At 41.3% G+C, this 72,089-nt stretch overlaps 1 protein-coding gene, 1 long non-coding RNA gene and 1 pseudogene across 2 annotated transcripts; 2 read left to right on the forward strand and 1 right to left on the reverse strand.

Moving 5' to 3' along the window:
• Window positions 1-7,402: 7,402 nt before the first annotated feature.
• Window positions 7,403-8,151, forward strand: LOC116881179 (annotated as a pseudogene).
• A 16,628-nt stretch (window positions 8,152-24,779) lies between these two features.
• LOC116881198 lies at window positions 24,780-26,551 on the forward strand. The gene is made up of 3 exons (XR_004385369.1): window positions 24,780-24,812; window positions 25,007-25,136; window positions 26,318-26,551. It is a non-coding gene; the product is annotated as an uncharacterized LOC116881198 (long non-coding RNA).
• A 3,470-nt stretch (window positions 26,552-30,021) lies between these two features.
• On the reverse strand, window positions 30,022-32,536 carry OTUD1 (OTU deubiquitinase 1). Its single transcript, XM_032880819.1, has one exon. It carries the CDS (start codon window positions 32,180-32,182, stop codon window positions 30,731-30,733), a length of 1,452 nt encoding a protein of 483 aa, XP_032736710.1. The 5' UTR covers window positions 32,183-32,536; the 3' UTR covers window positions 30,022-30,730.
• Between the last annotated feature and the right edge of the window lie 39,553 nt (window positions 32,537-72,089).

The raw sequence follows: 72,089 nt of genomic DNA on the forward strand, positions 1-72,089 counted from the left end.
GTAGGATCAAGCCCTGGGTTAGGCCCCACATTGAGTGTGAAGTCTGCTTGAGATTCTTTCTCTCCCTCTGCTCTTCCCCACCACCCACACACTCTCTCTCAAAAAAGGGGAAAAAAAGAATTTTAATATAATTTGAGATGCAAACCTTAGCTTCTGAAAGCTGCAGAAAATCATTTTAGAAAGAGAAGCATTTGAAAACCTGATGAAATGTGTATACAATAAAAAACACAGTGTAGCCGTTTTTTTAGAGGGCTCTCCAGAATCCTGCAGCCCTGCCAAAGATGCCCCTGGGACTCTGGTCCCAAAATTGCCATGAACTCTGGTCAAGATCCAGTTCTGGTAAGCCAGTCTTTTTATTTTAGAATAAAACACTGCTTTCTGGGAGACCTTTGGTCCAATGCCCCTATATAAGCCTAGAGACCCTGATATTCACCAGAGAGTTTTATCCCCGTTCTCTCTTAGGGGAAAAAAAATGGGATTAACAGACTATAACTACTCTTAAGCAACTTACCACAAGGCTCTGCAAGCCGTTTCCCAAAAGACAAATATTGCAGCAAGGGAAGAATATGTTATGTTTGCAAAATGCCTGTAAGAATTTTTCTGTCACATAAAATGTGTGCACCTTTGCCAATTAGGATAGTTACTAGAGAAAATCTGCCCAGCAGACATGCCTCCAAAGGGAAGAGAGCCATGGCTGGATGTCTTCTCGACAACATCTTCTATTCTATTCTAGAGGAGGTGTTAAGGGGTAGAACACTGTTGCTCTTTGGAATAGAAATGCACTCAGGGTCATAGAGCCCAGCTGTGTGTTGCAGGCAAATTCCTTGTATCCACTTTTGCCCAAATAAATAAGAATTCGGGATTTTTCCAAGATTTTATGAAGAAATATCTCATTTGTTGATGCCCCCAAACCAATGAGAGTAATATCTAGATATTGCTTAATGTGGTTTTGGGTAGAAAACAAAGGGGACAGTAGAAATACCCTTTGACTAATCATTGACTTTTGGCACCCTGACAGTTCCACTGCTCGCTAACCCTAGAGAATCAGAAGTATGCTTTTGGCAAGGCCCCAAAGCAAATACCTTTTAAGGTCAGTTACTCTGCAAAAGCTTGCACATAATCAATGCATGTTCCATGCACTGATCTGAATCCTACATGCTCTGTTTCCTGAACTGGGCAAGTTAAATGAAAATAGAAGCCAAAATATCGTGACTTGCCAAATACCATGGAATTGCATCATATACAAATTAATTTATGAGACTGTATCAAGGGAATTGAACCTTAAGCCTTGCGGATGTGGTAAAAATGGGAGGATGAGGACAAAAAAGCAGATGGGTGATGAAGAGAAGGAGGAGGGGGAGGAGACTAGAGGAGAAGGGCAAGGAAAGGATTTAAGTAGTTCAGGTGATCACTGCCAGAGCCTGCATGAGTGTGTGCAGGGGAGGTCAAATGGCAACTAAGGAGTGAGAACTTGCCCAATCTGAGACAATATCCTGGCCAGCAGGACAACAGGGATTCACAGATAGCTCATCCAAGAGCTTAGTTTTCTAAAAGTAACTTATACTAAGTGTTGCCATTAGAACATGCAAAACACCTCACTATTGAAATTAAACTAGGTGGCAGAACCTGGCACTACTTCATGAATTATACCACTCAATGCCAAGAATATATGCCTATTTTTAAATTATTAGGAATCTTTTTGCCATAAAATGATAGAAATCAACAAATTTAAAATACCCCTCCGTATGTATACCTTATTTAAAAGGCAGCTCCTCCTGAAATTACCAGCGTACAGACATATGCAAAGTTTGGAATGCCAAAGGGTCAAGAAACAAATTCCTTTGGTGTATGAAACACACAGGTCCCAAATTAAAGCATACTGGGAGGTCTTCATTGGTCCTTTTTTTTTTTTTTTTTTTTGTCTTGAGTTATTATAGGAGGAGGGAGACAAAAAGCTGGTTTTAAGGTCTATTTTCTCTCTATCCTGATTAACATGTGATGTCTTAGTTGAAGCCAACAGTGGTATTTTAAGGAACCAGTGGCACATCTAGTATACCTAGTATATTACCCATATTGGACAAACAGAGTGGACCAGGGTTTGGTTTTTTTTTTTTTGTCTTTTTTTAAGATTTCAATTACTTATTCGAGAGAGAGAGAGAGCATGAGTCAGGGTGAGGGGCAGAGGGAAAAGCCGACTCCCCACTGAGCAGGAAATCCAATGTAGGACACCACCCCAAGACCCTGAGTTCATGACCTGAGCTGAAGACAGCCGCTTAACTGAACCACTCAGAGCCCCAAAGAGTATCAGTTTTAACATCCCCTTCTTCTATATGCCAAAAAGCAGTAATCATGCAATAATTGGTAATAATCACTATTTTCTTGATTTGTTCTTTAGTTGTAAAACAGATAATTTATGATTAAATTTAACATTTTAGTTTTAAAGATATTACTCAAATTAACAAACTATTCCACGTGTGACCTGAAACTTGTGCCTACCAATCAAAAAATAATGCACTTTGCAATTCCTGCTCTTTTCCACAATTTCAAGATTTAAATGCAAGTAGAAACCCCAAGCGGTCACAGAGAATGACAAATCTGAAGTAAGTCATTTTTTGTCCTCATAATGCCTGTGCTATCACTTTATTTTAAGCCTACTGTCAAATGAAGGAATATGGGATACCACAGGGCTTGGAAAAGGCCATTCAGGCTAGCTCCAGAGAGGCCAAACCTCCGCAAGTGTATTCTGTGAATAAAAACACAGAGAGCTCCCATTGAATAAACAGAAGTTATCTAAATTAACTTACAGATATAATGCAATGACGATTAAAGGACACCTAATGAAAATGTGCTCATGTGGGGGCGCCTGGGTGGCTCAGTGGGTTAAGCCTCTGCCTTTGGCTTGGGTCATGATCTCAGGGTCCTGGGATCAAGCCCCACGTCAGGCTGTCTGCTTAGCGGGGAGCCTGCTTCTGCCTTTCTCTGCCTGCCTCCCTGCCTACTTGTGATCTCTCTCTCTCTCTCTGTCAAATAAATAAATAAAATCTTAAAAAAAAAAAAAAAGAAAATGTGCTCATGTGAAGCTCACGCCACAGAAACTCAACAAGTACCACAGCAGTTATTCAGAACTGATTTTTTTAGGAGCGGTGCATTTTATTATTAATATTATTTAGAATTGCCAGCATGTGATGATTTTTTTAAAAATTGCATTGATTTTTGGTTTGTTTCATCACTGTTTTTGAATTCTCTGCATCCGTGCATTCTTTTACTGACTGCGTCTGGGGCTGACCAGCCTCACCTTCTCTCCCTTGGTCCGCCACTCAGAGGACTACTCTGTATCTAAAAACTTAACTTCTTTCACAACATACTAGGTAAATTTTATGGTAATTCTTAAGGCAAATATGAGGTCTCCCTGAGCAGGGAGCCTGATGCGGAACTCGATCCCAGGACCCTGTGGTCATGACCTGAGCTGGAGGCAGACACCTGACTGTGCCACCCAGGCACCCCCATTCTTTTTCTTTCTCTTCTTTTTTTCAAGATTATTTTATTCTGCCACCTCCTAAGACAATCAGGAGTTGAGGTGATAGGTAAGAACCTGGAGAAAGACAGATTTTTGCCCTCCACTGTTGACCCATGACATTGAAAAGGCTTTGGAGAGAACCACAAAGGACACTGTTCCCCTCATCCCGACTGAGGGATATTCAGGGAAAGAGGGAATAAATAGCCCCGATGAGAGAAGTTCTCAGTAGAGCCAAGAAAGTGAAGAAAACAGTCCAAGATAGTTGGAGGCCAAAGGGTATGTGTTGATCACAGAACGGGAGCTCTGGACGGCCCAGGGAAGGCTGGCAGGCGAATGGAAGGAGAGCTGAAGCAGGACGCTGTTTGGGGCAATGAGGGCTGATGGGAGGGAACTGACAGAAATCAGGGGATCCAGGAGCTACATCCCAGGCTAAGGCCACTGGGAAGAGGCTGTGAAGGCCATGGGTATATGCCCAACAGAGGGCCCCTACTGGAGGGACTTCTTAGACCCACCTGGAAGAAAGCCCTAGTGAGGTCTTGAATAGCAGGTTCCTTTTTCTGAGCTTGCTGTTGTAGACAACCCCACAGAGGGGGCAGGTCTAGAAACCTGGAATCAAGAATGAATTAGCAGGAGCCCTGACTGAGGAGGCTCTTCACCTGCCTTGGGCCTCATTTTCTTTACCCTGTGTTTCTCCAAGGACCAATCCTGATCTGAATGGACACATTTTTTCCTAAGATATGTAAATACCAATCAAGCTGCCTTATTCTGGGGTAGGGTCTAATGCGTCCCAAACCACGGTGCATTACAGACTTGCCTAAGGAAACTGAAAATACAGAAAGGCACTGACCCCAGCCCAAACCTACTGATAAAGAATCTTAGCAGGATAATTGTAGGAATTGGAATTGAAAGCCACTCACCTGCCTCCCCTTCCAGACCCCAATAATTGTGATACTTGGGCCAAGAACCAAAGTTTGGTAATAGTTGACGAGAAGTCAGTGAATCTCTTTGAGGAGACATTTATGGGGGGGGGGGGGTGCAAGCCCCTTTCCCTCACCACAGGTATCAGAATTACCCTGGACTCCTAAAAATGCAGATTCTTCACTCCTACTCAGGACTTTAAGGGTGGAGTACCTAGGGGACCAGAGCACCCAAACCCTGAGAACAATTGCTTTAAGGTGGCATTTTCTAAACTGAGAGAAATTAAAGGAATTCTGGAACATTTGCTAAGCATACAAACTCCACATCCCCCTCTCTTTAGGCCAGTTAAAATAGAATCTTCGGTGAGGGGCCCAGAAATCTTTGAATTCAACAAGTCCCTCCACGTGGTTTTTTATCACTAGGCAAATTAGGAAACACTGGAGACCATAATTCACATTCACTGAATGCACACTATGCTCAGGGTTCCTCCGTCTTTGCTCATTTACTTTGCTCATTTTGCTATATTGGAATTCTCAGTATTTAAGCTATTTTGTTCATTGCCATGTAGTCATTTACTTTGCTCATTTCCCGACAGCAACGGTCTATAGGGCTGTCGTTCCTTCACAGACCATCCGCCCCACTTCACCACCCCGTAATGGGTGGATTTTTCCACTTGAATCTCAGGGCAGTCTCATTCCACATACCCACAGCCCCTTAGCCTAAATTCTGAGTTCTCTCAGGCCTGGAGATGAAACCCGATTTCCAGATCTCTCTATTTTACAAAGCACTCCATAAGCTTCATTGCAGAAGAGAGGAGCCCCGTGTGTATCATTGCTTCTAAGAAATTGGAGTCATTCTGCTTTTTGTCCCAGTGCATTTGGCAGCATAAGAGTCTACCTTGATTTTGAAGATGCAGAGACAAGAGTTGGCAGAAAACCTGCTCTGAAAGCAGAAACCTTTTGAGTTACTCTGGCTGCGAGTCAGAGCCCTGCAGAAATTGAACCAGAAAAGAAACACAGAAAGATCATCTGGTTTGGCTGGCCCTGTGAGCCCGGATGCCAGCCAGGGAAGAGAATTTCAGTGCAGAAAAGAAAGGTAATAGATATTTCCAGTTTCCTGTCACACCCTTCTCCCACATGCTTATCCACATTCTGATCAGCCTTCTGAGACTAATAGTTCCCAGCTTTACTAAAAGCCTACACTCATCTTTCCCTTTCTAATTCCTTTTACACTTGCCTGTACTGCACAATTTGTACATTTTAGGCTTCTCTAGTCTCTGATTATTCAATAGCATGAAAGCTAACACTCCCATTCATCTCAAACCTTGAGACAATTACAACAAATGGATATGCTAACGGTTTTCTTATCTTTTCTTATCAATGGTTATCCTAACTCCTTCAACATGAGGATGCTGGGGATTGTTTTGTTTTGTTTTGTTTGCTCTGAATTCAAAATTTCTTTCTTGAATCTCAAAATGTACATTAAGTACATATTACTGTTCACAGTTTTCCTTTTTACTTAAAAAAAAATCCATTCAGGTTTTTGTTATTTAATCCTAGCAAACTGGAAGGAAAAAACAAAAACAAAACCTCCATTTTTTTTCCTTCAGATAAAACTAAAAAAGAGGATGAGGTTTGTAATTTGCCTGAAATCATGCAGTTGGTAGGAGCAAGAAGCAGGATTCAGAGCTATGGCTGACTTCAAAGTCTAGGCTCTTTCTGCCATCTTGGAATTCTCAGATTTCAAGGCATTTTGTTCATTGCTTTTGCATGCTTATCTGTTATATCCTCAAATAGATGAAAAAATGTGTTCCCAGAAAATGCAGTGCCTCCCTGGACTGGTGTTGTCCTAAAACAGTCAGTAGGAATAACACATAAAAAGAAGTGATGGCTTCTCTCCCCAGCCAGACCAACCTCACTAAATCATTTCCTGAAAGCTTCAAATCAAAAATCTCCTCAACCAAACTGACCTTTCAGGATGTATATGAGAATCACAAATCATTTGGTGACATGGCCCAAATACTGGACTGCTGCTTAGAGAATCTCAGCGTCACTTGTTGGCCTTCCCATACCCTGTGCGACCTCCTTGCACGCTGCATCTCCACTCAGTAGAAAATTCGCTTCACCGGTATAGGAACTGTGTTCTCACCAACAATCATCCTGGATCATTCAACAGGGAGAAAACTTTACCTTTCTCTCTGCATTGAAAACCACTCACCTGGAACTTTAGAAAGTTCTGTCAGGACATCATTTAAAAATATTTAGTTCTCTTTTGCAAGCCCTGTCATACAGTTCTGTTCAGACACTTAACTGTAGAATGGATGAGATGGCATGATTTGTAGATCTTTTTCCAAAACTTCAGGTTGAAGAATTAAGAAGACAGGCAAGATCATCTTTCATCTAAGAAAGGAAGGTCTAGGTATTAAGTAGAGTTTAAATTCTCTGTTTGCTCAACTACAGTTTCTAGACTATACAACCTGAGGCTGCCAACTTCTCTCCATTGCCCTTGACTCATCCCCAATTTATGCTGCCATCCTTTCTCGCCTTGACTATTGCCATAAACGCTTAACTCTTGCCTTCCTGTGGTTTATTCTCTACTCAGCACAGAGATATTTTTAGACAATAAATAAAATTTTTTTTTTGTTTACTCTCCTGTTTAAAACCCTTCAATTTCTTTCCAAGTTGCTTAGAATTAAAGCCCAAACTCCTTGCTGTTGCCTATAAGACACTACAAGTCCTGGCCCCCGCCCCCACCTCCAGCCTCATCTCCTACTTCATTACATAAATATCTGTTGAATAAATGAATACTTCTCTTAAATTTTCAGGTATATGCCAACTTCACCACATTCATAGTGCTAGAATATAACAAATTTGCTGTCAGGTATTCATGTGGACAGCAACTAATTGGTAAATGTTACAGGCAAACATGTCTATTACCAAAAAATGTTCAGAGCCAGTAGGGTGGATCATGGGTAGCTTCTTGGGGTATGCCTCACTGCCAGGGCTGCTGAGCTGTTCATGGGGTCCCCAGCACCTGGCCAAGCCTGCTCTGGGATCCCAGCTCAGGAAGGCCCTCCTGGACCCAGGAATAGACCCTTGTTGTGAAGCCACATGGGGTGCACTGGTGACTCCTTGTGGATGTGATCCCAAGCTTTGAGAGAAAGGACTTCAAGCTGATAGAAATGAAGATGTTGCAGACACCAGAGAACATCCTTGATGAGCACCACCATGACCTGAAGAGGAAGACCTTCTACCCAGCCTCATCAGCTACATGAGCTCTGGCCCCATGGTGGCCATGGTCTAGAAAGGCCCCAACGTGGTCTACGCCTCAAGGGCCATGATGGAGCCCCAGCTCAGCTGAGGCTGCCCCAGCACCATCAGGGAGGACTTCAGCATCCACATCAGCAGAATGTCACCCATGCCAGTGACTCCATGGAGGGGGCCCAGAGGAAGACCAACTATGGTTCCAGTGAGCTGGTGAACTAGGCAGATGAAGGCCACCAGAGCAGCATCTGCAGCTGCCTCAGCAGCCACCCAAGATCAACTACCTGTGTCCAAGAACTTGAGCCCACTCCTATGGTCTGCCCATCTGTCCCAGACCACTTTGCTGTCTAATTTCTGCCCCACCCCAGGTCAGAGGGTTGAGCAGCCCATTTTCTGTGCCTTTTAGTATCCTAAGTCAACAAGAGATTTGACCAAAGCATTTCTGTAGCAAAGTGCCAGACAATCTTTGGGATGTCTCCCAAAGTATGTAGTGTAACCCCCCCGTTCCCCAGAGAGAGAGACATTAAAATTCACATATTGTTTTTTTGGGGGGTCGCTTATTACAGTTTCTGCCATCTCTGAGGTTGGGATGAGGACTTTATGTGAGGTTGTAAGAGTTTGAGAGTAGAAATAAAGCTAAACCTCCCATAAAAAGAAAAAGAAAAAAAAATTCAGCTCCACGCCGACCCTACCCTCATAGGTATTTGTGAAAAACTCTTACTGTTTCCTGTTTAATTGACTGACAACTAAGAAGACAAAATCTTACAATATATCCATAATATGTTAGCCAAAGAGTCTATTCTATAGGGGCACCCTATTTGTGCTAAGGACCATCAGTTGCTTGATACCTATTGGTTAAAATCAATCAAGTAGTAGTAGCTGTTCTGGTAATGACAGATTTGATTGTTAACTGGTCATTGTAATCAATTAGAGGGTCTTTAAAATTCATACTAAAGGTATTTTTTAAAGACTCTGCTTTTGGAATTTAAGTAAACAACCATCGTTTATCATTTTTCAAAGTTTACTACCCTTTTGTTCTACTAACAACACCTAATGAGCTCAATAGCTGGGAATTAGTGAAATTTAAAGATGGGGAAGAGAAATGTCAGCACAGGCGTGACCTGTGACTAGCTGACAAACAATGCTCAATTAGTGGATTTCACGTGGGTGATGGGTGGGTTTATTAATATGCTGCTTCTATTCTGGGAGTCCTCATTAGAAGATAGCACTTCATCCTCAGCATGTCAAACTTGCTTCCAATGGATGAATTATCATGATACAAAAATAGACTGCAGATAAAGCCCTCAATTTCACTTGGGCAAATCCATGAATAAAGTAACCCAGATTGTTACTTAAACTTACATTTAGAAAGGTAAGAGATTTCAAGTAAAAATATAAAATTAGCTGGAAAACACGGACTATTACTCTAGATTATGGTTTTCTTACCTGTCACTTAACAAATATTTATTTACACGGGTTAGGTAGGTAAAAGAGCTATCTAACAGTAGACTCTTCAAATCATGCTTAATGACTCAAACTGAGTACTTACTTAAACAGCCAGGGGTAGATTTTCATGACCCAATAAGAGGTATGGTCCATAATGTCTGTCCTTCATCCCATTTTGTTTACTAGAGTCACCCAAATCTCACGATAGCCCATTCCGCTTGGAAATCCACTTTAACGGGGCACCTGGGTGGCCCAGTCCTTAAGCATCTGCCTTCAGCTCAGGTCATGATCCCAGGGTCCTGGGATTGAGCCCCACATTGGGCTTCCTGCTCAGCAGGAAGCCTGCTTCTCCCTTTCCCACTCGCCCTGCTTGTGTTCCTTCTCTCTGTGTCTCTCTCAAATAAATAAGTAAAATCTTAAAAAAAAAAAAAGAAAGAAAAGAAAAGAAAATCCACTTTCACATATGTTATAAACCAACTAGGTTATCTCCCAGAGGCAAATGAAAAAACATGCAGAGTCATATTTCCCAGAGATCTTTAATCTAGACTAAAACTAAATCCAAAGGCTTAAGTATTTTAACATAATTGGAAAGGATCATTTCGTTCCTTACTTTCAAAATATGATCTTTTATATTTAGATCTGAATGACTCAAGTGTGCAGAATCAGCAAACACATGCAGAACACTAAGATAAATTTACACTAACAGGTTTTATTATATTAACTGAAAGTCGTAAGAGCTTCACATGCTCTAATAAGCCCAGGGAATGCACAAGAGCTAACAATGCCAAGAACAAATTAAAAAGAAAGTTCAGATGTCAGACTGAGTTCAAAGACATCTTTGGAAATGGTTTATTTTCAAGCTGAAAATTTTCTAACAGACTTGAAAATAAATCTTACCATTATTTAAAGAGAATTTGTAAAAATAATTATTAGCATAAGGAAAGGTCTTGGTTTAAAAAAAAAGCTAAAGCCTAATGCTAACTCTTTTTAAAAAAATCAAATGAAGAGATAGAAAGATGGAATATATTCTATAGGCCATAAGACCTTGGGCACAAATTAAGCATTCTTAAAAACTGAAGCATTGACAGCTCAATAATACTCTGCTCTAGGGGTAAATTGCTCCAAAGTATTTCCTTTTCCTCACAGGGCCACAGCACAACTTGGGCATAAAGGAGAAAGCTGTGTCAGAAACTTCCATCACACTACAATTTCTCCTCCTCCAAAATCCATTCTGCATTATGTATAAATATTAATACAATGAAATGTGAAAAAAAACTTAATCATGTATACAGAATGATTCAAGAGAATGTTTTCTTCCCAAAATCAGTTTAGTGAATTTGAAAAACCAAGCAGGAATAAACTATTGGTACCTAACGGAGCTGTGCGCTGGCTCCCACTTTTTCCTCAACCAATGTATTTAACATAACTCTGTATTTTAAATTAACATTCATGTTTTTAAACTAAGCTTACAGTTTAAAATGTCTTAATTTAAATTGTTACAAAGAATTTTTTAAAAGATTTTCTTTATTTATTTGACAGAGCGAGCGCGAGCACAAGCAGGGGGAGCAGCAGGCAGAGGGAGAGGGAACAGACTCCCTGCTGAGCAGGAAGGCAGATGTGGTTCCTGATACTGCACTTGATCCCAGGACACTGGGACCATGACCTGAACTGAAGGCAGACATTTAACCAACTTGGCCACCCAGGCACCCCTACAAAGAATTTTTTACTAAGAATTATCCCAAAGCCAAAGAAAATAACCCCCACCGTGAAAAAGGGATTTAGTCACTGTTGCTATTCATTATTTTTTCACTTAATACTCATCAGCCTACTTACGTTTTCCTCATGTTTTATAGAAAAACATGTATAAGGTATATTTCATTTGACAAAATCCATATATATACCACAATACATTCCCCCCCCAATAACCTAGAAGTATTCAGCGACTTGGCGAGAAAACTTCTTTGTAGTCTAGTCCTTACTTATTACTAATCCAAAAAAACATTGTGAGACCTGGCTCACTCTTGAATGTTAAGGTCCATCTTGCATTAATTAGTACTGATTTAACTGCAAGCATCACAATGAAAGAAATGTATCCCTGAAAGCTGGAGCATTCCACCACCCCGAAGTAAGTTTGAACTTTATAAAGCATCTTCATGCTTTATTGTTATTCTAATCTCAACCTGGGAATTTCATATTCCTTAAAAAAGATCATCTATTGATGGCCAGTGGTATGCTCATTAACAACAGCTCTGTAGAAAAGAAGGAGGAGGAGACAAGGGCTCTGATTTGTAGCCCTACCAAATGCCACGGTGTAAATACTCCCACCGTGGCTGATTTCCAGCTGCCAATGACATGTCGACAAATGCAGAGTTGCAAAGAGATGCATGGGATTTCCACTCTACAGATGCAATTGACCTAAATAAACTCAAGAACATATATACTAGCAAAATGAACTAAATTAGTTAAGAAGTAACAACTTGAGTATTTAACACTTTTGTTTTTAACCCAAGTTACTGAAGTTTATCTAATGTGATTCTTTAATGATGGCTACTTAACAACCACCTCCCCAAATTCCTAAAAATCGATGAGCAGCCAGTAAGGTTGGACTCCACTACACCTCTGTTATTTTGGTAACCTCTTTCCTTGGGTCTGTTTTATGTCCTTTTTCTAATCTCTTAAGTAGAATACTCACTTTAGGTCTTGTTGTTGTCTTATTTTTTGTTTATCAAGACCATTAAGGAATTTAATTGCGAGAACGGTTTTGGCGGTCTACCATGAAGATTTCTAAACATTAATTTTCCCTTTTCACTTACTTTGTAAATAGTCTGTTGTTTGTATTATTGACCAAATGCTACTTAGGAACGTTTGAGGTTTTGTTTTTGTCCATCAAATTAGAGTGTTTTAATTTCTAGTTTTACTGCAGTGTGACTTGAGAAGGTAGCTTGTATAATTTCTAAGGCATACCTTAGACATATGTTTTAGACCACTGCAATAAAGCAAATGTATTTCGTTAAGATTTTATTTATTTAGTTGACAGAGAGACAGGGAGAGGGAACACAAGCAGGGAAAGTGGGAGAGGGCGAAGCAGGCTTCCCACCGAGCAGGGAACCCGACGTGGGACTCAATCCCAGGACCCTGGGATCATGCCCTGAGGTGAAAGCAGACACTCAAAGACTGAGCCACCCAGGCATCCCTAAAGCAAATATTATAATAAAATGAGTCAAATGAATTTTTTGTTTTCCCAGTACATATAAAAGTTATGTTTACATTAAGTGTGTAATAGCATTATCTCTAAAAAAAAAATGCACCTACCTTAATTTAAAAGTGTTATGTTGTTAAAAAAAAATGCTAACTGTCATCTGAGCTTTGAGCAAATCATAATTTTTTTTTACTGACAGAGGGTCTTGCCTTGATGTGGATGGCTACTGACTGATCATGGTGGTGGTTGCTGAAGGCTGGGATGGCTGTGGCAATTTCTTTAAATAAGACAACAATGAAGTTTGCCACATCAACAGACTCTTCCTTTCACAGATGATTTCTCTGTAGGACGCAGAGCTGTTCGATAGTATTTGACCCACAGTAGAAGTTCTTTCAAAATTGGAGTCAGTCCTCTCAAACCCGGCTGCTTCTTTATCAACTAAGTTTATGTAATATTCTAAATCTTTTGTTGTCAGGTCAACAATCTTCATAGCATCTTCACGGGGAGCAGATCACATCTCAAGAAATCACTTTCTTTGCTCATCTCTAAGAAGCAGCTCCTTGTCCACTCAAGCTGGATCACAAGATAGCAGCCACTCACATCTTCAGGTTCCACCTCAAATTCTAATTCTCCTGCTGTTCCACCCTGTCTGTAGTCACTTTCTCCACTCAAGTCTTAAGCCCTTTAAAGTCATCTGTGCGGGTTGGAATCAACTTTTTCCAAACTGTAAATGTTCGATATTTTGCCCTCTTCCCATGAGTCGTGAATGTTCTTAATGGTATATAGCGTGAGGAATCCTTTCCAGCAGGTTTTCAATTTATTTTGCCCAGATCCATCAGAGGAATCAGTGTCTATGGCAGCTGTCTATAGCCTTGTGAAACATATTTTTGAAATAATGCGACTTGAAAGTCAAAATGACTCCTTGACCTATGGGCTGCAAAGTGGATGTTGTATTAGCAAGCATGAAGACAACATTAATCTCACTGTACTTCTCCATCAGAGCTCTGGGATGACCAGGTTCACTGTTGATGAGCAGTACAATTTTGAAAGGAATCTTTCTTTCCTGAACATCAGTTCTCAACAGTGAGTTTAATCTATTCAGTAAACCATGTTATAAAGAGATGTGCTGTCACCCAGGCTTTGTAGTTCCATTTCTAGAACACAGGCAGAGTAGATTTAGTGTAATTCTTAAAGGCCCCAGGATTTTCAGAATGGTAAGTGAGCCGTGGTTTCTACTTAAAGTCAATTACATTATTGCCTGACAAGAGTCAGCCTGTCCTTTGAACCTTTGAAGCCAGGCATTGACTTCTCCTCTCTAGCTATGAAAGTCCTAGGTGTCATCTTCTCCCAACATGTATATTAAAAATCTGTTATTTAGCATAGCCACCTCCATTAATGATCTTAGCTAGATCTTCTGGATAATTTGCTATGACTTCTACATCAGCATTTGCTGCCTCACCTTGCATTTTTGTGTCATGGAGATGGCTCCTTTCCTTAAACCTCACGAACCAACCTCTGCTAACTTCAGACTTCTCTTCTGCTTCCTCACCTCTCTCAGCCTTCATGGAATTGAAGAAGGTCAGGACACTCCTCCTGATGAGGCTTTGGCTTAAGGGAATGTTGTGGCTGGTTTGATCTTCTCTCCAGGCCACTCAGACTTGCTCCATATCAGAAATAAGGCTGTTTCCCCTTTCTTACCGTTCGTATGTTCACTAGAGTAGCATTTTTAATTTCCTTCAAGAACTTTCCCTTTGCGTTCATGACTTGGCTATCCGTTTTGCTCAAGAGACCTAGTTTCTGGCCTATCTCAGCTTCTGACATGCCTTCCTCACTAAGTTTAATCATTTCTAGCTTTTGATTTAAAGTGGAGACATGAGACTCTTCTTTTTCATGAACACTTAGAGGCCACTGTAGGGTTATTAATTGGCCTAATTTCAATATTGTTGTGTCTCGGGGAATAGGAAGGCCCAAGTAGGGGGAGAGAGACAGTGGAATGGCTGGTCGGTGGAACAGTCAGAACCCACACAACATTTATCAGTTAAGTTCATTGTCTTATAAGAGTGGTTTGTGGAACCCCAAAAGAGTTACAATGGTAGCATCAAAGATTACTGACCACAGATCACCATAACAAATATAATAATAATGAAAAAATTCAAAATATTGCAAGAATTACTAAAATGTGACAAAGAGACATGAAATGAGCATATGCTATCAGAAAAATGGCCCCTGTAGACTTGCTCAACACAGGGTTGTCACAAACCTTCAATTTGTAAAAAACACAATATTTGCAAGGCACAGTAAAGGAAGTGCAGTAAAGGGAGATATCCCTATCCTTTTAAAGTCCATTAAGATTTTATTATTATGAAATACTTTGGTTAGTAATACTAACTTATGGAGTATAACCCAGAAACATTATATCCTCTTTAATCCCCTTGAGAATCTGATGTAATAGTGTCTTTGCTCAGAATACATACGTTCATACAGAATACATACATACATATGAAATAAACCCAAGGCAAAGGCTGTATGCAGGCTTTGTTGGTGGGTACTAGCCCAGGGCGGCAAGAGTGGGGACTGAGGGCTAGGGAAGGAAGGAAAGCTATCACGACAGTTACCTCATCACACAGGACACCCCCAGGGAGCACATGTGGAATCAGTGCACCTCAGATCAGACCAATGGGGAGAAAGTAGACAAAGCGATTGTGGATCTTTCTGTTCTATCTTCTAATCATCCAAGTTCACCCCGGTAGGCATTAAAGCTCAGTGGTAGAGTTTGCGAAAATGGCCACAACAATTCCTACCATTTCTGTATACATCCTTGTATGTATCCCTTTGTAATGTGTCTTTGCAGCAAGTCCTAGCAAGAGGACAGGTCTCTTTCTCCACTCCTTGAATCTAGTTTTGTCCATATGACTTTCTTTGGCCAGTGGAACATTAGCAAATATGATGCTGAGCGGAGACTTGAAAAGCGCATGTGCATTGGGGCATGCCCTCTCTCACTGCTGGGAACCTCTGCCACCATGTGCATAACCCTATGTTGTTGCCACAGATGGAAGCTACATGCAATTGTCCCAGCTAACGTTGAACCAACTGCCAGATGTGGGGGAGGTCCTGCAGACCACCAGTTGCCAACAGGCCTATAACTCCATTCTATACTATCCAGCCAGAAGAGGCGGTGTAGACCAGAATAGCCCAGCCACCCTAGGAACTGTGAGGAAAAAAAAAAAGGATCTGTTGTTTAAAGACATTACATTTTGGGGTACATAGCAAAAGCCAACTGATGGACTTGACCACAGTAGAGATTGGGGTTAGCCGGCCCTTTGGGCAGCTGCTGGAGAAGCAAGATCCTGTGATCCATGTTTCAGTATTTCCTTGGAGTCCACAGATGGTGGGAGGAGCTGTGGCTTCTGGGGCTCTGATCCAATATCACTGAAACCATGACAGTCTCCCCATAATGGGTGTGACGGGTGCCATACTGAAGCCGTACTATGGGGGCAGCAGAGGCCGCCAGTGGTACCAGGAGAAGAGATGGTGACTGGGATCTCCTACCAGCAAGGACCAACATCAAAATTTGGAGGTAAAGCCAAGCAATATGGGGAAGTGCGTAACCTATACAAAGAGCTATTTTTATCTCATGTGACTCTTCATTTTAAGTCAATAAAAACTACCTTAAATTAGCTTAAGGGAAAAAGGGTAGCTTACAACAAGGATACAAGACAGCAACAGAGCCCTCAAAAGAGGTCAGGGCTGGAAATGAACATCTGGGGATTCTCGTTCGATCCCCAGCTCTTTCAGCACCTGATTTCATTCTTCTCCTTGCTTTCTGCAACCAGCTACCTCTTCTGTTTCCCCAGGACTCTGGAAGAGATTACACACAGGGCCTTCTAAATTCAAATGTTACCCTCCCAGACTGACAAATGTGCCAAATTTCCAAAAGAACAAAACTGGTGAACTCAACTTCAGGAGATGTGTACTCAGAGCATTGGGTGTATAAGGCTTCCCAAGGACTGATCCCTGCAGATGGGGGCACAGGAAAGTTTCCAGGGTAAGGGGGAGAGAACTGAGAAAATCAAAAGGTGTCTACCACATTTGTCCAATTTAAAAGATGAAGAAATCAACCAAAGTTCAGGAAGAAAAAGGAACTCTCCCTAAGGTCGCAGACTACCAGGGGCCATGTTATGACCTTAACCTAGATCTAATCTCAAACCTCAAGCTTTTCCACTTCTAACAGAACTGTCCCATTGGACTCTATCAAAAAATACCTAAGATACACATATTTTCTATAATTAGTAGGTTTAATTCTATAATAAGAAAAAACTAGACTTCTATTTTAAGACAAGATACATCAAAGAAAAATCACTCCCTTGTTTTAAAGTTGACCATCTTTGGGGTGCCTGGGTGGCTCAGTGGGTTAAAGCCTTTGCCTTCAGTTCAGGTCATGAACGGTTCAGGTCCTGGGATCGAGCCCCACATCGGGCTCTCTGCTCGGCAGGGAGCCTGCTTCCTCCTCTCTCTCTGCCTGCCTCTCTGCCTACTTGTGATCTCTGTCTGTCAAACAAATAAATAAAATCTAAATAAATAAATAAAGTTGACCATTTTTAATGCATCAAATTTAACCTCTTTTTCCAGACTGTCGTTACCTTCTGTAATGTAGCCCTGCCCCACCTATCCAACCATTTCCCCAGTGCTCCACAGGAACTCCTTAAGGGAACATAGAACTTTTTCTACTGATCTGAATGCACCACAGTCCTTGCAACGTCCGGTGTGTGGGCCCAGAGATGCCTCCCCTCTTCCCTGTCTTACTGTTCGAATCCTTTCTCCCTTCAAGGTTGCTCTGAGTTCAGCCTCCTCTGTGAACCTCTTTTTTTTTTTTAAAGATTTTTATTTATTTATAAAATAAAGATGCCTCAGTGACTAAATGGTGACAGTCATTACGGTGGCTTACTCCAGCATGGAATTCTCAGCCTGCTGGACATGCTGGTTTCCTTCTCCTGCCATTTCTCCTAGAAATTTTAGTTACTCTTATGCCCTGAGCATATGTTTTGATCTGTGTCAATGAGACCTGAATCTAGCTTCATTTAAATATAGACTGAATATAACTTTATTCATTGCTTTTCTCTCCTGTTACCCACAGATCTCTCATCTATGCCATTTCCAGTATCACACCCTAGTACAAGAACTCAGGTCTTGATCATCATAACGTAGCATTAAGAACAGTGCTGACAACTCAAATCTGGAATGCAGAGCTTGCAAGAATCTGCAATATATTGAATTTACTCTCGAATTATTATTTTTATTAAGTTCTATATATTCATACTTTTGAAAGTCAACTAGTTCAACACAGTTTAAAATGAAAATAGTTCCCTGCTGCAATCTCCCCTTTCCCCAGAAGTAGCTGGTTTCTGTCCTTTAATCTTTATTCTGGCATATGCCTCATATTTAAAAATAATGGCTTGCATTATTATGTGAATTTTTAATATAAATATAATTTATACACATATAAATATATAATGTAGTTATATTTAACAAAAATATTTTTAAACTTCTCGGTTTTTACTTTTAGATAAGATTTTATCTCTCCTACAGACATATATATACTTTCCCTCCACCTTCTCTTCCCAATTATATATTTCATTTTTACCAAACAATATCCAGGGTGTACATTTTATGATTATACAATTATGTTTCACAGCTGAGGATAAACATTTCACATTTTGGTTATATTTCCTTTTCCTGTACAACTTTTTTGTTCTCCCTAAAAGTAATAATTGTCTTCTATTTGCTTTGTTTACTGTGTTCCTGTCACTGATCTGTCCCCAAACTATTCAACAGTAGTGTCAGTCCCCCTCATGATACTCACACAGTTCTCAGAGGCAGCCGCCCCGAAGCCCAGAGCCCCCCTACCCCAGCTTCTCTGTAGACCAGCTGCCCAGATGTCAATTTGGACGTTCCTTCCACCACCATTATGGGGGTCCCCTTTGTCTCATCTGAGATGGATGCCTGTTTCCTAAATCCCATGTCTTCATTTTCCTTGGTAGGACGCATGCCAGGAGATTTCTGAGAAAGGCCAAGGGGGTGGTACATTTTTTGAGATATCAGTGTCCAAAAATATGTTTATTCTATCCTCGTTCTTAATAGTTTGCTGGAATAGTAAATATTATTTATTATCAGTGCTACCCAAGATCTTTTGGTCACCTTTCCCTTGGTAAATGTCCCACATCTTGAGTCTCACTTTTCCAAGGTAAAATCCGGAATGTTCTCTATGGCTGGTAGGGTTAGGGAAGGAGCTGTGTAACCTAAACCCTTCCAAGGACACACACCTGTGTAATTTCAGCTCAGAAGTCAGCAACAGGAGAGAGTGGCTGTTTCCTTTTTTTTTTTTGTAAACTGTGGAGACAGAGACATCTGCTCCATAGGACTGAGATGGTTCATTAGCAGACCTTCCTCGCCATTGCTGCCAGCTGTGATGTTGTGGTGTCTGAACAAGGTGTGCTAGTGGACAGATCTCAGATGCAGCCCCACAACAGTTGTTGGGTGTGGATCCTGGCAATATGGCATATAGGCTGGCATTCTCTTGCTCACCAAGAAAATCCATATACAAACTAAATAGTGTAAGGTCAATAAACTTATCTGCTTAAACTAACTGTTTAGGTTCGGCTGTTCTGCTGTTTACAATTAAGAATACTGAGGTGGCTGGGTATAGAATTATAGCTTGGAAATCATTTTCCCTTGGAATTTGCAAAGCATCCTTCCATGGTCTCCTGGTTACAATATTTCTGTTGAGAAGTCTGATACCATTCTTGTTCTTATGGTTCTAGATATGACTTCTTTGTCTTCTCTGAAAGCATCGAGGCTATTTTTTTTAAATCCCTAATATTTTGTGAAATATCTATTTGAAATGACACGGTGTGGGTTGTCTTCATTGGACTGCCACACACAGTTGTACATGTTGCGCACTGCACCATTCTGGAGAGTACTATTCCTATCTTCGTCCATAGACACAGCCTATATGGCTATCCCTGATGACATTGAGGACATCCCATGGTACCTTACTGCTGAGAGACTGCTATCCTCGAGTTCTTGGAATTCATTTGTGTAATCTTTCTTTTCAACCATTGTCTTCATTCTATCTCTCGAATACCTATTAGTCAAATATTGGGCTTTGCAGATTAGTCTCCTCATTTTCTTATTTGGTCTTTATTAGTCATTCCATGTCTCCTTATTCCACTTTCTGAGAGATTTCCTCCACTTTATCTTCTGAACTTCTACTGAATATTTAACTTCAGCTATGCTATTTTTAATTTACAAGAGTTCTTTTTAAAAATAGCAGCTCTCTGTTCTCCCAGATCCAAGATCTTGTCTTATTTCTCGGAAGATATCAATTAGGAATTTAGTCACTTTTTTCCTCCTTTTAGATTTTCTTCTATTCACTGCATTCTGTTGCCTTTCTCTTTCCTTCTTACTTAACTGTCTTTTTCATTTACCGGCATCTTGCTTTGATTTTAGAGATGATATGAAATGGCTCATGATCATTGGCACAGGTATTTCTGGATGAAAAACTGTTTGGGATGTGTGTGCAGAGTGGCTTCAGGTGGTGGCTTCCCTGTAAATCACCTTGCACGCCTGTTTTCCTGAGATCCCAACTGAGAGTCTCTGGAGGCCTTTTCTCTGGTCTAGTCCATTCTCCCGGAAAGAAATCTGCCTGTGGTTAGGTGTGGCAGGCGGGGAGACGTGTCAGCCTGGCCTGCAGGCCAGGACACTCAGATCCGAGTTCAGGTGGGGGCTGCGCTGTGTTTCCACATCCACTGGTTTTAGCCCCACCTGCGCTGTCACCAGCAGAGGGGACTAGTGCCTCTAGCCTTTGCTCTCTGGGATTCTGCAGAGTGGGGCTGCTTAAGTCTGGGAAGGTGTTTTGGCTCTCCTATCTGCTGAATTATTTACCAACCCTGTTTCCAGTGTCCACACATTTATTTTATTATTGTCATCTCGTTTTCCAGGTTCTTCGTCCTTGTGAGATTATGATTCTGCCTCGCTCCCCGGTCATTTTCCAGGAAGTATTCAGAGAGGGAAAGGTGGAAAATATGTTGCAAATGCCATTTTAAAAAAAATCTAATATTCCCTCTATACGTTGAAAAACTTACGTAAGGCCAAATGTAAGCCAGGCACTCAGCTCTTCTCTTCTTCATTTATACATAATAACAACTACAAATACAATAATAACCTACTGCATGGGGCTATCCTGAGGAGTAGGTGAGAAAAGCAGGTAAAGCCTTGAATTTGACTATGATGTTGGTGAAACAATGAGGACCAAGCAATGCAGAGCAAACAGCATGTGCCAAGCCCGGAGGAGAGGAAAAGGTCTTCCCTGCAGTCCTGGCATGACCAGCAGCATCAGCAGGGCCCAGAAACCTGTGGGATATTCAAGCACTCTGTCCCCATCCCAGACGGACAGGAACAGAAACTCTGAAGGTGGCTCTGAAATCTGCCCTTTAACACAAAATTTATAAGATTCTGATGCCCACGGCAGTTTGGGACCCACTGATCTAGACACGAGAAAATGGACTCCTTTCACTGGAGGTGCTAGCTGGGCACCACCCGCAGTCACTGGTGTGTCTCAGGTACTAGGGGAATGAGACCAGCATTTAAATAACAGCAGAGGTTTGCGAGATGAAAGCCAGAGAAGAGACAGGCTTGTACAGGGAAGACCTCCTTCTAGGCCCGGCGGGCCCGTCCTGCAGCCGCATCTTCAGCTGTGAGCTACACCAGGATCCTGCCTAGCAACATAGGTCAGTAGGATGCTTCCCCCGCCCCCACATGCACCCTGCTTTGCTTGTTTTTCTGAGGCCAGTTGGAATCAAGTGTCTGGCACTTGGAATCCAAAGGATCCTGACAAATATCAGACCCTTCCTTTTAAGAAGCAGAATGAACCTGACCTTCCCAGGTTGACCATCTCCAGCATCATAGGAGTGGTGGCCAAGGGTGACTCCCAGTGGCCGGCCAGCTAGTAGAGTCTGCCAACAGGGCTCTGGCCTCGACAGGTTTCGCAACGCTCTGAATTCCGTGTTTCCTCTGCTTACATATTATGGACAAATATGGACATGTTTATACATGCAAGAGTCAAATGGAATCAATTTACCTCGTTTTGGTATTTCAAGATTTGGTGAGCACCTCCATATTCACCCTGTTTGTAACTGTCATGATTTTTTGCATTTTCATCAGACTCTTTGTTCTTCCTCTTATCTCGCTTGATCTTTCTCAACTTCACAGAGCACTTGCTTGTCATGGAGTGAGACTCATAAGATCTGCCTATAGTTTAAGGATCCCTAAACCTAGCTGAGCATTAAAATGACCTGGGAGATTTCTAAACCTATAATCTGCACGCCCCACTCCAGACCCAGCACACCTCTCTGAGCCATTTTCTGCGCGCACACACGTGCACGCACATACACAAATACAGTGAAGATATAATAATACACATATACCTACATATAAAAATACACATATAAATATTATAATAAAAATATATAAATACAGACACATATATACATCTCTCGGTGAAACTAATGACCCTATCCACATGGCTTCATCTGCGTTGCCCTGAAAATTATGTTTTCTTAATATGAAGAATTTCATTGTCTGCTTCCTTAACAATGAAATGGTGACAGTTGAAGCATGAATATTTCTTTTTTTCTGAGAGTTACACCATTCAACAAAGCTAATTTTTCATAGAGAATCATTGTAACTGAAGCTCTCCTCCTCCAGTCTGCAAAGTAGCCACAGAAAAGGTCACAGAGACAACACGGTCTAACATGGAAAGAGCAAATACCTGTCGTCATGTGGGTTGCCCCTTCCTTCTGCTCTCATGAACTGTGGACTCTTCCCTCCTGAGCCTGAGAAGGCCTTTTCTCAATTCAGGGCTTCTGCCAGTCCAATGGGGAAAACACAGATGCTGTCACCTAAAACGTTCTGGTTTAAAGAGGCCTGGGTCTTAGTCCCAACACTGCCATGGTCTAGGAAAAACTTCTCTCTTTTGACTTCATCGTTTTTAGAACAGAGATTAGCCCTCTTTTCTTTTCTTCCTTCTCAAAAGGTGGGGAGGGTAAAATGAGATTTGTGAATATAGGAAATTCAAAATCAGGCCCCCGAATATAAGATCAAATTTGGTGGGTGAGACATTATACTAAAGAGGATATAAACAAAGCAGAATGTTGTATCAAAGGAAGGAATCCCACAGTTCTGAAGCACATGTACCTAGATGGTCAAAATTTCACTTAAAATCCCTAGTCCAAGGGGAAAAAATGTATCCATTTCAAACAGTTTTGATAGTTTTAGGCAAATGGAAACTCTCAAGTATTGACAAACAGAAGATATAAATGTTACAGTGGAGCTATACAATAACCACTCTTTTCGGAAGTACCCTTCAAGTTTTGAAATAGAATGTGGATATTACATATGCCAATGAAATAATATTAAGAGAAAATACTTGTATAAATAAAGAAAAGCAAAACCCTATTCATAAATAATAATGAAGCATAATACCGGTCAGCAATCAATATTAAAAAATCATTTAAATCAGAATAAGCATAAAATAGAATTCAACATAAATCAACATAAATCAGAATTCAACCTGAAAGCAAAACTTTAAGCCAGGTTCGATGCACATAATGAACGTGTCCTGTGATTCTAAAGGTAATAATTCTAGAGGTAGCTAACATTTACTGAGTGCTAACTCTATGCTTGAGATATATGCATTATACATTATTTCTTTATATATATATATATATTTTTATACATTATTTCTAATTTAATCCTTACTCAATCTTCTGAAATAAATATAGTAACTGTTTCCATTACACAAATGATGCAGGGTTAAAGAGATTAACTAACTCACCCAAAGTCATGCTTATAGTAAGTGGTTCACCCTTAGATTGAACGCCAGCTAGCTTGACTCCAAAGACCTCTCATGAGCGAGCGAGCAGGGGGAGGGCAGAGGGAGAAGCAGACTCTCCACTGAGCAGAGGGCTGGACACAGGACCTGGGGCTCCATTTCAGGACTTCGATATCACTTCCTCAGCAGAAGTCAGACACTTAATCGACGGACACACTCAGGAGCCCTGCTTGTAAGCCTCATCTTTAAATGACACTTACATGGAGCCTCTAGCCCACGAGTACCCCCTGGTAGTATGGGGGTTTCCCCCCTTCTTTACTGGATGAGGTGAGCTTTAGACATTTTCTTTTAAAGGCTGAGTAAATTAGTAAAATCACCAAATTAGTAAAACTTAGGAGGTGAACAATGAGAGACTATGGACTCTGAAAAACAATCTGAAGGGTTTGAAGAGGTGGCGGGGTGGGAGGTTGGGGGAACCAGGTGGTGGGTATTAGAGAGGGCACGGACTGCATGGAGCACTGGGTGTGGTACAAAAACAATGAATACTGTTATGCTGAAAATAAATTTTAAAATATGATCAATAAAAAAAAATAATGAAAAAAAAAGACTACCGTATTTTAAGCACAGTAGACCCCATACAAATTTTCTAAAAGAAAACCAAAGGAGGACAATGTAAATAAAAAATAATTAGAAAATAGAGAAAGGGAGAGAGGTAAAACCAGCAATATCCGAAAGAAGCAAGATCTATAAAAACTTAAGAGGAAAAAAGTTTCATATTGTTCTTTCTGAAGAAAACCAGGGCTTGTGTCAAAGGCCAGATTTTCAAGATATTTCTATATACTAAGGAACAATTAAGAATGGAAGGGAAATAGAAAAACAGCAACCTTCTCAAAATGAGGAAAGCTTTGCATATGTATATATTTAACCTGTGGCAGACGCTTTGTTGAGGAGCTGATAAGGAACCCCAAATTGTGGCAACTATTAATCCTACTTTTGTCTCTTCGTAATGTGAAACAAGTTCCAGCGTATTTTATTCCCTTTATTCCCAGATACTTCCAAACTAGCATTTTCCTCTTAGAGATATCTTCATCCTAACCCATTCCTGACAAATAAAGATTTGGAGAAGATTGCTATTTTCCTGCCAAAAATCCATTTACTCTTCTTCCTGGAACAGTCTGGGTGATATTCCCCAGTTAGATAAGACCATCTGACAAAATTCGGGCCAAGGGACAAGAGCAGAAGCGAAACGTGCCACCTCAGGGTGTGGGTGCACATTCTAGGAGGCATGGGATGGGCAGGGTGGTGGCCTGGCTTCAAACTCTCTCACAGCGACAGGGTCCTGGGGGATGTGTCTTCTTTGGAGCACAGCTGCCCCACCAGGCTGGCCTGCTCCCTTGGGAACAGTCAAGTGAAAAGAGAAATCAACTTCCGTTAGAAGCTTAGCTTAACTATTAAAATCACACTGTCTATTCCTGTAGGTTCCTGTTGCTTTCTAAAGCCGTCCAGCCCTCTCTCTGCAAATTGCCACACTTCTGAGCAGCACTGACTTCCGCCAACAGCCACTATCAATGCTGTGGAGAGGTAATGAAAAATCTGTCAGAGGAAATGACTGTATATTGAGAAGTTCAACACACATCTTCAATCTCTCTTCTAATTCTGTCCTAGAATTCTGTAGACTATGCAGTGATTGAGGTTTCCGTTTCAGGTATCTACTGTTTATTGAGATAGGAGCGTTGTTTAGATTTTAAGTAAAAAAATCTGTTAACTCCCTCTAGGTCTGGCACTTTTCAGCAAGATGACAAAGACAGTGAAGTGACAGCTAAGAACTTCCTCACGGTGTTCTCCCACTTCTTCATTCCTATTACATCACCACGACAGGTCAAATTTCACTGTAAGAAACAAAAGGTGAGAATGTCTCCTGTTGGTCCTTAGAACTGAAGGCTTTATTTGAGTTTATTTTACAAATTGGCTGCACAGGTGTTACGCGACCCACTGGTATAAATTTCCTTTACAATTACCTACTTTGCACACCACCCTTTTGTACCTTGATAAGCTACAAAATACAAGCACGGAGTCTACATTTACCCAGGGGAGACATAACGCACATTCATTACGGGACTATACAGGAGGAGTTCAAAAGACAGTAGTCACGTTTGTACTAGATCTGTCTATGTGTACTGGAATTTGGAATCTTCGATGAAGAACTGATGCTTCAATGACCTCATAATTAGCCCATCTTGGTGAACCAGAAAACTAAATAGGAAAAGCAAAAGGAAGGCACTGGCAGGTACCTACTAAAAAGGATTATGTATGGCAGAGAGGAAGCAAAGTATTAGCCAGGCAAGGACAAGTCAAGCACAGTTTTGAGGACTGATAGATAACCTCCCGTTGTCTTGTTTTGTTTTTAACAGAGCGCTGCATACATTCAGAGGTCCCTTAATCGGACAAACTCACCATTTCCAGGATACCACCACAGAATGCAAAAAAGACAAAGATGAAAGCAAAAAAAAAGCTGTCTCGTTGACCAAAAACTAAAGCTTATACACGTTCCTCATAGCAGAGCATCCTAGTCTCAAATTAGAAACCATTTCCTATGATCTTAGAGTCAATTCTGACAAGCACGCTTGTTGGTGTGTTTAAGACAACCTAGGAAATCATGATGGGCTGTAGGGAGGAGACAGGAAAAGTATAAAACACAAAGATAACAGTCCTAGCGCTCTGAGGTCCTTTAAACTACAAAGGGACTGTCACACCTCAGCAATCTGCCAAGGCTTCCGGGCCATCCAGCCAGGCCATCACGAAAGCCCTTAGTCATTAAAGGGAGATTAAACTATATTTAGTTATTTTACAAAGGCAAATCAGTGCACCATAGATTGCTTCTTAAAAGAATTTTATCAAAAGCAGTTTTGTTTTATCTTTTACACATAAATGGACTGTTCAATTAGAAAACTCACTTATGAAAACCAGGCTAGCTAGAGTTTTATGGGATGACAGTGAACTCTCTCTCTGACCTCTCCTCGTAGAATAACTGTCGCTGACCTAATTTACAGCATGAGGTAATAACACTGCTTCTTTTCCCCCAATAGATCTGTTTGGATCTGATTTGCGGGCCTTGCCCACGCCCCACTGACCAATGGCGTAAGCCTGCTGCCCGTGCTGTTGAACACAACAGTCCTAAGCTTGCTTGAAATCAGTCCAGCATTTCCTTCCCAACCGGGCTGGAGAAAGGAAACAGCAGAACCAGGAGTTGCTGCAGACTGGACTTGAGGTAGGTGCAACCCCTAAAGTCAGAGCAAGTCCCTTCAGGCGAAGCAACACTTTTACTGTCACTTCAGGTTAATGGAAGTTCGATTTTTAAATAATGTTTCTTGGTTTAGTTCTCAAGATGTTTGGAAGACACAAAGATAGCATCAAATTCAACTTTTTGGGTTTCAAAATCTATTTTTTTCATTACAGACTTTACTGCCTCTCCATAACACTACTTCTCTTTAAAATGCTTGGAATTACTTTGTTACTGGTAATTCCCAGTCATTGTCAACTCCATTTTTATTTGATTTCACATCCACCAAATAAGTATTTCCCAAAGCTCACAATTTCCTTCAAGGCATTCGTTGTTCATTCAACAAGAATGTACTGAGTGTTTATTCCGCTAGTTATTGGGTTGGAACGAGGGGATCCAACAGGGAACATAATATATAGTTCCTGTCTATTGTACTTAGTATATTTAGGGAATGAAACTGAATTAAATGCCATCCAGTTTTTTGGTGCCTCTTTGAGATGGTTATAGACACTCCAGGAATGTCAAAATAGTAATAAGGTGTGGACTAAAGATTTCATGTGACAAACAAGTGTTAAGTGTGAACACGTTACACATTTGAAATATACACTTGAATTTACCCAGTATGTTTACCTGCATATTAAATTATCAAATGTCCAAAGGTTTTAATCTATTTTTATTCTGTAACGCTTTTCCTCCATATGAGCACACTGAATACCGTGGTAACATTCTAAGAGCTCAACTTTCTCACCTTTTAGGGAAAGAGGGAAAACAAAATAAGTTTTAATGAAGCAGTGTGATTAGCTCAAGATCCATTTTTTAAAAAATACAGAAGTACGAAGAAAACACTGCAGCGTAAGGACTATTTACCCAAGCTGAGGCTAACCAATTCTGATGTTCAAGGAATCCTAAGGCAACTCCCCTCCTCTACAGAATATGGTATCTGAAGAAAGCCTTTCTGCCTAATGAAAATTTTAGCATATAAAACACATGGACTACAAGTTCAAAAAAATGTAATTAAAGAATCACATGTAAAAAAAAAAAGAATCATATGTACATGTCCTTCTGGGCCTCATCAGTAGGTTTACTGCTTAGTCCAATTAAACATAAAAATGAGTACGTTTTCTTAGAGAAATACGAGTGGAAAATGAACTAAAGAGTCAGGAAACTAGGTTTTTGCCAAAGTGTATAAGTATTATGCCATTTAATTTTTAAAAATGAAACAGTTGTTTAAAAAAAAAAAAATCACGCTGGGGCGCCTGGGTGGCTCAGTGGGTTAAGCCGCTGCCTTTGGCTCAGGTCGTGGTCTCGGGGACCTGGGATCGAGCCCCGCATCGGGCTCTCTGCTCAGCGGGGAGCCTGCTTCCTCCTCTCTCTCTGCCTGCCTCTCTGCCTGCTTGTGATCTCTCTCTGTCAAATAAATAAATAAAAATCTTTAAAAAAAAATAAAAATAAAAAAATTAAAAATAAAAAAAAAATCACGCTAATAGTGGTTTGTATCAGTTTTTATCCATAGACCACCTTAGTAAAATTTTCAAGTTAATAATATGATTTTCACACTAATTTCCCTGAAACCACAGTTGGATTGACTTAGAGATTTTTATCCTCCTCCCTAATACTTTCTGGGGAGGGGAATAAACTAAAGAAACTTTAGCTCACAGCCATCAAGTGTTTGCTTCATATAGTTTTGAGCCTCTTGGCTGCTATAAAGAGTATCTGAAGGAAGAAACTGTTTAGTAAAATCTGTTTGCTAAAAGGAAGTTAAGAGTCAACCACATTTCCAGCTCTTTGCCTGCTCATCTTCAGTGATCCAGGACTGCTGCTCATACATAAAGCTGGTACTGTGGTGGAGAATACATACTGAGCCTAAGGGAGTGGCCAATACTGCATTTCTCTTCAAAAAACCAAGCCATAGAAAGAGGACATTAAGACGCAAAAACCTCTTAGGCAAGACAACTAAAAAAACATGCTGCCATGCAATACCACCTTAGGATTCATTACATTTTTTTAAACATCCCACCCTTGAGAATCTATATCAAGGACTTGCGATTCTAATTTGAAAATGAAACAGAACCCAGAATTTGTTTCTTCGAAACAGCAGTGAGCTTCTAGATGGCTTTTTGGGAAATTCTATCTAATTGGTCTATCCATTTGTGTTAAGTTCTAAGCATGCCCAAATTTTATACATGTCTTAAATAAAGAAGGAAAGCAGCATATTTAGATAGGTAATTCAAATAAAATAATTTCTTTCTCAAGTTAATCAGTGAACCCATGAAGTAAACCTCTTCGTACCCCAAAAAAACAGAGATGCATGATTAGCTAACATCTAAAAGAAATTCACTAATTAACATTTAAAGGAAATTGTCCTGATAACTAATGGCATTCTTCCAAAAATGTGGTTAAACGATGAACTCAAGTTTAAATGTGTCTATAACCATGAAATATAAACATATGAACTATCAACTGTAAAGTAAAATATCCGAACTAGCTGTTTTTATTCTACAATAAACAAGTTACCCAGATTATGTCTACAGGTGTACTTACCCACTAAATCCATTAACACATCTCAAAATTAAGAGATTCACATGGTCTCAAGATGCCAGACTGGATAAAAATTACAACACTGTTTTGGTCACCCTCTGAAACATTTAAATCTGTGCTGAGAGTAAGTGAAACACAAAACTATGCTACTTAAACGCTGTGCTGGTTAACGTAATACTTGCATCTCTCTATTAGCCACGGTACTCTAGTTTTAGACAGGAATTAGCATTAGAAATAACGAGAGCAATGTCCTGAGTTACTCCTTCTTTGAAGTATAGTTAAGTAAGATTTATCCTTTGAAATTACTAATGATTTTATCCTACCCTGTTCATGTGAGAACTTAAGAAATCCCCCTCAGAATTCCGTGACATCTTTACACATGAAATAAAAATGTATACATGTAAGAGATGCTTCTACAAGTGTCACTTCTTAATTGAAAAACCACCTTGGCCAAAGAGACATTGTAAAAGTAAAATTATGCATTTTATTCATTCATTCCATCAGCTGAGAATCGCTCTATTGTACAAATACAGTATTGTACAAAAAAATCACAAAATGTTACAAAATAAAAAAGTACAAACTGCAGTACTTAATAAATATGACTAGTAGTTAAAGTGGAAATGAGATAGATTTTAGGTTGAGAACATTGTTTGACCCAGCAAACCATACAAGATTTGTTTACAGACATTTTTATTTGTACATAATACAGGGCAATCCTATTTTGCCTTTTGAAAGAATTTAAAAGGAATAAAATATTAAGACCGTATTCTCCTGCTATAGAACAACTGCCAAGGTTGATTTGAGGCATTTATGCTAGTAGTTTTTTTAAATCTTAGTTGAATCCAAGAAGCAGGAGGCTTATCTTGTCACAAAGTTAAAATGCTTTTATAACAAAATTTCAAATATAAATAAAAACAATTCAGAGCACCAGACAATCTACTCTAAATGCCAACCAAAGTACAGAATAGTCATAATAGTCATCACACTGCCATCTGCAAATATCAGATTCATTCAAGTAAGACCTGGTACTATCCCTTAAAGAATATTCTTCCCACAACCCTCCCTTAAATATTTCTCTTTAAAAGGTTGACCATTTCTAGAAAAATAATGATTTCCAAAACAAATCTGATTTTCATTATAATGGAATGGGTCAATCATCTGGTAACACAAATGCATCAATATCCATTTGAAATAATTATCTAAGGATCATAAAATCCAAATCGAACATAAAATACTAAATCACAAAGTCTGTCCAAAGGAATAAACTTCATATAAAGCACTTCTCTGGATTTATGCTGGAAAGCTGTTTGTCAACATGGAACACGTCATAGATGAAGTTACACCAATTTTTAAAAATGTGCAAAAATACATTTTTATAGAAAACGGATTACCAGGAATGACCAAATTTACACCGTGAGAAACGAGCTTGCAAATTAAGTAGTGCCAACTTTATACAGCAAATTATAAACAGCAGTAGGATCACCCAAAGCCATCATGAAACATCATTTAGGTGCCCAGCAACCTTCAGCTCTGAGGAGAAAACATTCAAAAAAATGATTAAGGCATTACACCTACGGTAAATCTACTAGAAGTCTGAAAGTGCTATTACCCTGATTAGAGTTCGTAATTCTCCCAACACATTATGTATGCAATTCTCCCAGGGTGTACGTTTTCAGACACTTCAAGAGCATGCATTTTGTTCAATATACATTTTGGACAGGGATATGGCCATGGATTTGGCAAGTTCTTCATCGCGTTTTCTTTGCACCTGAGTCTGTTTGCACCAATTGTCATACTCTGGGTTGGGGTAGGAGTGATCAAACACCGCATCATAATGTCCATTACTGAGCCAACTGAGCCAAATACTAGGCCTTAGGGAATCCTCTGGGCCCAAATAGTGAATCATGGTAGACACCGTAGGGCTCTCCAACCTCCCTCCAGTAGTTAAATGTATATTCACATTCAGCATCTGCCCCATGGCCAGCAATTCCGGGTACCCGGCCCACGCCCCGTCTTGAGCAGCATTGATGATGAACTCCCCCACGTCGCCCTCAATGAGGGGGCTAAAGTGGTCGAGATGATCGGCAATGTAATGCACCGTCTGCTCCCTCAGCTCCCGGTGAAGGCTCTGGTCTCCGTACACCGTCTTGCTGACCGCGCGGTAGAGGCAGTTGCCGTCGGGGATGATGTGAAATCGGTACTTATTCCTCTGTCGCAGGTACTTGTCCTGCCTCTCCACCTCCGCCAGGTACAGGGCCAGTTTCTCGTCTCTGGGATCCGACCTGGAGACGATCGCTGCCTCGGCCGCGGCGCTCGGGACCGCCTCGCCGCTCCGCGGCGGGGGCGCCTCCGCCTCCAAGTCCGGCCGCCGTGCTTCGTCCGCGCCGGGAGGGTCGCTGCGGTCGCCCACCTTCTCCCAGCCCCGGAGGCTCCTCTCCGCCGGGTGCTCCTCGCCCCACGGCCCGAGGCTGGGCTCCGGGCTCCCCGGGGGCGGCGCGGGGCCTCGGTGCTTGGCGGCGGCCAGGGCCTGGCGGTGCTCGCTCAGTCGGAAGTTTCTGTCGGGACCCTCCCGGGCGGCGTCCAGACCCGCGGGCTCGGGGCAGTCGGGCCTCAGCAGCTCCTCCAGGAGCCAGGCGGAGGAGCCCCGGCGCGGCGGGACCGGGGCGCCGGGCGCCGGGGCCAGCAGGAGGCAGCGGCCGCGCTGAGCGGCGGGGGCCGCGGCGCCGGGCTCGGGCCCGTGCAGCAGGAGCCGGTCGGCGCCCAGGGCCCGCACGGTGATCTGCGCCGTGGACGTGTAGTGCGGCGGCAGCGGCGGCTTGCAGGACCCGCCGGGAGGGCCGGCAGCGGCCGAGGCGGGGGCGGCGGCCCCGGACACCATCTCGAAGCAGGAGGAGAAGGCGGGCATCTTGGCGGCGGGGGCGGCGGCGGCTTCTCGGGGCTCGGCGGCCGCGGCAGGCTGGCACTCACCGGTCTCGGGCTCTGGCTCGCCGCTGGTGGGTCCCGGGGGCTGCAGAGAGACCTTAAAGGGGGCGGCGGCGGCGGCGGCGGCGGCGGCTGGGGGAGCGGAGGCTGCGGCCGTGGGACCCGGTCCCCCGGCTGGGTAGTGGGTGCAGACGCTGCTGTAGAGCTGCATGTCCCTGCCCGCCGCTCCGGCCCCTTATAGGCGCGGCGAGCCCGGGTGAGGGGGACACACCCTCCGGGCCCGGCGGAGGGGGCAGGCCGGGCGCGATGACCCAGTGCCCCTAGAATAGAAATGACCGAAGGGCCACCGGCCGCCGGCGCGTCAAGAGCCGCAAATAGCGCCCGGGTCCCCGCCAAATTCCTGCTGCGCCACAACACGCGGTGGGGGCGGGGAGGGGACGCGCGCTCGACCCCGGCCGGCGCGCTCGGCCAGCAGACCCGGGGCGCCGCGCCCGCTGCCGCTGCTCCGACCGCGGCGGCCGCTGGGGACTCTCGGAGAAAGCCGCCCGCCCCGCTGGAGCGCGTCCCGCCGGCAAGAAGCAGTGCAGGGCGCGCGGAGGGGCCGGGAGGCGGGGCCGCGGTTGTTTACCTCAGGCAGCGCAGCCGCGTCACGTGGGCCCGCTGGAATGTGCGGCTCGTCACGGCGCCCCATTCAACAGCGCGGGCTCGCCCCGCCCCCCAGGCCCACGCCCCGCCCCCCGGCCCGTTCGGCGGACGTCACGGGCGTGGCCCGCGGTTCTGGGAGCGAAACGGACGCGCGGGTGGAGCCCGGGCGGGAGATCGCTGCGGCGCGGCAGCCGTCCCAGTTAAGGCGGTTCTAGAAGCTGCGGGTGGGGAGGCGGCGGCGGTCCCGCGCTTCCCGCTCTGGGCCGCGGGTTACGGCGCTGCGCCATTCTGCGCTGCTGCTGCGCTGGGGGCGGGATGGGCACTGCCCGGGGAAGCTACGCTGCTTTGACAGCGTGCATTCCGGAGGAAGCTTCCGGGTTCGGTATGGAGGACGGAGCGCTGCCTTAAAACCTGCATGCCCTCTGCAGGGCCATGGCCCCACCGCCGACTTTTGATTTCAGTTCTTTGGATTAAAATGTTAAAATAGCGTGACGCCTCGCGTCCTCCCCAAGACTTTGCTACCCTACTCAACCGAAAGCAACTTTTCTGCACCCCTGTCCCGTGTCGACTAGCAAACCCATGACTTGGGCGAAGGAAGCCCTGCAAACAGCCTTTCGAAACACCAAATGCTTAACCACATCGGGCCTTTGGAAGATTGGTGTAGCCGCTAACCATAGGTCAGAGTCAAGTGCTGCACATCGAGACCGAGTAGAATAATGAAAAGAGTTAAGCCGCACTGTGTTTGTGTTAGTTTTACCCTCTCCGTAAGGGAAAAAGAAAGTATTCATAGGATGAACCATGTACTGATATTATAGAAGCGGGCAGCTTTTGCTGTATTCTGAGTTTTAACCACTTGCAAGTAACAGGCCCTAAACGTTCAAATTGAACCTGGCAACTATCCCACCGTTTTAAGAAATGGGGAAATAGCTGTAAGCTACGGTGTATGGAAGCGCCCCCCCCCACCTTCCTTTGACGTGTAAAGTCCTTGAAATGAAAGTCCTATTTGGGTGACATCCCCTAGCACTGTACTTGGCGTAGAGTTAAAGCTAATATTTTACTGAATGAAGTAATTAACGGAGAATGAGTTCCCAAGGGTTTTCAGTCTGGAGAAACCAGAATTGGGATCCCGATCTCCTGACGCTGGCCACCTGGCCATGGCTTTTAATTTGCCATGGCAGAGGTGGGGCATCTGTGACTGGCAGGATCCCAGCATTTAGCCTTTTGCTTAGGTCATTCCAACCTGTTCCTTAAATCAACTCAGGAGGAAATATAAACTTCTGGTGACTACCCAGCTGGGATCTAGTAGTCCCCCTGGCTATCTAGAAAAGGGAGATTACTTCAATTTCATCATTGCTTTTGAGGGAGGATCTGTTATTCTGTGTCTTAAACACCACACCGAGGTCTACCTTTAGCCTTTCAGTAGCTGGTTGTTCTTTTTCTTTCTTTCTTTCTTTCTTTCTTTCTTTCTTTCTTTCAAGATCTTATTTATTTGACAGAGAGAGAGAGATCACAAGTAGGCAGAGAGGCAGGCAGAGAGAGAGAGAGAGAGGGGAGGAAGCAGGCTCCCTGCGGAGCAGAGAGCCCAATGCGGGGCTCAATCCCAGGACCCTGGGATCATCACCTGAGCCAAAGGCAGAGGCTTTAACCCACTGAGCCACCCAGGCGCCCCAGTAGCTGGTTGTTCTAAAACAGAAGACAGGACAATTAATGAAATAAATCTCAAATAATATTTACTAAGTACCCATTATGTGCCTAGTAGAGCTAGTATAACAGGAGCCTGGAGGGAGATAAGGAAACTTCCATTTAAATCCTAAAGCAAGATGCATTTTAACGGGTTGGGGTAAACACAGAAAAAATATATCAAATTAGGAACAGACAGATATAAACAAAAATATGAAAATACAAAATTTTGACATACATGAAGGCTCTTTTTCCCCCCATTTTATCTTGTGGGATTGGGGGGAGGGTGTGGTGGGCTGTGCAAGACTGCATATTCACTGTGGAATCCGTGTCCACTCTATATCTCAATCTGGAAGGTCTTCCCCTGGGGGAAATGATACCTAAGGGAGCTCAAAGCCAGAATGATTGCTAGTCTTAGAAATGGCAGTTGTTTTCTGCCCTAGAGAGTCCAGAGAAGGCAACTCCTTGCAAGTGCTAGCAAGAAGATGAGGGTAGGAAAGAGAAGGACAAATCCAATTCCTTGATATTCCATCTGAAAAGAATTCCTGATGATTCCATCCTGGAAAATCATCTGCCTAGCATATTTTGGTGCTGTGAAGAAAACTGGCAGAAGTTTAGGAAAATAGGATTCTAAACCAAAATTACAGAATAGGCAAGAAAAACAGGAAATTTTAGCAACTACCAACCAGAGGATAGTAACCAGACAAGAAATAATGGACTCCATGATCAGTGAGGACTCTGAGATTCTCTCTCCCTCTCTCCCATCCTTCCCCCATCCTTCCCCTTGCATGCGCTTGCTCTCTCTAAAATAAACAAGTGAATAAATAAATACATAAATACATAAATGAGTAAGTAAGTAGAATCTTAAGGAAAAAAAACCTTATTCCAAAGCTATAGACATGGGGTGCCTGAGTGGCTCAGTGGGTTAAAGCCTCTGCCTTCGGCAGGGTCCTGGGATCAAGCCCCCAGTCAGGCTGTCTGCTCAGCGGGGAGCCTGCTTCCCCCTTTCTCTCTCTGCCTGCCTCCCTGACTACTTGTGATCTCTCTCTCTCTCTGTGTCAAATAAATAAATAAAATCTTTTAAAAAAATAATAAATAAATAAATAAATAAAACTATAGCCATCAAAACCATGTGATACTGGCATAAAGATAAACATAGAGATCAGTGGAATTGGTCCGGAAATAAAACCTATGTTTATAGTCAACTGATTTTGCAGAGGGCCAAGACAAATCAATGGGAGAAAGAATAGTCTTTTCAGCTAATGGTGCTGGGACCACTGGATATCTGCATGCAAAGCAAGGAAGCTGGACCCTTACCTCACAACATATACAAAAGTTAATTCAAACTGGATGAAATGTAAGAGCTAAAACTATCAAATCCTTAGATGAAACAAGGAAATCTGGGGCGCCTGGGTGGCTCAGTGGGTTAAAGCCTCTGCCTTCAGCCCAGGTCATGTTCTCAGGTTCCTGGGATCGAGCCCCACATTGGGCTCTCTGCTCAGAGGAGAGCCTGCTTTCTCCTCTCTCTCTCTCTTTGCCTACTTGTGATCTCTGTCTGTCAAATAAGTAAAATCTTAAAAAAAAAAAAAAGAAAGAAAGAAATTAGGAAATCCCAGGGCCCTTGGATCAGGGGAGGAGGGTAGTGATTTGTTAGATGTGACACCAAAAGCACAAATGACAAAAGAAAAAAAAATTGGATTTCATCAAAACCAAAAGCTTTGTGCTTCAGAGGATGCCACAGAGAAAGTAAAAAAAGAAAGTGAAAAGTGAGAGAGTATATTTACAAATCATGTATCTGACAAGGCAGTTCGTATGTAAATGATATATAAAGAAGTCTTGGAATTCAGTAATTAAAAGACAACCCAATTCTTATATAGTCAAATAATTTTTTTAAAAGATTTATTTATTTGTCAGAGAGAGATAGACAGCAAGAGGGGTAACACAAGCAGGGGGAGTGGGAGAGGGGAGCCAGATGCGGGACTCGATCCCAGGACCCTGGGATCAATACCTGAGCCAAAGGCAGATACTTAAGGACTGAGCCACTCAGGTGCCCCTAAATAGTCAAATAATTTGAATAGACATTTCTCCAAAGAAAATATTCAGACAGTAATGAAAACAAAACAACAAAAAAAAAACAATCATTAACCATAGGGAAATGCAAATCAAAACCCACAGTGAGATAATATACTTCACACCGATGAGGATGGCTCTAATTTAAAAGAATCAGACAATAGCAAGTGTTGACAAAAATGCGGAGGAAACAGAACCCTTATACATTGCTTGTGGGATCTTATAAAGTGCAGACACTTTGTAAAACAATAGTTCCTCAAAAGGTTACACAAAGAATTATCACATGATCCAGCAATTCCACTCCTAGATGTATAACCAAGAGAAATGAAAGCAGATGTCCACACAAAAACTTGTAAGTCAACTTTGTCATGGTAGCATTATTCGCAATACCCAAAAAGTGCTAAGGACCCAGTATCCATCAATTTATGAATAGATGAACAAAATATGGGATATCCACAATGAAATATTCAACCATAAAAAGAATCATTGTATGACATTGGTGAACCTTGAAAACATTCTAAGTGAAAGAAGCCAGACATGAAAGGCCACATGTGTCACCTAATTCCATTATATGAATTATATGAAATATCCAGAATAGGCAAATCCATAGAAATAGAAAAATAGATGAGTTGTTGCTAAGGACTGGGGAGAAGGGCAAATTGGGAGGAACTACCAGTGGGAGTGGATTTCTGCTTGCAGTATTGGAAATGCTTCCTATGGTGATGGTTGTACAACTCTGGAAATATACTAAGAAACAGTGAGTTGAACATTTTAAATGGGTGGATTTTATGATATGTGAATTACATCTAAATAAAACTGTTCTTAAAAAGCCTACTAGGAGTCACACATTTCACATACCTTAATGGTTTTTCTGACAAATTTATGGTACTTGTATGGCAGCTTAAATGTAATTGTTAAGATGATATCAAGGAGCTGAAGCTTACCAAAATCAAATTATTTAGGGCCAGGTGAAAGGATATTTGAAAAGCTGGGCTATTTGAATTTATAATTTTGTTTTTGTCTTAAACTTTTTATGTAATCATCGTGGTATAACAAATACTTTTACATTCTGTTCAACTAACAGTTATTGAGAACTAATACTCACAAGGCATATGGAAATATGTTCCAACTTAACCATATATAGAAACAACCAAACTTAAAATATGTAGAACGTTGTTGAAAAGTTCTGAAAAGTGCCTGAGACACAGCAGGCTCTCAATAAGTATTTTCTAAATATTGTCAAGGAAAAATGGAACTTAAGCAACGAAGGCAGGCATCTTGGGAAATATTGTGTGGGTTGATATATATTCATTCTATTATATTGACAATTTAAAGTGAACAAATAAATAAATAAAGGGCACCATAGCATGCAAACAGCTCAGTGTGCTCTCCCCAGCACATTTACCGCTGCTGACATGCCACTGGCTAGAAGTGAAATTTCCAGGCAACAATGGAAGCTCCTCTTAATTATTTACACCTTATAGCTCTTCTGAAATTGTATTTATTAGTATCACTGAAAATGCCGTTATCTAACTGATCTCATAACTCCAGGAAATCTAAATTAATTCAGGATAACTAGACCAAGTAATCAGTAGATTTTTGCTTTTTATGGGAAAAGAGAGATAGGTCAAGGAATGGAGAGAAGGCTGGGAAGTATGTGTAATCATTTCCTAAGCTTAGGCTTGGAAAATGTGCTGACCCTTTTGATAAATAGTCCAACAGTTCCCCTAGTGACTAGCAATATGGCTCAGGTCCCTGTTCACGCAATGGCATTTTTCTTGTGGATTCAATGGACTATTGAGAGAACAGAAGGAAAGCCAGGCCTGGTATTCACAGGGTGGTTCAGATGACATAATCTGAGCAGAATAATCGGTTCCCACACACAGCTTTGAATCATTCCAGCATGAAGGGGAGGAGCCCAGACACCTCAGGTGTTCCCTGAACTGTGTTCATCAGATCTGGTATTATATTAGCAAAGGAGCAGTTAAACCAGAAATATCTTGTTCTGTGCTCTGTTACCTGCTTCTGATAGCCTTAACTAATATGATGATTAGGCCTCTTAATAATAACTAGGCCTGCTAGTTGGAGAGGGAGAAAAGAAAATGTAAGATTAGGGCTCCTAATACGGTTTGGATATCTGTGTCCCCCGGAAATTCCTCTGTTGAAATCCTAACATCCTAACCTGCAAACATGATGGTATTAGGAGGTGGGGACTTGCGGCAGAGTTTAAATCACAAGGGTAGAGTCCTCATGAATGGGATTAGTGCCTTACAAAAGAGGGTCCAGAGGTCCCTGGCCCCTCCCACCATGTGAGGACACAATGAGAGGTTTGTGACCCGAAAGGGGGCTCTCACCACATCTGACCATGCTGGCCCTCTGATCTCAGACTTCCAGCCTCCAGAACCGTGAGAAATAAACTTCTTTTTTTAACCCATCCCCTTTTTTAAACTGCCCCCCCTTTTAGCCCCACCCATGAGAAATAAATTTCTGTTGTTTACAAGCTATCCCCGCTAGTCTATGGTATTTTGTTGTAAAAGCTGGGATAGATTAAGACGGCCCCTGTCTATAAAGGACTTAACATAAAGTAGCAAAAATGAGGCATTACACACAGGGTGCCTGCGTGCGCACACACACACACACATACACACACACACACAACACATATACACACACACACAGTAACAATGCAATAAGTGCTGTAATCTGTTGCCAAAGGTGGTTCTAACATTACTCGGTCATCTGGTTGTATGACCACACTTTAAATACCCACCATCTTCCTTGTTTACTTAAATACCGTAAAGAAGTGAACAAGATAGCAAGATGGCTCACTGGCTCGCCCCTCCTAGGGACCAATGAGAAGCAGGGAGGCGCCTTCATACTTCCCTCTCTCCACAGAGGTTGAAGGCCAGGCTGGGAGACACACCCTTTTTACTAAGAGGTCAATTATGAAAATGCCCAGCCGTTATAGAACTATATTGCCAAAACTTAAGAAAAGGAAAGAGTGGAGGATAGATATTAAGCTACTTTTTTTTTTTTTTTTAATGTGTTCTAAAAGGGGCACCTGGTGGCTCAGTCGGTTAAGCATCTGCCTTCAGCTCAGGTCATGATCCCAGGGACCTGAGTTCCAGTACTGCATCCAGCAACCCGCTCAGTGGGGAGTCTGCTTCTCCCTCACCTTCTGCCCCTTCTCCTGCTCACGTGCTCTCGCACGTGCTCATTCTCTCTCAAATAAATAAAACCTTTAAAACAAAACATATATATACATATATATGCATTATTTGCTGATAACATTTTAATAAATCAGTTATCCTTAAGTCTCTTAGAAATCTTGTCATATCTTTTCATAACGGTGTATGTAAGTGCCAGATAGTTTTTGTGGCAGGTGGATCTGTATTGTGTTATCTGCTTAATTATACCTTAAAATATGAAGATAACTAAAGAATATACCCTTTAAGGTGATTATTGCTTCCTCTGACTCTATAATTATAGTGAAAATTTTAATATTTATTCCTTACCAGGTCTCCAAGCCTGTCAATTCTGGTTACCTTATTGATATAACTATTTCATCTAGTAGCTTACTGCAAAGTGGTATAAACTATGATGAACTTCCATCTTCTTTTTTAGAGTTGTTTAAGTTCTGGATTTCTTTATGCAGTGGCTTTCCACTTGTCTTTTTACTACAGCCTACAATAAGAAACAGATGTTGGGACCACGTATTCTACTGTGTATGTACGCAGAACTGAAACAAGTCTCCTAAGATGCTTATATTTACTACATACATGCGTCCTCTTCTATTCCTTCTTTTAATTTTTCACAATTTTATTTATTTATTTGAGAGAGAGAGTGTGCACACACAAGTTGGGGGAGAGAGAGACAGAGGGACAAGCAGACTTCCCGCTGAGCAGGAAGCCTGACATGGTGCTTGACCCCAGTACCCTGAGAACATGACCTGAGTGAAACTCAGATACTTAAACAACTGAGCCACCCAGGCACCCCTATTCCTTATTTTAAATGTTGATGATAACCCCAAATTCATTTCATGGCCTACCAATGGTGGTGACTTGGAATTTGAAAACAATTATGTCCCTAGTTTTACTCTGATTAATCATTGTATTTACAGTATATTCTGACCCTTTTCCCTTGATACATTTGCTTAGCAGATGGAATCATTGAAGGACAATATAATTTTTCATTAAGTGAACTAACCCTTTTATGTTAATTTTATTTATGTTCATTTATGTTCCAGCGCACTTTTAAGAGTGAAAGGGGTTCCTCTTAATTATTGCAGTTGTCAGGGATAAGCCAAAAGTGTCCTAGACAAATTCGCCGGTGGGGTCACCCTATCAATTAATGACAGAAGAGAAAATAGTTATTTTCATATTTTTCCCTATTTTCTCCTAAAGCTCCCATTCCTCTGTCATACTCATGAAAATCTAGGATCTCTGATGTTTGGCGTATGAGTCTTATAATTTGCTAGTATTTGCTAGAATCAGGAGCTCTGGTTTCTATTCTCAACTTCAAAACTAAATGATTGGCTTTGAACAAATCTTTGTATCTCCCCAGCCCTTATTTCATGTAAAAAATGAGGGTTTAATGATCTCAACAATTCCTTTCAACCTTTTTTATTTTTAGATTTTATTTATTTACTTGACAGAGATAGAGCACAAACGGGGGAGCAGCTGTCAGAGGGAGAAGCAGGCTTCCCGCCAAGCAGAGAGCCTGATATGGGGCTCAATCCCAGGACCCTAGGATTGTGACCCAAGCAGAAGGCAGATACTTAACTGATTTAGCCACCCAGACGTAACTGACCTAGCCACCCAGGTGGCCCTCAACCTTAAAATTAAATGACTTTGGCGCGCCCGGCTGGCTCAGTAGGTAGAGCATGCGACTCCTGACCTTGGGGTGGTTGAGTTCCAGTCCCACATTCGGTGTAGAGATTACCAAATAAATAAATAAATAAACAAAGTTTAAAAGAAATTAAATGACTTTATGCCACAGGAAACAATATGAAAACAGCCCTAAAAATCTTACAGTATAAATGAGGTAACTCAGTCATGTAATACCCCAAAGTATTGTTTCTTAGAATGTTTCAATATAAATGCCTGAATAAGAATAGCAGGACTGGGCTCAAAGAATTAGCAGCCAAATACGCAGCAGAATTGGAGGCCTCAAGGGTATCCCTTCTTTTATCCACCCATCCACAATTCCAAAAAAAGGACAAGATGATTCAGTTAGAGTAAGTTTCCCAGAGGAAACACAGAAAAACATGTAGGAAGAAACAGAGTCTGGGATTGAAGAAAACCATGCTAAGAAATTAAATGGGAGGTTAACGACATTTTGCATGTCACAATTTTAAGAGTAGATCCTATTTAAAATCTTGGTTGCGGCATAGTGTGTCAACTAACATGTAAAAATAAATAAATAATAACATAAAATCATGGCTGCTGAGTAAGTTAATCCTCATAATTTTTTATGTGCTGAGGAAACAGCACATCTGGTTTTAAGAGTTTTTAGAGTTTTAAGAGTTACTGACTAGAGAGAGCATTTGTCATGTTTGTCCCTGCCCAGCAGCTTTTGAAACATCCTTTTCATCCGGTTAAGAGCCGTTCCTCCCCAGCGAGACGACTGGATTGACTCTCCCAGAACCGTGAAATGAGGTCCAGGATCTGACCAAGGCTCCAGCCATCAAACACCCAACATGCCCAGGACTTAAATTCAGAAGAGAGTAACAGGAACGAACAGATGCATGGGGGAAAGCCTCTCTTGCCAGGATCACCAGCATCATCTGTACAAGAGTGGAGCCCGTGTGAGCACTGGTGGGGTGATGGAGCACCCCCCCAAGTGTTAACGTGGGGGCTTGTTCCAGCCCCCCTCTGACTTGCCTGGGGAAATCTCTGCACCTCCTGACATTATGCAATGTATTCAAAGCTACTTAGAGTAAATGCTGTTGTACCATCAATAATACTGAGGGCTATCGTAGCTACAGTCTGTTGGTCTAGCAAAGTTTTACTAAGGAGATAAGAGATTAGTTTTGTCCTAAAGGACAGAGTCTGGGATGAGACAATGAAGACCCTCTTCTGGACAAGGAATATGCTGGGGCAGGAGAATAATAAGGCTGGTTCTGGGGAAGTCGACGCAGAGCCGATAAAAGACTCTGAAACCTAAGCCTACCAACATAGGTGTTTACGATTTGGAGAGCAAAAGGTAGTCATTTTAAGAATTTCTTCCATGTGAAGTGATTAGAGCTGATGTTGGCAACAAAGACGTGCACATTTTCACAATTAAGTTTGAACACTTCACTTCAGTGTTCTCAATATTATCATTCCATTAGAATTCCCGAAAGATGCATCTAGAAGAAAACCAAAAAAAAAAAAAAAAAAACAACAAAAAAACAACTCTTGGGAATAAAGAGACAGTTGGGAAGAAAAGTGGTGGAGGAAAAAAAAAGGGGAGGGGATTTTTAGATCCTAAAGATGGGCAACCGTGTTGTGAAATCAGAATCTTGTGCATGAAGCTATCATGGCCAAGCTGATTATCTGACTGTGTTAATGAGTCATACATATCAATACATGATTGTTGCAACTATATAACTGATGCTTGTAATATTACCAGGATTCCTGGGTTAGGCACCCCACAGTCTGTTTAGTGATCTTATATATATGCTGTCTGTGCTATGACTGTCACTATGGATGGGAAAGATGGAGACAATATAGAAGAAGTATGTTTTTTTGTTTGTTTTTTTAAATATATTTTTAAAGATTTTTATTTATTCATTTGATAGACAGAGATCACAAGTAGGCAGAGAGGCAGGCAGAGAGAGAGAGAGGAGGAAGCAGGCTCCCTGCTGAGCAGAGAGCCCGATGTGGGGCTCGATCCCAGGACCCCGGGATCATGACCTGAGCCAAAGGCAGAGGCTTTAACCCACTGAGTCACCCAGGCGCCCTGCTATTTTATTTTTTAAGGCATCTCTCTACCCAACATGGGGTTCGAACTCACAACTTGAGAGTTACATGCTCTACCGAATGAGCCAGCCAGGGGCCCCATCCCTATAACTATTAACAAGGCACTGTAGCTGTTTCTTGTAGGTGAGGCAAGGTATGAGCCATGAGTACTTCTGTCTTGTAGCCTGCAACAGAGTTCCTTTTCCTCCCATTTATGAAAACAAACCAGGATAAATTAAACAAGAAAACTCTATGCATAACTTTGAATCCACTCTAGTTTATATATTAAAAAAGAAGTAATTCCTAAAGAAATTTAATATTATTAACAGCTGATTACAATTGCATCTGTATCATCTGTCAGTACAGAACTACTTTGCACCCCACTCATCTGGACTAAAGAATCATAATGATTCACCCGGGAAAATACACAACAAATACAGTGGAAGATTTGAGGGAAGAGATGCGTGACTATCCCCCACCCCAAATATAAAGATTGGTAGTATATTAGTTATCTTTTTTCTATGTAATAAATGAGCTCAAAACATAGTAGTTTAAAGCATCAGCCCACATTTATTATCTCTTATAGTGTAGATAGAACATAAATGCAGTAATAGTTTGGCTTAGTAGTTTATAAAATCAGATGCACATGGTGGGAGAGGCAAGTTCAAGAACTTGACTTTCCTGGAGGATCTGTTTCCAAGCTGGCTCCCTCCCATGAGTGGCTGATTGTTGCTGGCTGTTGGCACATGGGCTTTTCCCAAAAGGCTTCTCGTGTCTTTATGGCATGGTGGCTCACGCTTCCCTTTTGCTCAAAAAAGGAGCAAAGCAAAAGCTTCCATGACTTTGATGACCTAGTCTTGATGTCACACACCATTATCTCCACTGTAATCTGTGAATCACACAGGTCAGTTCTGACTCAGTGTGAAAACAGACTGTGCTGGAAAGTGAACTCCATGAGGTGAAGACTGCTGGGGGCCATCTTGGAGACAGCATATTACAGAAATTAGGGAAATAGGATTAGGAAAAGAGCCGTGTTTCCCCTTTAGGTAATAAGAGATGAAAGAATGGAGAACTTTTCTTTATAGAAAGGGTCTCCGGGGGCGTCTGTGTGGCTCAGTGGGTTAAGCCTCTGCCTTCGGCTCAGGTCATGATTTCAGGGTCCTGGGATCAAGTCCCACATCAGGCTCTCTGCTTGGCAGGAAGCCTGCTTCATCCTCTCTCTCTCTCTGCCTGCCTCTCTGCCTACTTGTGATTTCTCTCTGTCAAATAATAAATAAAATCTTGAAAGAAAGAAAGAAAGAAAGAAAGAAAGAGAGAGAGAGAGAGAGAGAGAAAGAAAGAAAGAAAGAAAGAAAGAAAGAAAGAAAGAGAGAAAGAAAGAAAGTGTGGGTCTCTGGAACCTAGGACCTGGATAGAAGAGAAAGCTTGGTCCCCAGAGGAGCCTAGATCCTAGGGATATATTTAGGAATGTAGAACATGGGGGAGAAAGAGCTGAATGCCTGGCAATGTGGGATTTGTACCAGGCTCTTCCTCAGAGCTTAGATCCCAAAAGGATCCTTCAGGTTTCCTAGAGAAGCTTCCTTTAGGTCATTAAACTCATTTCATCAAAATACAAAGGGATCCTGGGGCTCAAGGGAGAAATTACTTAATCGTAAAGCCTGTGAACTAATAAAAGTGGTAAACCAGTCAACCTTGTGCCTTAGTAGACCTCGTGAGCATGTCTTCCTGGATGTGGCAGAGAATGAGGAACAGTAACAGGACTGGCATCACATGGCTGTGCTCACACCAGGTCTGCATTGTTACTTAGCTGGGCGCTCTGTAAGCATGAATCCCATGAACACTACCAAGCCACCATTGCATGAAGACCAGTAGGGAAGGAACGAATTACTGTTGAGCATTCCAACCTGTGCTGGGCACCAGGCTAGGGGGTTTCTACACACTGATTGTTTAATACAACATCCTGCATTTCACAAAGGTGGAACTAAGGATCAAAGTAGCTAAAGGGGTCAGGGTCTACTAATTGTTTCCCAACATCCATGTTTTCCTTCTTCCTTTTAGTATTAGAACCTCCATGGTTTCAGCTAGGTACACAGCTGGCCAGCTAGAGACTACAATTCTCAACCTCCCTTGCAACTAGGTAATAGCTGGTAATAGGTAACAGGTAACAGACTAAGTGATTCAATAATAATCAATGGAATGTGACTAGAATAGATGTATATAACTTATAGGTCATGCCTTTTGAAAGAGTGCCGTCCACTGACCTATATTTCCCCCATTCCCAGCAGGCGGGAACATAGATGTGGAGCTGAGTCAGCTTCCACAATGCAGATAAGAGCACATCCTTATTATGGCATGGCAAAACCCAAGTTCTTAGATGACCGCATGAAGCTACCTATCAGCTTGGACTGCCTGCCATCTTGGACTTTTAAATGTGAGAGAAATAAAGTAATTTATATTATGTCAGCCACTGTTATCTTGATCTCTAGGAAAGCAATTAAACCCATATTTCTAACCAACCCTTGAACTTGTCCGAGATCACCCGGCCTCAAGTGGCAGATCCAAAACATTTTTGCTTTCAAGCTTCTTCTCTATCACACTTGAACCAGGAAGGTGTCCTTGTCAAGGAGAATGTTACTTCTTTTTTTAAGTAATCTCTACACCCAACGTGGGGCTCGAACTCATGATCCTGAGATCAAGAGTTGCATATTCTACCGACTAAGACAGCCAGGTGTCCCAGGAGAGTGTTACTTTTGCTCTCGATGCTCCTGTGTATTCTAAGAGCTCAATAAATATTTGAAAATGGGAGAGTTCATTTGGACAATTTTATGCCCTTATTTAGTGAAGAACCAAAACTATGTTTCCTTCAATGTTGAGCACAATCTATCTCCATTATGATGAATGTTACACTTCAAAATTTGGGCTCTGCTTATGTTCTGTTTTGGGGTTCTGACTCATTTTTCTTTGGAACAGAAGTCTATTTGAAGGATGTTAAATTTACTGATTGTTTTCAAATGCAGTGTTCTCTGAGCACATTTTTCTGTAGCTTATACAGATGCTTACCATCTTGCCATCATCTTGCCATCTTTATATAGCTCTTCCTATTCATCCTAAAAATAAGACCATGTACAGCTAATATTAAGCCAATACCTACTGGTCTAAGCATACTGGTTGCTAATAAAATATTGAAATAGTTCCATATTCCTTGGTAAACAGCCAACGCCCTACCACCTCAGAGGTTTCCCAGATGTTCTAACATCTATGGTCCCTCCTTCAGCACCCCTAGATATCCCAGCACCCAGAAACCAACAGGGAGCCTCCAGCTCTGTGGCCTGAGTCCTTTCAGATTAATGAGTACTTCTATTCTATTGGTTACTAAATATTTTTAATGGCGCTTCTGGAAGCATGTCCAGCCTATGGCTTGCAAAGTAAATTTATGATAATTTTTGAAGCTCTTTGTTTCAACAATGCCTTTAAGAAAACTATCAGTATAAAGATACTATTCTGATAGTTTCATGTCTTCTCAAAGACTTTATGTATATTTCCATAATTCAAGGTGTACATTTATAACATACTTCCAAGGCCTTCCCACCAATTCCACACTTAACTTATTAGGCATACACACACGCACACACAGAATCATTAAGCTAACATGAAACAGCACTATGGGGGATGTAAACTAAACATAATCCAAACATATTCAAAACTACTCTGTAGTTTAACCACTTTTCCCAAATAATTCTATATTCTCAAAATGAAAAGTATCCTGTTTGTTTACACTGTCAAATGACGTTCTCTAAAGCTGAGGTCCACACATCACATAAAGCCTCACTTGCACTGGTAATCATAGTTAAGTCCTGTTTAAAGTGAAATATTTCTCCTTTCCACTTTCTGACAATTATAGCAGAATGTTTATAGCTTTTATTGTCAGCTACAGTAACTATACTTGACAAATGTATTAGAAAGTATTTGAGATATAAAACATTTAGCATCGTGTCTGACATGTGATCAATGCAAAAAATATTAGTAATGATGATGACAATCATGAGGATATCTCCAAACCTCAGATCTTGTCCTGTTATCCTCCCCTGCTTAAGATTCTGTGTGTCTCCCCATTGCTTTTCTCAGCACAGATTAGGGGACTTGGTGGTCAGGCTCTTCTTGGCTTTCTTTTCATCCCTCATCTCTCAAAACTCATGCTCTGTTTCCCCTTTACCTTCTAATCATAGGAAACTTCATTAAGTCCCCTAACTAGACCATGTCTCTCTAATCAGTGGCTTCGGCATGTACTGCTCCCTTTGCTCGAACACTTTGTCTGGGTAATTCTTATTCTTCCATAGGGTTTCAATTTAGATGATGCCTCTTCCTTGCAAGTCCGGGTTGGATGTCTTGTCGATATTTTCACAGTAGCCTGAGCCTCATCATGCTGGGGTACTGTGTGGTTACTCGCCCATTTCCTAGATCACAGGCTTTGTGAACATCAGGAAAAGATCAGTTCATTTTCCCTGTTGTGTCTCTATGCGGGCTGCAGGTTAATACCATAATTGCTGAAGAAATCAATGTTTTAAAGAGGAATATGTGCTTCTCTCAAAAACCCTTCCACTTTGAGGAAGTTCACATATAACTAAAAAGACAGAAAACAAAACAGAAATCTCTGTTTTTATTGAATTACTACATGTAAATATATAACTATGTCTTCTGTGTTTTAGACAGCAACCTATGTTTTCATATCATAGCCTATAAAATGGGTAAGAATATTTACTCAATTGAATTGAACTATGCAGCAAAGGAGATTTAAAAAAACTATGTATTGGGGTGCCTGGGTGGCTCAGTTGTTAAGCATCTGCCTTCGGCTCAGGTCATGATCCTAGATACTGGGATTGAGCACTGCATTAGGCTCCCTGCTTGGCGGGAAGCCTGCTTCTCACTCTCCCCTTCTCCCTGCTTGTGTTCCCTCTCTTGCCATGTCTCTCTCTGTCAAATAAATAAAATCTTAAAAAAAAATAAAAAATAAAAATACTATGTATTATAAATTACTAATTTTTAGTAGTAAGCTAATAGGCTCCTTGTATACATTTTACATCTTTTCTCATTAAAAACATCTTTAATAAATATTTTTGAAATTAATGAAGTGCCCTGAATAAACTGAATTATATTTTAAAAATATAATCTATATTTAATTTACCTCTTTCCTAAATCTCTTGATTATAGTGTCCTTAACTAACTTCGCTATATCTTTTTTTCAAATCCAAGCAACCTGTAATCAAATCTATCTTGTCACAAGATAGAGACAAATACTCCTATGTACCTATAGAATGAAAAGAGGCAGATGAATCTTAAACCTTAAAGTAAGTACAAATAACTAGTATAATTATATCATATGTAATTAGGAATCTTTTTCAAATGAATTTATATACACCGTACATAACTGGTTCTATTTCTATTGTTGAGTGGTAAAAACCATTCTGTACTCTTGATGAAAACAATGTTACAAGTACTCAGATAAAGAGTTACTGCAAAACTAAAGTCCAAAAAGGGGAGCCAGCCTTCAACCTTCTGAAGGAAAAAAAGTTGAACCAAATGTCTAGAACTCTTTCCCAAGTGGCAAATTAAATAGATTCCTTGTTACAAGTAAAGGAGTGTCGTTGCTTTTAGATGACTGTCACTGTTTTTAGACGACCTCAATCTGTGGTCACATTCTCTGATGGAAGCCAAAGCTTTAGGGCAGGCAAATTTACCAGAACTACCTGTTTTTAGGCAAAAAGAGGTATAGAGAAGTGGAAATGGATTTTTAGATTGCATGGGCAAAAAACGGAAAGAGATTGCAGGTCAAGGTGCTCAACCAAGTTGGAGAAGGGAGAGGGGACTCAGATCTGAAGAAGCAGCCTCAAGCTGGATGGAAGATGTGGAGTTTCCGGGAATAAGGAGTGGTCTAAAGAAACGAATTTCTAAGTGAAAAGCCAACCGTGGGATGGGAGAAAATACTTACAAATCACATATGTGATAAGAGATTGACCCAGAATGCATAAGAATTCTTACAACTCAACAATGATAAGCCATTCCGATTTTAAAAATAGGCAAAGTGTTCTAATAAACATTTCTCCAAAAGGAATACAGGGGTGGCTAATAAGCCCATGAAAAGATGTTTGACATCATCAGTCTATACAGAAATGTAAATGGAAAACCACAATTAATTAAAACTTCTTCCTGGACTGTTTTTAAAGGAAATGAACACAAATATATAGAGACAGGAAGTAAATGAGTGATTGAAGGGGTGGAGGTGGGGGAGATGGAGAGTTATAGCTACTGGCTTAGAGTTTCTTTTGGGGTGATGAGATGTTCTAAAATCGGTTGTGCTGGGGCGCCTGGGTGGCTCAGTGGGTTAAGTCTCTGCCTTCGGCTCAGGTCGTGGTTTCAGAGTCCTGGGTCCGAGCCCTCCTTGGGCTCTCTGCTCAGCGGGGAGCCTGCTTCCCTTCCTCTCTCTCTCTCTCTCTGCCTGCCTCTCTGCCTACTTGTGCTCTCTCTCTCTCTGTCACATAAATAAATAAAATCTTTAAAAAAAAAAAGAAAAGAAAATTGGTTGCGCTGATGGTTGACAAGTGTAAATATGCTAAAAACAGTTAAATCATACTCTTGGAATAGGTGAATTGTACTGTACGTGAATCATATCTCAATAAAACGGGGAAAAGACAATAACAAATGTTAGCAAGTATGTGGAGAAATTAAAACCCTCACAATTCACAGGTGACAAATATAGTGGTAAAGCCACTCTGGAAATCAATTTGGCAATTCCTCAAAAGGTTAAATATAGTTACCATATGACCCGGCAATTCTAGTCTTAGGGATCTATGCAAGAGAATTGAAAACATATGTCCGCAGGGAAACTTGGAAATGAATGCTTAGAGCAGCATTATTCCTAACAGCCTAAAAGTGGCAACAAACAACATCACCATGAATGGATAAAGAAAACATAGCACACCGGCACAACGGTGTGTCAGCAATAAACAAAAAATTAAATACTGATACATGTTATGACATGTATGAACTTTGAAACCCTTAAACTAAGTGAAAGAAGTCGGTCACAGATGACCACATTTGTGGAATCCCATCCATACGAAATGTTCAGCATTGGCACATCTATAGAGACAGAAAGTAAAGTTGTGGTCACCTAGGACTGAGAGGTGGGGGAGTAAGGAGGAAAGTGAGGAGTGATTGTTAACAGACCCAAGATTTCTTTGGAGGACGGTGTAAATGTTCTAAAATTAGTGTGTGTTAATGGTTGCACAACTCGGCAAATATATTTAAAAACATGGAACATTGGCTTTAAATGGTTGTGCTCCCTCATACATGAATTATATCTCCATCAAGCTTCTAAAAAAGAATCAGTTGCAAGGTATACTATCCACACTCGGTTTTCATCCTCTGATCTCCTTCCTCAAAGTGTGGCTCTTTCCTTTCACTGGTTATCTTTCTTGGGTAGGATGTATATGTTCCTTGTACCTAGGGAGCTAAGTTGAACGCTTGCTATTTTTTACATAAAAACCAAATAACTCAGTTGGCATGCTGCCTCTTCCTCTTTCTGGTGTCAGGGATTACTGTTCTAAATAGAGTCTAAATGAAGCAATCTCCAGAGAGATATTTGAGTAATCCTGCAAGAATAGTCAAGTCCTTCTCACCGTTCCAGGAGACTTTCTAACCTACACTGCACTGAATTTGCTTGTGCTGCAAAATTTCTGCTGTCGCTCTGTAAATCACCCTAATGTAAGGATTTATCATTCATTAAAATAGCTTCCGGTTAGACATTTTGGGATTGCACAATCTTTTTTTTTTTTTAATCTGAATGCAACCTCTCCTTTCTATTTCAGGCATTAATGCTCCTCCAAAGCTAAGCATAGCAAACAAAAGATCACAGGAATAGGAAAACAATCTCAAAATGGTGGTGGAAGATAGGGACTTCTCTTTTTTCCAAAGGGCTTGTTTTTGACTGTTTTTTTCTTTTCTTCTTCTTGTTTTTTTTTTTTCCCCCCCAAGAGAGGAATTTCCCCTGGCTATCTGGCTCTTAAAGTGAGGTCAGAGCCTCAAAAATACCATAATGTATCATTTACTTGGACGTTTTCTTAGAACAGGATTAACTTAGGGAAGAGTTTAGTCGGTTACAAATGACTCAGAATGATAAAAGATGAGTCACGGAGCATTGCTGAAACTGTGGCCTCTTCACTACAACCTTAGGGATATTGGATTTCTTTTCAGCTTGGCAACCATAAGCATATATTGATTAGTTTAATGGATTCCTTCTGAGTCTGGGAATGAGGACATAGGCAGAAAGTTCTTAGTACACCAATAAATTCTATCAATCATTTTTTGATACTTGGAAAAAATACTAGACTCAGGAAGCAAAGTTTAACCACATAGCAATTTTTGCATTACTGGAAAACCCTTTAAGAAGAAAGGCACTCTCAGTTGAACCTTTCCTTACTCAATAATAGACAAAGATCAAGCAATCTTTATTAAAAAACAAAGTTAAAATTTAGGGGGGGAGCCTATTTCTTCTGAAACCACTCCTTAAGAAATTATCTGATTATCTCTACCTCAGGAAATATCAGTTAACAGAATAATTTTTGATAAAACCACATGATAATGACTAAGCTCCTTTGTATATTCTAGGCACTGTTTAAGAATGTTAACCTGTATTAGCTCAGTTCAAACTTACAGCCCCTGCACGAGATAGGTACTATTATTATGGCCACTTTATAGATGATGAAATTAAGGTACAGAAGACACAGGAAGTGTCAGGGCAGGGCCTTGAACCCAAGACAATCCCACTCCGGTACAGACGTTCTTCAGTGCTGTGCCATATTGCTTTTTCAGGTTACAGTCTTTAATGGGAAGAAAGGAAATTCATTGCAGTCTCACAAACGGATCTTTGCAATGAAGCTGAATTCAGTTAGTGTTCATTCTGAGGGTCTTTTGGCCCTTTTTTTGAGTGAAATTTCTGGGATCCATCTGAACTCTTGTGCATCAGAAAGGAGAATGCGTTGCTCTGTAAACATGTGTATCTAGTTGACTCGGATAGATCACTCACTGCTGGGAGAAAGCCAAGTAGACGGAAGAATGACATCTGTCAGGAATAGAGAACAGGCTCTTAATACGCAGCTCTTACATAGTATCTTCATTTAAAGAGTGACTCTAAGTTAATTCCAGTGATAACTGGAGTTTTGCATGTGGAAAGAAACTGAAAGGACTTCAGCATCTGGGGATCAAGGCTGATGCTACAAGGCATTGCCTCACTCCAGGTTTACACATGATACTCCTTAATTCAGATGTGCTTCCCAACCTCAAACTAGTTTGTCATGTTTTTCCTCATTTTAGAACTGGTTACTAAAAGCCTTCCATATTTCAGACATTTTTAAAACCACAGGCAAGTCATAATAAAACTGAGAAAAGAGATTCTGATCTCTTGGGACATTAGTGGTATTTGCTGAAATTTGTGACATAACCGGTGGTTTCCACCAGGAGTCCAGGAATATAATAATAAGGAGTTAGAGCTACTTTTAGTATTCTTAAAAGTTGAGTAAAATCATAAGTCTGTAAAGATACACAAGCTAATTAAATATCAATGTCTCTATTTTTTTTAATTGGAATATATCAACAGTAATTCACGTGGAAGTTCTTTAGAAAGGGCCTGTTTCATTCATTTTTCTTGGGACAGTGCTTAGAAGATGCCTGGCACATGGCAGGAAGGAAACAGTTATCTAGTGAGGTGACTACATACCAACAGAAGCTCTGATTGGCTGCTGATGACATCATAGAGATTCCGGGGATTTATTAAATGGAACAGATGGTTACCAGAGTGTTTCAACATGCTAGGTTTTTTTTTAACAACCCCAATTTTATCAATCTAACACATAATTAATGTCATGCATAAATACAGAGCGACTGCTAAATTTTAGTGAACAATAATAACCATGAAGAGCACTAAAGTGTGTGGATATTACTTATGTTCTTGCTCGTTAGTATCAACTACCATTTCTGTTTATTAGCATCAGAACCACAGCACTGATCTGTGTGATCTTCATGTTTTAAAATTTGTGATGATTTTTATCTGATAAATACATGGCTCAATTTTGCAAGGGAAAAAAAAAGGAGATAACGCTATTGAAACCAGTGCTCCCCTGATATAGGCATTGGGTGAGATGAATTCATTCAAAAGACTGCAGACTATTGGAAAGGATGATAAGAGGAATAACCAAGTGTGGAAAAGGTATTTTTGGTGGTGATGGTAAAAATCCTGGGGTAGAACTATGTATATATTTCTGAGCTTGCTGGTCCTGGCTATGAGGTCTTGAATTATAAAGTCATCCACATAGTGGTAGGAGCTCAAGAGTTGGACTGGAGTCAGAGAGATAGGAAGCACCCCACCACCACCCCTACAACCCCCTCTACCCCTCCACCTCCAACCTGTCCCCTCCACCCCTCTACCTATCTCTTTCCCACTGCTCTATCCTCATGGCAAATTCAAACAACCCTTCACCCAGGTTCTCCTGAGCTCAGGCACAAGTAATAAAGAGAAACTTTTTTTTTCCTGGGGCCATTTTTCAAGGTGGGACTCGAAGGCCTAAGAGGCAGAAAAGGCGATTGGCTCTTCGGCAGAGCAGGGTTTTGGCCTTCCTGAGTCCTGTCACGAATACCTTCAAAGTTCCTTTCTTCACCACTTAACACCACATAATTTACATTACTCTTTCAAACTCTAAATATTTAAGCATTGAGTCTCAATCTGCAAATCATGAGGTGACATCAACTTGCGTCTGGGGGAAAGCAGCCTGCTTTAAGAACAGGACATGGCTGTATTTTCTCCTTTATGTTTGTCTGTATTCTTCAGTGTTTCCAAATACCAAGTTCCAAATACCAAAATAAATTGTTCCTTTTGTAATCGAGAGAAAACCAATGAAACATTAGAAAAAAATGGACTGTAGGAGGGAGGCATAAGCTAACATCTTCACAACAGTTGTTGGGATCCATTGAAATCCAAACTCTGGAGGAAAATCTTTATTACCTTTAAGATGAATGTTACAAGAGTCAATCCAGTTTACAAAGTGCTTTCATGTGCATTTTCCAGTGTGTGTTAATAGCTCCTAACAAGAGGCTGAGTGGTCTGTGTTTGCTTCCTTGCCATATAGGAGAGATGTAAGAATCCAAGGAATTTGACTCTATCCCAATTTCCCCCATAGTCATTCATTTATTCAGGAAATATTGAACTATAGTCCAAATAAAGACCAGGTATTTTGAGTATAATGGAGGACACAATAGGCTTGGTCTCTGTCTTCTGGAAATCTATGTTGTATTTGGGAAGAAAGGGAAAAAAGAAAACATAAAATAATTGAAACATTTAGTCCGTGCTATGGCGGTCAATTCGATCTGGCCAAAGACCGTCGAGAACACAGAGTTGAACAGGTTGGTTTATTACTCACTGTCATGTGGAGAACATACCATGTGGTCTTGGGCGGTGTCTCAGTGACAGGATGTAGAACTGAGTCTGAAGAACTGGGTTGGGTGATTTGAGGGAAGGCCTTAGGATGTAGGGTTTGTCCCACATCAAATGCTGTCAGAGAATATGTGTGTGTTGGGGGGGCAGTGATTGGGTACAGAAGCAGCAGACACTCATTTAGTAAGAGAAGGGAAAGTTTGGTATTTGGGGCATTTACTTACAGTGGCCTGGTTTTGTCTGTGCTTAGCCAAAATGACAGAGTGGCCTTGCCTTGTCCCATCTCACCCTCGTCTCAGAGTAACCTTGTCTGAATCTGATATTCTGTGACACTGTTTATGTCTCCAAGCAGAATAACACGACCTAGCTGTGAAGGCCAGGAGAACTGCTCCTTTTTTTCTCCCCAAAGTAAATGAGTGGGGGACTGCAGCAGCAAAGAGCGGGGGAGAGATCTCTGTTCACTGGGGAGTGATCAGAGATTGTCATTATCATCCCCAGAATGGTACCATCAGAAATCCTGGGAAGGGTTTCCTAAAAGGCATGGGGTTGTTGCTGTCATATGGTAGCTCTTCATCTCATGTAGAAAGAAGTGCTGTGTGTTGGGGGGGGGGTCGGTGGAGAGGAAGAAAGTGTTTGTGTTGAAGGGTTTGGGCTAAGTAATTTTAAAGTCCTCGTACCTCAGCCAGGTGTCCCTGTCCCTGACAAGAGCATTCACACACATGTAGTGACTGAGGAACTGCTCTAACTGATCAATAAGGAGTTTTGAGGGTCCTGTCTCTACAGCTGACAGAAAAACAGGCCTAAGAAACAGAGATAAATACCAGTAGTATGGTGACCTATGATGACAGCTGTCCTGTTGGCTGCAGCAGTTAAAAGAATGGCTTCGAGGGGTGCCTGGGTGGCTCAGTGGGTTAAGCCTCTGCCTTCAGCTCAGGCCCTGGTCTCAGGGTCCTGGGATTGAGCCCCGGGTCGGGCTCTCTGCTCAGTGGGGAGCCTGCTTCCCCCTCTCTCTCTGCCTCCTTGTGATCTCTCTCTCTCTCTGTCAAATAAATAAATAAAATAAAATAAAATAAAAAGAATGGCTTCGAAAATGGTAAAAAAAAAAAAACACAACAAAGTATGTTTTATTCCCCCAATCCCCTTACCCGACTTAAAGTCACTGCTCTCTCAGCTTTCCGTTTTTATCAGAGGAACGATATTAGGAATAGGTTTGTGCGTCGTGAATGCTGTCTGGAGCGCTATGGCAACAACTTGCCCTTAGGCATTTTATATCCAGATTATACATTTTGGAAATATTTAAATGATGGGTCTATCTCAGTAATAACTTTACACGTGGAATTCTCTTGCTCGGAGCGCCACGAAGTTAAACATACGCGAGACCCGCGTGGGAGATAAGGAACCGATGATGATCTAGAGAGAAGCTGAGTGTCTTTTCCCAACAACGGAAGCCTCCACGCGTTCTCCTATTGGCAGATAGCCCTCCCACCGCCACCACACAAATGTCTGCAAGGATCCAGACAAGTGGCCAGCGACTGGCCTTGAGTCTGGAAACACGGGTTCCAGACCCTGGCTCTGCTCCCCAGCACGTGACCAAGAGCTGTGGGACTCACCTGGCCTAGCTGGACAGGGAAGAGGTTGGTCTAGAAGTGGGGTTTTCCTTCTTGAGGCCTCGCTCTCAAGACCTCTCCATCCTGTTTCTTTATAGATAATGCAGCACAGTGAAGAGTTCAAGTTGGGAATGTAAACAAGCCCAGTTTAAACTCTGGCTCAGCGGCCTTACTCGCTTCGTCCGTGAACTTGAGAGGTTCTTCGTTTGTGAAACGGATCTTGTAATAGTAACCACCTCATAGGGGAGTCGGGTGGACAGACAGGAGTTTAATATTAGCACCTACCTCATATATTGTGTGGATTATATGAGACAATACACATGAAACTGACTGAGCTCTGTGCTGGACCCATCTGAAGCAAGCAATGAACATGAGCAAATATCAGGAACAAACTAAAAAGGCATCTTTCCCTTTCACGTGCCCTCCGTGGTCCAGTCAGCCAGCCCTAAATCCTCTAAGGTAAAGTAAGAGAATCTTGAGATACAACGTATCTGCAAAATATTTATATTTCCTGGACTGTCTTGAAATGATTTAACATCCATTGACTAAAGGTAATTGGTTCTTGCCACGAAATCTCACCCCTGGGATCAGTCAGGCTTGGGTTCCAGAGAAAATCACTCTCCACTTCTCCATCTAAACACATGACTCTAGGATTGTGTCTCTGGTCTACCCCCAGTCAAGATAATTTGTCTCTGGCCAGTGAAGGTTTACCTGTCAGGCACTCCAGCTTATATATATATATTTTAAAGATTTTATTTATTTGTCAGAAAGAGAGAGAGAGTGAGCGTGCACACAAGCAGGGGGAGCGGTAGGCACAGGGAGAAGCAGGCTCCTCGCTGAGCAGAGAGCCTGATGCGGGGCTCGATCCCAGGACCCTGAGATCATGATCTGAGCCGAAGGCAGGCACTTAACTGACTGAGACACCCATGTGTCCCTCTAGCTTTTACTTTAATCTCTTAATCTGAATGTTCAATTTCCCTAAAAGCAGCCTTGTATCTTTATATCATTTATGTTTTTTATATCATGTATCTGTTTCCTGCACCATGACCTACACACGTGGGCAGAGTCATAGCTGCATGGTTTGACCTCAGGTGTATATGGCCTGTCAATCGTGTATATACAGCTGATCAGTAGTAGTAATACATAATAGCACTATATATTAAACTCATATCGATACTGTGATTCCTTTCAATACCTCTGAATTTAGTTTAAGGAGACAATTACAAACCTACCTATGGGGGTGCTGGGTGGCTCAGTTGGTTAAGCCCCTTTGGTTCAGGTCATGATCCCAGGGTCCTGGAATCGAGCCCTACCTCACGCTCCCTGTTCAATGGGGAGTCTGATTCCTCCCTCCCGCTTCTTCTTCCTCTTCCCCTCCCTACTCCCTCTCCCCCCATCCACATCCCCCTCCCTCTTCTCCATCCTGCTCTCCCATTCATGCACACACATTCTCTATGTCTGAAATAAATAAAACCTTAAAAAAATAAATGAATAAAATTTAAAAAAACTACTTATGTATATATGACTTACCCAGTCACAAAATTACAGGTCACCATTAAAGATTCAAACATCATAGTGTTAAAGAAAAATGATTTGTGACATTTATTAAAGATGGTAAGGCAGACTTTTCAAGGGGAAGCCACTACAATGGAGCTTGGTAGCAGGGGAGACTCCACTGTAACAAGGACAAGTGGAGCATTATATGCAAGGAGCAGATGGGAAGTCAGTGGATGGAAAAGAGGAAATCTCAAAGGTAAAAAGGATTCTTACCAGACCCAACAGAATTTCTTTTTTTAAAATTTATTTTATTTTATTTATCTATTTGACACAGAGAGAGAGAGATCACAAGTAGGCAGAGGCGGGGGGAAGCAGGCTCCCTGCTGAGCAGAGAGCCCAATGCAGGGCTGGATCCCAGGACCCTGAGACCATGACCTGAGCCGAAGGCAGAGGCTCAACCCACTGAGCTACCCAGGCGCCCCTAGAATTTCTGCTGGAGGCAAGCCACAATGATAAAATGGGGGGGGGGCATGGCAGATGAAGAATTTGATGCCGGGGTGAGGAGGTTTCTTTGAACTGACTTAGCAGGGGCTCTTGCTGAAACTGGATTGTGCAAGGACACAGAGAGATGCCCCAAATCAGGCTTAGTCAAGTAAAGGGTTTAGAGACACCAGATTACAGTTAGGTCAAGGAGAGACTCTTTGTCGGTAGAAGTAAATATCCTAAAATGCTTTAACCCCACCCAGGGACGAAGTCTCTATTCATGTAGGTTACAGTCCTCTAAACCTGTTCTCTGCCTGCGCTAACTTCATTAGGATAAAAATTCAGCTGCTATAATTACAAAGAACTAAGTGACTTTAAAAGCACTGAGGCTTTTCTTTCCCCTAAAAATGCCAATGTGAGAAAAAACTATAAACTTCATGATTCCAAATATATGACATTTTGGAAAAGGCAAAACTATGGAGACAGAAAAAGATCTGTGGTTGCCGGGAGTTGGGGTGGGGTAAGGAGAGGGATGAAGATGTGGAACGCAGGGCATTTTTAGGGAAATGAAGCTATTTCGTAGGATAGTGTAATGGTTATCATATGGCATTATACACTTGTCAAAACTCATAGGATCTCTAATATAAAGAGTCAACCCGAATGTATCCTATGGACTTCAGTGAATGATAATCACCCACTGTGACACACAGACCACACTAACACATGAAGTTACTAATAGAGGAAACTGGGGGGGAGGGGGAGGGCTTACGGGCAATCTCTGTACTTTCTGCTCAATTTTCTGTAAACTTAAAACTGCTGGAGAAAATAAGTGTAGTTGCTGTTTAATGTTAAGGTAAGAATTCCAAGCTGCTAGCGGAATTCTGCTCCATATGGTAATTCAAGGACCTGGGTTCCTAGTCCCGGCTCTGCCATCCCCACAACGTCATCATTGTCTGGACTGTAAGAGATATGTCCCCATCGAATCAAGTTCCAGTTGATGGGGAAGAAGACAAAGTGGAGGTATGTCTACTCTCCAAGAGCCTAGACCTACACACTCCCCTAAGCCATATTCTATTTTGAGAATTTAGTCATTTGACCACACCTAAATGCAAGGAGATCTGGGAAATGTCTACAGAGATGCCCAGGAAGAGGGTTAGAAGAGACTATGGTGAATAGGCAGCCATACACACATGCACACACACACACTCATATTTTATGCCTCCCTATGCATTTTATATATATAACTGCCTATTATAATTATTGTCATTTATGAAACTAGGATAATACTACAGCAATACTATTTTGCAGCTTGTTTTTTCAACTTATAAATAATAGTTATAATTTATCTTGGACAAATGTACAGCTGCCTAATTCTTTGTGACAATTATATGTGATTCTATTTACTGATTTACTGTAATGTGTTAACCTATCCATGAACTCTTAACCCCTCAAGAAACCCCTTTATGTGGTTTCAATTTTTTTTCTATTTCACTTCTCCAGGCTGGTCCACATCCTTTAATTACAATATTTGTTACATATAATTTGAATAATTTGTCTTTTTATTTTCTTGTAAATTAAATGTGTAACAAGGGGCGCCTAGGTGGCTCAGTGGGTTAAGCCTCTGCCTTTGGCTCAGGTCATGATCCCAGAGTCCTGAGCCCCACATCGAGCTCTCTGCTCAGCAGGGAGCCTGCTTCCCCTTCTCTCTCTGCCTGCCTCTCTGCCTACTTGTGATCTCTGTCAAATAAATAAATAAAATCTTTAAAAAAAAATAAATGTGTAACGAAATCGTGAATTCTTAGGGTGCCTGGGTAGCTTAGTCAGTTAAGCATCTGCCTGTGGCTCAGGTCATGATCCCAGGGTCCTGGGATCGAGCTCCACACCAGGATCCCTGCTCACTGGGGGGGGCGTCTGCTTCTCCCTCTGCCTCTGTCTCTACCCCTGCTCATTCTCACTCTTACTCTCGTTCTCAAATAGATAGATAAAATCTTTTTAAAAATCATGAATTCTATAACTTGTTTCATATCTATGCTCTCTTCTGGCATAGAAACTTTGTGAGAGTCTGCCATTAAAATTAGACTACAACTCTCTTGTTCACTAACATATCTCCAAACCTAGCCCTGGCACCCACTATAGAGTAGATCTCAGTAAATACAGGTCAACTGAAAGTCAAGTGTATGAAAGACTAAATATCAAAATTGCCTTAGACTTCTCAGTGTATTTCTGGGATTTTTTTTTTTTTTTAAGAGAGTACACACGCACACGGGACTGGGGTACAGGAAGGGGCAGAGGGAGAAAGAGAATCTCAAGCAGTCTTCCAGCTGAGTGCAGAGCCTGACTCAGTGCTCGTTGATCTCACAACCCTGAGATCATGACCTGAGCTGAAATCATGACCTGAGCCACGCAGGCACCCTGTGGGATAATGCTTACAGCAGAGCTGCTGGATCAAAATTGTGAACATTTTGTATTTTTATAGGTACTGCCTCTGGAAAGCATTTACCAATTTAGTTTGTAAGATCTTTATAACAAAGAGACGTAAGATCAAAGAGAGGAGTTATTTTAAAATTCAGTGTATTATGCCTCTATTGTTGCGAGATGAGCAATGTTATTTTTGGTATGGGGAGAGAAATTTTAAAAAGATAAAATAGAGTCCCATTTAAATGAGAGATTTAGATGTGTCAAACTTCATAAAATTTTCAAACGTTATTTCATCTTTGCAACAGCTCAAATATGTATTGTCATGTTTGTATGGTACACGATTGCAATTGCTCACTTTTTCCTCAAAAAAGTGAGATGAAACAGGAAATGTTTCGAACTGTTTATTGAAATTTATTTAATACAGCGAAGTTCACATATCATAAGTCTTTGGCTTGCTGGATTTTCACAAACTGAATACACTCCAGTAATTAGCTCCCAGATCAAGATACTGAACGCCATAGGTGCCCCAGCTGCCCATCACCTAACAGTGTTAATCTACACAGGTAATTGTCTCTATTGTGTCAGCAAATTGATCGTATGTGCAGTCATCATAGCAGTAAGATGCATTTATATTAATAGATTTAAAATACATTTGTGGGACGCCTGAGTGGCTCAGTCAGTTAAGCGTCTGCCTTCGGCTGAGGTCATGATCCTGGGATCCTGGGATCGGGTCCCCTGTCAGGCTCCTTGCTCAGTAAAGAGCCTGCTTCTCCCTCTCCCTCTGCCTGCTGCTCCCTCTGCTCTGTTCTGCCTCCCTCTCTAACAAATAAATAAATAAAATCTTTAAAAAATAAAAAAATAAATAAAATACATTTGTATGTACCTACATATATGATTGTGAAGCGGTTCACGCCAAAGTCTTCTCCTGAATCTCCTTCACCGTGACACTCCGTATTTTAAAGACAGGTCCATGGAGATACAGAGAAGGTCCCTCACGTCATGCGCAGCTAAAATTAAAAGCACTGATTACCGTGCACATTCCTAGCGGTTTCCAGCTAGTGTTGAAAGCCAACCGCACCAGTCGTGGAAACAGCTGAGGACTCCGTAGGACACCGCAGTGACGCAGGATGATTCAGGTCCCCAGGCTATTATTAGAGTAAGCCGATGTTATATGTGTAAACAGGCTATTAAATAATCCCCCTTGGAAGAGGGAGGAGAAAAGGAAAAGTGAATCTGAGTCCCTGGCACTTGGTCTCTCCACACTGTACTAATCCCAACCCAAATGTCAGGCCGGCCAGGATTGGGGTAGCTCGGACTCCTGGGCTCTGTGTGTCTGCGGCGGAATCCCTATGGGCACAGCCAAGCTCCGTGTGTCTGTCTGTCCCTTTGGGTGGACTCGAGGTCACTGCTCTTATTCTGGACATTTCAGTGAGCACATACGCTTCTTTTTCTCAGATCTTCTGTCACATTTTACTTTGACTTCAAGTACGATCACTATTTGCTTTGGCTTTGAAAAAGAGCCAGAAATGACATGGTATTTTATGAGTTTGTTCGGGTGATAACTCTTATATTTGAAGGCCCAGGGATGAAAGATAAACATTTGTCAGCAGCATAAATGGCATCAAAGCAGAAGCTAACATAACTCTCCAGTGAAAAACAAAACCAGTCACACAACAACAATAAAAAAAAAAAAAGAAAGAAAAAGAAAAAGTAGCTGTCCCGGATGTAGCAAATAATTACAGCCAGATTTGATTTTCGTTCTGCAGACCCCACGGACATTCAAAATGTCCCAGTAAATTAGAGAAATTGTCACATGAATGAAATTCAATAGAATAATTTTACACTGAATAAAACTCAATTTAAGTTTGAAGTATGACACGTTTGAAGATAATCCCCTTCCTGTATGACAAACATTTTTGTGTGTTTTTCTCATCTAATCCTTATAATGGTGCAATGAATTAGCTACTACTAACATCACTGTCTTGTAATTGAGGACACTGGGTGTCAAAGAGGTTCAGTTCAGTGGCTGACACTCAGGTACACACCTCGTAGGGGATAAGAAGAGACCAGAACCCAGGACTATTTTGATTCCAAAGGTTCTCCTAACTGTTATGTTAACAAAATGACTACATATTCTTTCAGCTCAGGCATTCTAAAGTCTTGGCCCAAGATATGAATGGCAATGTGGAAATGGCTCCAAGACCAAGGTTTTGACTTTCAAGACACTCGTCCCCATCATTGCCATTAATCACGTCTTACGGACTAGATATGATGCCAAATGGTCTTCATCCATCAGCTTCCAGATGAGACTCAAAAGCTTGCCTCAGTCAAGCAGGTAAGGAGTATGGTGGTGGAGTTGGAACCAGGCCAGTCAGTCTGACTCCAGATTTCTATGCAGATGAAGATCAGAAAAGTCACACTCAGACTTGTGTGCGTTTGTGATAGGGGTAACCCTGATGAACCTGGGAGAGGCATGACTCTCTGCCGTCACACCTGAGGCTGCCCCTGTGACTTGCGAGCTCAGGGCCTGAGTATATGGTGGAGGTTCACATACCATACAAAGAAGTATTTAAATATAAACCAAGTAAACATTTGTTAAATACGTTATGTTCGATCTTCCTACCTAGATGAATATAACCTTAGGATAATCTGAAAGGCCAAATTTCAATTTCGGGTTCTCTGACTCCTTGGGATTACAAGCCAGATGCTGACTGCACAAGGCCCACGCTTGTCCTCCTCTTCCCACACAGTGAACGGTCTTGTGCTGGGTTCCTCCCAGTTCATTGGAACTCTGTGCCCTGCATCACCCACAGGGCCCTGCGTGCACGTCTAGTGGCTCAATCTACTCTTGGGAAGAAGAACCCAAAAGTGAATCAGGGACAAGCCCTGTAAATCAACCTAAGGTCATTTGGGCAGAAAAATCTGGGGTCCTGGGTGCTTTGGTGCCTGATCTAGAAGGAGGAGGTGTGGACACATCTCATTGGTCCCATCTCTTCACCTAGACGTTACCCCTGCTGGAGATCCAAGTAGGGCCCCCCATGGGCCTCCTTATGGGTAGGAGGTACTCCTTACAGTACCCAGAGACTTTCAAAGAAGCATCCTTCCAACAGCCAACATTACCTTTTAAAATGAATCTAGTCTTTTAACCTTGCCTAAGTTCTAAAACATCAAAGGCTATCCATTGCATAAATTCCAGCCATAATTCTTAAAACCTCTTTTCTCATATATACAATTTTATACAGCCTCGCTAGGCTCCAAAGCCCCACCAACCACACATCCTTCCAAGAAAAAAAAAGAGAAAGACAAACCCCTCCCCGCCAACTCCCAGCTGTTTGGAACTTGACCTCCACCTTCTGATCAGTTGCAAAGTACTTGTTCCCTGCTCATACCTAGCTAACTGCTTTCTTTTGAGGGGAAAAAAAAAAATCCCTCATGTGTACACTGAAAATCCTACTTATAGCATTAAAATTCAAGAAAATCATTGCATATGTATGATGACATTCAAGTAATGTTATTTTTCTACTGATTAATTTGATATCTTGCCACTGTGTGTTTTTGTATCTATGGTTTCTTTTTTAAGTAACAATAGAAAAAAACATTTTTAGAAGTCAGAGGCACCACTAATTCTTCATAATGTACAGCTCAGGCAATCCAGTATATATTACCTGGGTGCAAGAGCATAAGACCTATGAGACACCGGCAGGGAGACCTTGTGGGGGAGAGGATTAATAGAGTTTCATTTTGTTAAGTTCAAAGGAGTTATCAATGGTTGCTTTCCTTTCACGTCTTAAATATTTTTCTAAATGTTAAACAATACAATACTATTTGCATTGGTGCTTAGCTTATATGAATGTTAATATTTTAACTAACAAATATCTTTTTCCTTAAAGCATATCCTTTCAAAGTTTGACACATTAATAGGTGAACTTGCTCTCTTGCTGAGTGATGTTTTTCTTCCTGGCAGACATCTCTTAAATTTCATTTTGAATGACACTGAGGAAATAAGGGTTGATGTGTGTTTTATAGATAATATTTTAAGTATGTTTTATAGATAATATTTTAAGAATATATTAGTTGTATAAATTAAGGTATACCTGTCTTCTTTTAAAGTTTTTAATTTGTGTTCTGAGGAGAGATTTATGTATCTGATGTAGGTTTCTTAAAAGTGTTGCTAAAAAAGGGACGTCTGCCTCCTATAACAAGAAGCCAAAGGCAACATTTTTCACTATGACTTACTTTCTTTTTACAGATGAAACACACTTATTGTTTTTTAGCAGTAAACACTGTAAATTTAGATACTGTAGAAACTGAAAACCCTGTAGTTCCTCCCAGAGTCAGTCGCTGTGAATTATTTTGGCGCCCATTCCTCTAGATTTGAATACTTCGGCAAACTAAAACGGACCTATTCTAAATACTGTTTTACAACTTGGCTATATTCGTGTCAAATGTGTATTGACATCTTACCATGCATATATGCATGTGAATTGGAGTGTGCCATGTTGTCTCAAAAGATAGAACCCAAATACAGTGGCTTAAAGAATTTATTATATTTTTGCTCTGTTAAGAGTTCCGGTTTTCAGGGGAGGGGAGAAAGGACTAGGCTTTTGTCTTCATGAAGTCATTCAAAAACTTAGGCTGATGGCTGTTCCCACAATTGAATTTCAAGGTCACTCTGCATGTAGCCCCAGTTGGCCAGGAGAAGAGCTTGGAGGTCTGTGCAGGGGCAGCTGTGGGCAAATATCCCTCAGTCCCCAGGCCACGAGGGAGAACATCTTCCTATAGCCAGAGTTAACTGAGGGAAAGGCGGCCAAATGCAAGCCCAGAAAAGGGAAGGAGGCATGTCGTCAGTTGATGTCTCTCCCATGCCATGTCATTCTAGAGCATTCTATATCATTCTGACTGCTGTAGAGCAGTGGTTTTTAAAGGGTTCTCCTGGGGCCAGGATCTCATCTAAAAACGGTGGTCCTCCCTTCTCATTTTGCACATGAACATTGTACCTCTTCAGAGAATTTCATTTCTTTTTTTTTTTAAAGATCTATTTCATTTATTTTTTTTAGAAAGGGAGAGAGAGAGAGAGAGAGGATGGGAGCAGGGGCAGAAAGAGAGGGAGAGTATCTCAAGCAGACTCACCAATGACCACGAAGCCCAACCCAGGGCTTGATCTCATGACCCTGAAATCCCAACCGAAGCAGAAACCAAGTCGAGAGAACTTCATTTTAAAAGAAGGAGTTCTACCCTTTTCACTTTTTTGAATGAGTTCCACTTTTAGAACACTACTGGGGAGCTGATATTTAAAATTCATAGGGCAGCATAACATAGTAATCATAATAGGTGAGAAATACTTGGGTAGAAATCCCCCACTATGACATTTGCTAACCATGTGCCTTTGGGCCTCAAGGGGCTCATCTATAAATAGGGTATAATAATAATAATAATATGTCCCTCACAAAGGTGATACGATTCAAAAGAGGAGATGTTGTACAGAGGGCTCAGAGGACTGACACATAGTAAACATTCAAGAAATAAAAGCTTGGCTTATTCCTAGAAAGAAAAATTGACATCTTGTTAGAGGTTACCAAGGCAGGCCCTGGGTTATCCACCAGGAATTTTGCCTGCTGTGAGGCATTGGTGTCAAAGCTCCCACAGTAAACATACACTCACAGGTGCCTGGAATTGCCACAGTTTTCCAAGAAATTACTTTTTCATCAGGCCATGATCAACAGAGTTTTGACATCCTTGTGATTTTTAATTTCTATCATCTTCCTTTCAAGCATAAAACACTTCGATGTGGCTTCTCTGGAATGAGGGCGGTGCTGCTGTTGTGGGTGGTTGGGTTAGCCCTAGAGTGAGCGGTGATGTGAATTTGCATCAGCACTCTGGGCCTCTCACGTTGCAATAACTAGGCTTTACGACATGAACGCGTGATGGCTCGAATATGATTTCTCCTGATACTTCTTCTAGGATCTGTTTCTGCAAGTAGGAGGAGCTTTTCCCAGTAACACTGGGTGGGCCTGGAGACCTTTTGTCCCATGAAAGAGGACCATGGTGAAAAAGAGTTCCAGAACATGAGGATATAATATTCAAGACTGCCCCTTGGAAGCCTTGTTGCTGTTGCTGTGTTAAAAAGTCTGATAGTCTTTGAAAACTATTAACAGATCTTAGAGCACAGCATGTAGGGGACTGCATAGCAATTGTCCTCTAAGTTTGGTACTAATCATATCCTTTCAAATACTATATTTAATTCTGGGCTTCGTATCTAAAAGGAGACTGAAAACTTGGAGAGAGTTTAAAGGAAAGCCATAAAAATGATTAAAGGTTTAGGAAACCAGACCCGTGAAGAAAAGCAAAAGAGAAGGCGCTTCTTTTGTCTACAGCTTCAGAGTTGGAGCCCAAACTGGAGAAAAGCTTTCAGATGGAGGACAGCTCTCATGTCTAAGGTACCCCATGGAAAACAATTTAAGTTGAATATGAAATATCTTGACCACAGGGAGTACTTTACCCAGAAGGCCATGGTACAAAGGGTTATTACAATAGAGTAGATTTGCAGCTGCCAGAAAGAAGAGTTTGGGCCCAATGATGATAAGAAATGTCCACAAAGTCCTTGTGAAATTTCTTTTCAGTCTCATGATCCTAGGATTGTTTCTGTTTCTGTAAGTGACTAGCCCATGTTAAGGTGCAAATGGTGAGATCCCAACCTCAGCTGTGTTTAAGATCCCAATCCGACCCTGATGATCCAGGTGAAAACTACACCTTGTAGTAATTCAGTGAATGTGACTCAAGAATGGCAATGACGATACCAACAAAGGTAAGAATCCAGTTCTGTTGCTGTTTAGATCAACTCATTAATTATTGGAAGATTTAAACTCCCCAGTTGTAGCCTGCTCCATTGATAACTCTAGAAAATTAGGGAGAAGTCACAGGGAATTGTGTTTATTTTATAGGTTTAATTGCAAAGATAGATTCCTTCAGTACACATGCCGGCAATTTTAACAATCAAGAAAAAGTGGTTAAGCTCAGAACATCATAAGCTAACATGTACCTCAATCTATAGTTCTTTTTTTTTTAAATTTTACTTATTTATTTGTCAGAAAGAGAGAGACAGAACAAGCTGGGGGAGTCGCAGGCAGAGGGGGAAGCAGGGTCCTTACTAAACAAGGAGCCCAATGCAGGACTCGATCTTGGGACCCTGAGCCGAAGGCAGACGCTTAACCGACTGAGCCACCCAGGCATCCCATACCTTTATCTAAAGTTCTTTGCTTGTTACTTATTTTGATCATGTCTCCCTCAACAACTTTGTAGACTCACTGAGGTACAGCTGATAAGCTGTACAAACATGCTTATTAAGTAATTACTGTGCGAGCCTGGTGAGAAACTATGCACAGTGAGCATTTGCTTGGTATGAAGAAGGTTTAAAATAAAAGTTTACAAAATATATCCCCTGTCCTTACAGAAACAAACATATCAAAGAAACATGTTGTATTTGCTAGTAGCACCAAACTATTTATTATATAAAATAATTTTTTAAATCAAAATGGTTTAAAGTCTTGGTACACCAGAATTTGGGAGAAGCCATAATGTCAAGCAAGTAAAATTCAAAAATTGACTTTAAATATTGCTTTGACAGAAACTTAAGTATATTTGCCAAACCTGAGTATCCTAAATCCAATAATGAGGAAAGTAGAAAGTAGAAAGTAGAAAGTAGGAAGTAGAGAAATCCAGAAAGTGGGACATTGGTCAAGATTCTTAGGAAAAAAGTCATTAGTGTAGAATATTTTTTTAAGGCAGGGAAATTATTTCAAGTAAGAACTAAATAATAGCCATGTGGAGTGTACAAACCTTGGTTGAAACCCAGATTGCGGGGTGGGGTGGGTGCGGTGGAGAACAAAAAACCAGCTAATAAGACATTTTTTGGAACAACTGAGGAAATTCAAATATAGACTGTATATTAAATGGTATCATACAATTAATGTCAATATTCTTAAATCTGGTCATTCTATTCTGATTGATTACGTAAAAGTTGCTCTTGGATGATTCTCCCTCTCTTTCCCACCATATGTGTATATGTGTGTATGTATGAATAACCAGCTGAATTCTTTTTTTTTTTTTTTGCAGAACAACAAAGAGTTTAGTCAATAAAACAAGTCAGAATATTCCAGATACATATTTGTGTATATATATGTGTGTGTGTGCATATATATACATACAGATAAAGCAGATGTGACAAAATAATTAAAAAGTGGTGAAATTGGTAAAGAGTATGTGTTCATTATACTGTTCTTTCAACTTTCCTATAGTTTTTTAATTTTCAAAATAAAAATGGGGGAGGGTGTGGAATAGTTTCAAAACAGGGCAGTTAGCAAACCCCAGTATATGATGAAGAACACATATATTATTTGAAATAACCAAAAAAGTGAGCTTCTTTTTGTGGTCCTTATTTTCTTGCAGCCTCTCTTACTCTCAAATTAATATTTGCTATTCAAGAAGTATTTGCTTTAAATATAAAAACTTTCAAAGCTAAGAAATTAAGGGCTATGGAAATTCAAAGCAAACAAAACCTAAGTCATTCTCAGTGTATGTATGTCAAGTCATTATGTGGATTATCTTAAACTTATACAGAACTGTATGTCAATAAAACTGGAAAAAAAAAGTCCTATAGAAGTTAAAATGTATAACCATTGTCCTGTGATTCACAAATCCCTATATCCCTGAGTTTTCAGACCCCCACCCCCACATCTGTGTTTATCTGTGTGATCATATCTAATAGTGGAAAAGTTGATAAAAGTTAAGGGCATAATTATAAAAATGCTTTGAGTTCCTATTCCTTAAGAAGCCAGAATATAGCCCCTAGGCTCTAATTTTAGTAATAACCTTAATAGTACATGAAGTTTATTTAAGCAGATTGTCCATTGAACGGATCCCATTAATCCAAACTGTCACAATTTTAAAATGTTTTTATGTCCCGGTGTCCTCAAGTGCAAATAATCGATGAAACTGCACCAAATTCAAGTCGATTTGCCAGCACTAGCCTTTTCACTGTCTTATTCTATCACAATCCTCCCTATGTTCATGGGTGATCTGCCAGATTAGTTGTAACTTGCATATTTTATATTTAGATTAGGGAATCCTTCTGGAATGCTACAGACTTGTTTTGCTTTGTTCATTGAATTCTTTGTTGCATGTCTTGCAAAAAAAGAAAAAAAAAAGGGGGGGGTTCAGCTGGATCATCAAGCGCTCCACCCCGTAAATGCTTCAGAAACACAAGTTGGACAGAGCATTTTGTTTTCTGTTCTGAGTCACCAGATGACTTGTTGGATCTTGAGAGCCTGCTGGAGCGCAACAGGCTTGAGGCATGAGTCACAGCTACTGTGCTCATGGTGGGCTCATTTCACATCAGGTTCAAGAAAGGGTCTGTGTATTTTTTTCTTGTGATCTTCATGTTACAAGATTTCCTTTGAAGCATTTATTATTAAAGCAATATTGAAATTCTTTTGTGTTCTCATATAGGTACTAAACAGTTTGGGAGAATTGGAGTCCGGTAAGATATTTCTGGGAACATGCAGTCCATTCTTGCGACAAGAAGGGAAACACTCTACAATGGTCTTTGGAAGTCTCCCTTCCCTCTATGCTCTGTGGAAGGCAGGTCCAAAGTTCTCTGATTATTCACCAAAGAGAAACCTTAGTAAGTACAGTGCACGGTCTTTCTGGGTAAAATCAAGAAGGTTAGTGTCATGGATACATTTGTAGTCAACCCTTTGTCACACATATAATAGGATACAGACAAGATCCGAGGAATAACGATTTTGCACAGAAATGGGTTCACAAAAGTCCATTCCATAGGGTTTTGGTATCACCTTAAAAGTTTACAGAGAAGAGGTTGATTAACTGAAACCATTTCCCCTCCTGGGTCATTTTGACGTTAGTGGGTTAAGAACGACTCAAGGAGTCACAGTAAATATACTTTCCCAAACAGAATAGACATACCCTTTTCAAGTTTTATTCAATATTGTCTTTGTCAGAGGACCTTGTGTACTACCTTGCATATGGGAATGTCTCAATAAATGTTTATTAGTAATTAATTGGGGAGAGAAAAAGTGAGAAAGTGAAGGATAATTAGATTCCGAATAAAATATGTTGCCTGGCCCGCTGAGTGAGTGAAAATGGCCCTTTCTTGTCCTTTTACTCTTCTCTCTCCCGCCTCCCAGAACTTCTGAGCTTTGTATTCCGAGAAGCAGTAGGCTACTGGATTTCTGGGGCTGCAGGAAATGCTGAGAAGGGACTCGACGTGAAAGCCAAGTGGGCCCCCTCTGGAAGAAGGATTTTTTATCTACGTTCTTTAAAATGAGTTGTTTTCTACTTCGTTCTATCTTCTAAACTGGCTTTTGAGAAACTCTGGACTGGGTTCCTAAGAGAACAAGAGCCTGCTAGAGCCGGGCCACCAACGCAGGGACCCTGATCTGGAGGGATTTTCTAAGGGTCAGCTCTGGCCCTCTGCCCTGTTTCCCTGTGGAGTTTGTAGGCTTTCCAGAGAAGAAATAAAAAACCAGGGAGCTTCTGCCATCTCTTCCCGCCTAGTTCTTCATCCCTCATGTGGTTTTGCAAGAGACCTTCGTCTGTATCCTCAACGAGTCCCCTAGCCCTATCATTACTGAGCCCAGACAATCTAATTTTTTAAGATTAATAATTTATTTATTTGAGAGAGAGAGAGAGAGAGAGAGCATGAGCAGGGGGGAGGGGCTGAGGGAAAACAGACTCCTTGCTGAGCAGGGAGCCCGATGTGGGGTTCGATACCAGGACCCTGGGATCATGACCTGAGCCAAAGGCAGAGGCTTCACCAACTGAACCACCCAGGTGCTCCCAGACAATCTATTAAAACTTTCTCGAGTAACTGGACATATTTTAAAAATTTACTACCCTTATTTTTTAATAATACTATCACTTACACTAACTTCATAGAGTCACATGCCAACAGTTTCATACATAAAAGTGATTCACCAATTTCCCAGAGCGTCTCCAGGTAAGTATTAGAACAGTGCTTATTCTTAGTACTTATTACTAAGACTATTCAGTCCCTATGAAAAGAATTCCATTGAAAAAAGTGTATCATTTCCAAGCAATGCGGTGTACTGATGCTATGGTACCCTGCTTAGAGCCTGTCCACCATTTCAGGACTGATAGACTCGTTCCTCCAGCTGCTGGAAATTTGGTGCTGACGACTGTCATGCGAGTGCCTTTCTGGATGTTGCCCATGTTCTTACCATGTCACCTTGCCTCTGGCCCCGTGATTCCTGGATCACATGT

Source organism: Lontra canadensis, unplaced genomic scaffold (genome assembly GCF_010015895.1).
Source record: "Lontra canadensis isolate GAN:19392208 unplaced genomic scaffold, GSC_riverotter_1.0 scaffold72, whole genome shotgun sequence".
NCBI lineage: Eukaryota > Metazoa > Chordata > Mammalia > Carnivora > Mustelidae > Lontra > Lontra canadensis.

Excerpts from the sequence above, each read along its gene's own strand:
- OTUD1 (XM_032880819.1), bottom strand. The coding sequence starts at position 32,182 with ATGCAGCTCTACAGCAGCGTCTGCACCCACTACCCAGCCGGGGGACCG.